Source organism: Eurytemora carolleeae, unplaced genomic scaffold, assembly GCF_000591075.1.
Source record: "Eurytemora carolleeae unplaced genomic scaffold, Eaff_2.0 scaffold488, whole genome shotgun sequence".
Taxonomy (NCBI): domain Eukaryota; kingdom Metazoa; phylum Arthropoda; class Copepoda; order Calanoida; family Temoridae; genus Eurytemora; species Eurytemora carolleeae.
The window spans coordinates 30,170-82,958 of NW_019396397.1; the positions used below are offsets into that span (position 1 = coordinate 30,170).

The following is a 52,789-nucleotide window of genomic DNA, read 5'->3' on the forward strand; positions in this document are numbered from 1 at the left end:
CTTCCTTTTTCCCTCGCCTAATCTTCCCTTTTCCCTCGCCTAATCTTCCCTTCTCCCTCGCCTAATCTTCCCTTTCCCCTCCCCTAATCTACCCTTTTCCCTCCCCTAATCTACCCTTTTCCCTCCCCTAATCTACCCTTTTCCCTCGCATAACCTTCCTTTTTCCCTCGCATGATCTTAACTTGTCCCTCTCACAACTTTAACCGCTACCCTCAACAAATCTCCCTTCTTTCCCTCGTCAAACACACACTTTCTCTCTTCACCTTTTACGTTGTTTGTCGTCTTACTTCTTTCTTTATATAAACATCTTATTTCTTATTCCCACCCTCAACCCTATGTCTGCCTAAACCTCGTCTAATGATATCTTAGTATTTAATCGTTCTTAACTGAATATCATACAAAATAACTCAAATGACTTAAGCCATCTCTGTATTTCATGCATTTACAAAAAAAAATCCTACCTGGTTTTTCAAATTTTGACTAGACCTGCGTGTTTGAACCATTTTGTCTGAAATTTTCAATTTTCAATAAAATCTAAACGACATAATAATCTACAGGATACATGATGAATAGTTTAATGGGCGACTTCTTTCTTCTTTGGTTCAGGGATGGAAGCTGTGATCTTGGCAAAGATTGGTAGGCAGAGAACAAATCCAATAGCGTAGGACTAAAATAAAAAATTTAACTTTACTTTAACCATCTAATCCAGGGGTGTGTTTTTCGTTAAAATTTCCGACTCTACATAAATTCAGATTCAACTCCGCGAAGTGTAATGGAGTGTACTTTTATATTTAAAACAAGTTTAATTTCATCGAATGGTTAAGAAACAAAATTAACAGAGTTATGGTTAAATAGTGTCAATAAAAGTATGCGCTTATTAGGGAAATAAATAAGTTGTTGAATGAAGCCATTTCAGTTTCAGTAATTTATTCTCAAAGTCATCAAATATGGTATATACTTTTGTAGAAATACACCCTCTTCGTTGCATTTGAAACGTTAAGTTTAGATTACTGGGTCATTCCTCGTGAACGATTTTTGGACCCCCCGGGTCTGTCCTACTTTTAAGGCCAGATTTCAATTAGTTTGTTATCGGGCTTCCCAATTAATTATAGAATGTTAAATAAAACAAACCTTGAAAATCCAGTTTTTGGTGAGGTAGGTTTTGTAGGGGAACCTCATGAGCATTGCTCCAAAGGTATAAGGATATCTCAGCTCTGCCATTCTGTCTGGTTAAATACAGTGTTAAAAGATCTTTATGTTTCATCGAATTCCCGACACGTTTCCTAGTTCTAAAGGAATTTGTAACAAAAAAAAAATACTATTAGTTCACTCGGAAATTAAACAAGAGCTCGTGAAGTGTCTAAATTCAGAAAACACAGAAACTGGATCATTGGAGATAGCCACTAGAAAGAACGAGAAGGATTTAGGAACGAGAGCGGACATTTCAAAATGGCGGAAACCGGGGTAGTTCTAGACTTAAAAAATATTTGTGAATAATTAATAATTTTTATTTTCTTCATACAATTTCTGACTTTAAAAATGTACAAAATAATATTAAATAAAGTCAGCCCTATCCCTTAAAATGAAAAAGACGACTTTTAGGAAAGATCGATATATAATATTATAAGTATTTGCAATTTTTAAATATTGATGGTCTAATTATTTTTAAAGTAATGCAGGCGTGTATACAGTTGGGAAATAGTCCTCTTGTCCCCCCATGGGCATCCCATGGGTGGCCCTGCCCCCCTCTGGGATTTATGGGTAAGATTAAAGTTATTTTAAAAAACACCTCTTGTATGCACCTGCATCTGAAAAAAGGGTTTTTTCGAAGCTATATAGTTTGCACTAATGTCCGATTGTTAAATATTATTAACTGTATTATTAACTTAACATAACCTAACCCACAAATAAAACGTTAGTCTGAATTTGTCGCAAGTGTTTTATAAATACCTCACTTGGACTTCTTGGACCTTGCAAAATATTCAAGTTGGATTTTGAGCTATTCAAACTTCAAAGACCTATTATTAATTCTCTCTCTCTCTCTCTGTATCTTAGTCTTTCAACCTGGTCAGTAGTCATCTTTCAACCTAGTCAGTAGTCATCTTTCAACCTAGTCAGTAGTCATCTTTCACCCTTCACCTTGAATCAATACTTGGGTCTTCTCTATTTGTTCTTGATCCCAATATAGAGTTGCTAAAAATGTTGTATTCGGGACTGATCCAGAAAAGGGTGAACAGTCCCTTAGAAACAATAAGAGATCAGAGAGACCAGAATGGGTTAGTAAATTGTCATGTTTCGTGGGACACCCTGTATATAGTTTGCACTAATGTCCGATTGTTAAATATTATTAACTGTATTATTAACTTAACATAACCTCACCCTCAAATAAAACGTTAGTCCGAATGAACGTTAGTGCGCGAATGTACGTTAGTCCGATCAATCATAGTGCAAACGATACGACACCTCTTTTTCCCCTAAAAAGTAGTTTAAAATACTCTTGGCGCTTCACGCGATTTATTTTCATACCTTAATGTTTTCCTTAATAAACAATTATAGCTTATAGGTATATGCAAACTGTATATGTGTTAGGCATTTCTTCCCGCAACCCCCATGAAAGGAATGAAAGCTAGGGTGAGATTATAAAATGAGAGGAGGGATGGGGGAGAATAAAGAGAACAGCTAGGACTAATGATAGTCTTCAGGAAACTACTCAGGACTTCAGAGAGTAATACACAACAATACAATCATAGGGATACATTGTAATATTTAGTCCTTGAATCAGGACTACAGAATTCTATACAGAGGGAAGTAGTCTTCAGGAGAATACTCAGGACTTCAAAGTAACAGAACTATACCAAGGGGAGTGTTCATCAAGAGACTACTCAGGACTTCAGAGAGTAATACAGAACTATAAAATAATTTAAAGTCCTTGAATCGGGACTACTATGGGCTACATAGGGGACATACGTAGAAGGCTTAATATAAAGTAACAGCATTTTCAAGGCTTTAAGGCTTCGCGCGATAACTTATTTTATTTATTTATGACAATATTTATGACAATAATTTGTAAATTCTTATTTCTTCTCAAATTCAACTGATTCCCTTTCAACTGATATTATTTATTAATCTTTATTTCGAGTCTTCTTCCTTTCTTGGAGGATTAATGATATACACCATGCAATGATAATTTTACAAAAATAAAATAAGGTTTTCTGTCCAATTCTGACCTAATCTTCAACTTTATCTCTCCTATTCCGCCTGTAACGTAATCCATGGGTTTTCTTCCGGTCATTGTATGTTATGATATTTTCAGGACTCCTGGCGGAGTATAGAAGAAAATTTCAGATTGTTGTCATGATTTTCATAAGGGTGCATATATCACATTAATATACAGAAAACATTATATTCAAAATATAAATTTCTTTCATTATTTTTTGTTATTATTTTTTGACATTTGCTTTTTTTTTTAATTTTGCCTTTCAATTTTCTTTTTATGTAAACTTTTTTTGGCTCTTTTTGTCCCAACAACAAAAACAATAAAAAAATTACATATTTGTAATATCTATATATTTAAAAGTGTTTAACGTTGGTGCAGTTTTTATATCGCAGGGTAAATCATTCCATGGAGAAACAACTCTTTGGCTAAAAAAATGTTTACGAATATCAGTTCTACAAAAATTGGCACGAAGTGAAATGGGATTTTCTGACATTCTTGTAATTCTATTGAATGTATATATATATCAGCTAACATAGAAAACCACGTACACCTATCAACATTATTAACACCATGAATAATTTTCTAGGTTTCCATTTTATCATAGCGGAGGCTTTGCCTTTCTAGGGATTGTAAATTCAGTTCTATTAGTTTTCACTGATTTTTTTAAAAAACTTTAAAACCAAAAAAACTCTCGTTACATCCGTTCTGTTTTATTTGCATATATTTTCTCTTAGCAGTTTTCCAAGGCAACTCCTTTATCCCTGTATCCGCATCCCGGGCACATCATACTTCCATCCATCTTCATTTTCTCTTCCAATATTTTACATAATTACTAAGTTTCCTTTAATCTTCACCTTTCTCCATTCCAATGTTTACCACACTTTTCACACATTTTACATGAACCAAAAAATTTAACCGCGAATATTCAAATAATATTATCGTCTGAAATGATCTTCCTCGGTTAGAGTTCGGCACAGTGAAGTTAGTTCTTAACTAATCAACTTGAATTGAATATTTATGTAACCTTATGGTTGTTGCGTCTGCACATCCTGCAGACGAATTCATTTAGACAAAACTTTTTTTAGAACATCTTGATCTTAGACTTCTTTACAAGCATTTTAAGATACATGTGTGCACAATTTTGGGAAACAAAAATAAATATAATGTTTTTAATTGTATTATATTTTATTTATCTTTGTTTATCTTTGTCGCAAGTGTTTTATAAATACCTACAGGAGGCCGATAAATATTTCCTATTTTTTTGAAATCCTTTTTTCCAGTTTTTTTTTTGATAAAGAGTGATTCAAAAAGTTTATCTTCAAAGTATGATATTTTATCTTTGGTCTCGTAAATATCTCTAACCCAACATCCAACTCCTCCCCCAGTATTGTTTCTATTATACTCTGAAGATTTTCTTGTTTTAAATATTAAAGGCTTCTAACCAGGTATATCTGTGTTTAAATGAATTGGGATGTCCCAAGTTTCCTGAATGGAAACTACACTGAAATTAAAATCTTTATAATTTAATTCACTTATGAACTCTTGAAATTCATTCAATTTACCAGTCAAGCTACGAATATTTAAAGAGAACACAGAGAAATTATCTGAACTATTTTTAAACTTGGTTTGAAATTCATCAATATCATAATATTTACATGTTTTTCCATCCAAGTTATTCAATAATTGGACATCATTTAAGCTACTTTTAAGATCTTGATACATATCACCCTGTATCCTATAAGTGTTATTCATATTTGTTAATAAACTTTTGTGTGTGCTGAGCCCCAAAATATCCCACCCGACCTACATTAAACATATCAACTAATTCCAACCCATGCGTCTCCAAACCCCCTGAAGAACATTTCAAATAAAAGAAAAGGGAGGAAAAAGGGAAGAAGGAAGTAAAAAAGAAAATTAAGAAAAGGAAACTCAAAATAGAGTGATTGTAAAAATATAAAATACAAATAGATAATAATAAAAAAATAATAACATAGTAAATAAAGTGATTGCTGAAATGGTTAACTATAAATGTAGGATTGTAGACTTGTTAAATATATCCATAAAGAATTATAAAGAACATTAATATTTTTAAAGAAAAACTAAGACTTTAAACAAAAAGTTTTCCCAGCTCCTCTTCGGTAAAGGTGATCGGTATATCCTGAGGATTTTTAGAGAAATATGTAATCCTGACCTTATCATTAGAATCTTTCTTGATCTTCAGTTTGATATGCCCGTTCTCATCAGAATAGAATTTGTCAATCTTGCCTGTCTTCTTCAACATCCGACACTCGTATAGAATATTGGAACGTTTATTTGTCAGCTGGAAGTTAAAATAAACATTGAAAAAGCTGTTTTCTGGCGATTTAATCTTCCGTACTAGGTTTTCCCAAGCTGACCCTTCCTTTCTATTCCAGATTTTTAGGAGAACATACTTGTTTGGAAGGCGATGGCAGGCCTGAATATCTGATTCTGGAATTGTGATGCCATATTTCTCCTGTACTAGTTTGATAATATGAGATTGCATTGTAATCTTTTCTCTCCTTAGTTCCTCGTCATGTTTTGTCAAGGAGACTTTTCCTTGAGCTTGATTTGGTAAGCTAGAAACTATCACATTACCCTTGAAACCTCGTTGTCTAATTTCGTCAATCTCATCTCCTTGCCATCTAATCTTGGTTTCCTGTTCTTCTTGAGTAGATTTAATCTTGTTTACATTGCTGGTAATAGCTTGAACAGCAGAGATAAGGTTAGAGATGACTTCTCTTATATCCACCTGTTCCCCTGTATCCACAATATCCAGATTCTGTTGCTGGTCTGGGGTTTGACCTAGGCTGATCTTTAGCTGGTTTAGACTATCACACAGAGTAGCTACAGTAACCTTGTTCACAATACATGATACAGAATCCTTAGGTGTTAGAGGTTTAGCAGGAGAACCAGTTTTACCTCCAGTTTTCTTACCAGATCCTTTTCCAGCCATATTGAACAAGTTCAATTTTAGATATTATAATATTGTGTTAACTTGATATCAGCGATTCACATCAACTACATGTAAACCATGTAGATATAGAACAGATTGAAATATAGGAGCTCTAATGGAACACTGTAATATTTCTTATATATGTACTTGTTAGAGGAGAATATTCATAGTCTCGTAGCAGCTGATCTGCAGAAGATAGATCCAAAGAAGAAAATATACCTCAGACCCAGCACCATCAGGAGAACAAGTAATTGAAGTGTTTTATTCTCCAAAGTATTTGATCAGCGATTTAGAGCAAAATTTGAAATAAATGATGAATCCCACATACCGAGTAAAGCCTGATGACGGATATGGTAAATATGCAGCTGAAGATGTAGTTGAAGAGGATGAGGATGCAGCCGAGAATGAGAGTGAGTCGGAAGATGGAAGTGTCCCAAGCTTGGAGACTGACCTCTCATCAGATGATGATCAGATCAACATTCCTGGAATAGAAGGAAGGAGTTCTCCATTGAGGGATCATGTGGATCAAAATTGTCCTCAGCCCTTTGATGAACGGGCACTTACTCCACCTCATCTCCCTAGTATCTGGGATCCTCCTGAACATCACGGAGCCCAGTTACACGAGTTCCTCCATTCAACCAGGGAGAAGATATTGGATCGTTTGTTCGTGCAGGTTCTGAGGATGAGGAGATATCTGGAGGAGCAACGGAGGTTAAACTTGATCCTTGAGTATGAGGTATTATTAGAGGGTTTATTCCTCCTCATGATGATGGGATCCAATCTTGATAGGATTGCAGAGATCTCAAGGAATCCTGCTCATGATCCTAAATAGGATCATAATTATTCATTATAATCAATAACAGATTAATTTTATATAAGTATGTTCATTAAGATAATATATTTAAAATAAATGTAAATGTACTTGATAATATTGTTATAATCCTTGGGATAAAACAAGGTTACAAACATATGGAAATATCGGGTATCAGACCGTTCTATGAATGAAGCTTAAAGATATGAACTTGTCTCATTTATGTTTATGGTTTATGGAATGATCTATTATGGATCAACCAAATATGATGAATTGATCATATAAATGTCCAGGGTTAGTTCAGAGTTATTGTAAGAAAATACTACAAAAATACTTTATAAGCACAAGTATTCTTAACAATGAATATAAAATTAAATATGAAGAAAAAGATTGAAATTGAACTTTATTCAATTTTTTACGAAGTAAATAAATAAAAACCTTTCAGTGCGTGTATCAGGTTACACACTACATAGGCGCGCAACTAGGGGGGGGGGCAAGGCTCCTTTAGCCTGATTAAGGGGGGGCATGCCCCTCCCTTAAGAAGTGTTGCCCCCCTGTAAGGGGAGCAAGAAGTCCAACCTGTTTTGCAATTTAGCGATTCATGAATTCCTTGGAAAGGGGTTTTTTTAAGTATTTTTAGATATTTTCACAAGTTCTGCCACTTATTATGATAAAGCTTAAATACTGTGGTACTGTGGTACTGTTAATCCTACATGATCACCGCAAATATTGTGTGATGCGTCATATTAAAAAAAATATTTTTCATTTTTTAATGAAAGGCATTTCTTGTCAGTGTATGAGTACAATGTACATATTTAATTAATGGATGAATAATGAATACATATACATATATGTAAATTGTAATATGTTTTTAATCATGACAATTAATAAATAAATCTAATCTTAAGTAAAATTCTTATGCCACTACGTCAATAAAAAATCGATAACATTTTTCATTACGCATGATAATAACCAAGATTTTAAAAAAAGCTGCATTGTATAGTGGAGGCTCGTTCACTGCATAGCGGAGGCACGGTCTGCATAGCGGAGGCTTGATCTGCATTGTGGAGGTTTATTAGTCTGCCTAGCAAATCTAGTAGGCTCGTGTCTGCATAGCAGACGCTCATGGCGTCCGGGGGTTCCCTCACTCGGGGGAGAGAATGAAACGTATGCATATATGCATTCTCCGTGATATTTAGGATTCAAACATAATTCTTCAATCCTCTAATTCCAGATAAACATAATCTTGCAAGATAACCAAACCCTCTAGTTCTAATATTTAGATATGCATACAAATGCTTACCAGATAAACCAACCCTCTAGTTCTAATACCAGATATACATACATACGCTTACCAGATAAACCAACCCTCTAGTTTTAATACCAGATATACATACATACGCTTACCAGATAAACCAACCCTCTAGTTCCAATACCAGATATACATACATACGCTTACCAGATAAACCAACCCTCTAGTTCTAATACCAGATATACATACATACGCTTACCAGATAAACCAACCCTCTAGTTCTAATACCAGATATACATACATACGCTTACCAGATAAACCAACCCTCTAGTTCTAATACCAGATATACATACATTCGCTTACCAGATAAACCAACCCTCTAGTTCTAATACCAGATATACATACATACGCTTACCAGATAAACCAACCCTCTAGTTCCAATACCAGATATGCATATATACGCTTGCCAGATAACCCAACCCTCTAGTTCCAATACCAGATAAACCAACCCTCTAGTTCAAATACCAGATATAAATACACATGATTATCGGATAAACCAACCCTCTAGTTTAATACCAGATAAACCAACCCTCTAGTTCCAATACCAGATATACATATGCTTACCAGTTAAGCTAACCCTCTAGTTCCAATACCAGATATACATACGCATGATTACCAGATAAACCAACCCTCTAGTTCCAATACCAGATATGCATATGCTTACCAGTTAAGCTAACCCTCTAGTTTCAATACAAGATATACAAACACATGATTACCAGATAAACCAACCCTCTAGTTCCTATACCAGATATACATACACATGATTATCAGATAAACCAACCATCTAGTTCCAATACCAGATATACATATGCTTCCCAGATAAGCCAACCCTCTAGTTCCAATACCAGATATACTTACACATGATTACCAGATAAGCCAACCCTCTAGTAGATATACATACGCTTACCAGAATAATTTAACCTCAAGTTACAAAGCAAGATATCCTTATTCTTGCCTTCCCGTGCTGGGCAACCTAACCCTCATCTTCTCCTTGTATTTAACCCCGATCCAAGCCCTCCTTTACCAGATTCCATAAACTTACAACACCGCGTCTGATATCACAGTCCTCACATTCCCTTACCAGGAATAACAATTCTAAGCAAGAATTTCCATAACTGTCTATCTCAATCCTTACATCACTCCAGTGCTTAGGATCTATTTTATTTTAATGTGGATTCGGATCCTGGATGCTCCGTGAAAAAGAGGATCGACCGGGCCATCAACATTTCAAGTTTAAGACTTCTAACTTAAGTAAGAATTTTTAAAAATCTTTGTTTCGTTATATTTAAGCTTCAACTTCATGAAACATCCAGAGATTAGGAAATTTGTAATAATCTCTCGTTAGTCAACAATTGATATTTGCGCTTTGAGAGCAAAAAGGTCTTGGTAGATATTTTGCCCATTAGATCCGAATCCGTGGATTGGCATACTTTTTATCCTTATAAATTTTAAATTCTGTTTATTAAAACTGAAACCGTATTATCTATGCATTCTTTTCCTCGCCGTTCTTTATGGAACAAGTAACTCTAAAGATAGATAGATTTATTTCTCGTTCTGTTTTGTATCTACAATTATTTGTACTTGCAGTGTCCGCCCTATGGTCGGATACATCTATCTTGAACAAACCAAATACCAAAATTTCGTCCTTTAACAATTCAGTGGACATACTGGGCAAAAAAGGAAGTTTTATCACATTCATACATAAATTTACTGCTTTAATGCGTTCAAAAGCCTTTAATGCCACGAATAATAACAGGTAAAGAGAAGAAAGAATCCATAAACTAAATAAAGCAAGAAAAATATCCTCTTGTTTGAAAGAAGAGTTTGTAAGTGCAAAAATGAGATTTTATATTACGCGTGGGCTGGTTCCGTTAATACATAAACACGGCTCCAGGATTATCTGTGAACCCTTGGGAGTTCAGGGGATAGAGCAGGAAGATTAGAGCTGACCGATAAAGCTTGACGTTATAGTTGACCGTTTCTTTGTGAAGGTTCCCGCCGCTGGTTATCACGGTTCCAGTGACCAATGTCCTCGTTCCAATCTCGGGATGGACCATTGGTCCGTGTTCTCTGAGAGAACTCATGGTCCGGGGACGGTTCTGAGGATTCAGAATCACTTCCGTCCCCATCACTATCCTCAATGTTTAAACCAAACTCTTTCCTAAGTCTCTCGGTTAAATCTTCTCTGGGTTCATCTGGGGTTGGAATGTGAGGACGAGGGATATAGATGGCGGGAGGGATAAGAGCTGAAGGAACTGAGGGTTGGATAGGTTTAGGACCAGGAGCAGGCTCACGGCTTCGTTTTAAACTATTGCTTGGAGTAGGCGTTCGAACTAAAAGAAAACAAAATGACAATTAATAAAAAAATAAAAATAAAATTAAATTGCTTTACAAAATTTAACTCGCTTTATATTTATTACCTTTGTTTAATGGTTCCTTGGGTTTGGATTCCCATTTCTCAGATCTAGGGAGAGTTGGTGCGACTTTCCTCGGAGACGCAACCCTATCCTTGAGTTTGGCAGGAGAACCAGATTTTTGCTTCCTTTCGAACCCAGGAGAGTTTGATCGGACTTTGTTCTCAAATATCTGTGGACTGGATCGGGTTCTCCGCTCCGTCAGTTTCGGACTGGTTTTAGTTTTCATCTCCGTGAGTGGAGAAATGGATCGGTTCTTCTTCTCGAAGATAGGAGATGCGGGTTTAGATCTCCGGGTCTCTAGTCCAGGGAGTTCTGGCAGAGTTGTGACGGGTGAAGTAGAAATAAGCGTGTTAAGAACAGTATCTAGAGGTTTCTCAGGAGCTTCGTCAATGGAATCCGTTCTATATGCTTGTTTTCTCTTCTTATAGTCAGCAATAGTTACTCTCTTCTTCGGACCCGGAGTCAAGGAGGGTGGGGTTGAGGGAGGTCTAGGATCTGTACTCAGCAGAAGTTGGGACGGAGTCCAGGGTCTATCTTCATTCAGAGATTCATATCGAGGAGATAACACATTGCTCACAGAAGATTCTTGTGCCTAAAATAATAAGTTTGTTAAAAACTTACAATGAGAAATCATGTGGATACATCATAAAATATTTGTTGATAAAATAACGTTTTCCGCAGCCCTCAAAAAGTAAGTTTTTGATCTATATTGTAAAATGTTAGCTTTTTGGTGTAAAATGTACATTTCAAAAAATCAATCGACGAAGATTAAAGTTATGAAAGATATGAAAAAAGGGAAAAATTGAAAGAACTGTTTATTATATTTTCCATAAAGCTATGAATAAGAACTCTTGAATATGATTACGTCACACATTTAGCTGTCTGTAGGAAGCGAAATATCTGTTTGATTGTATAATAAAATAATGGAGTAATATAAAAATATTGGGTAACTTACCAACTGAATACGCTTGGCCTCTATTTGGCGATCAATATCATCGAAAGACAATTCTGTGCTGAAGAAAGACTTGAAGACACTGTGCTGAACGGGACTTGGGGCTTTGTCGAGCTTATCAATCGAATCCTTGGCTTTAGATATTTCATTGGGAGTATCGTCTCTAGCAGTCTTCTTTGCATCCATATCAATGTTTGTATCCAACTTAATCTCAGTATTATCACCGACTGTTGGTTCACTGGTTCGGTCCTCTTCTCTTCCAATGTCCTTGGAGAGTTTCTCTGTCAGATCATCAGACTTAGCATTTTTCTCATCTACCCCGTTCTCTTCTACCTTCTCTCCAGTTTTCTTCCCTTTCCCTTTCTTCGCAGATTTTTGTTTTTTCTTCCCCTGACTTTCGCCGACAGAGGTTTCGATGTGCTCTACATGATTCTCCTTCTCCGTCCCTTTTACATTTTCCTTTTCTTTCTCTTTCTCTTTCTCTTTTTCCTTTTCCTTTTCTTTCTCTTTTTCCTTTTCTTTCTCTTTTTCCTTTTCTTTCTCTTTCTCTTTTTCCTTTTCTTTCTCCTTTTCTTTCTCTTTCTCCCTTTCTTTCTCTTTCTCCTTTTCTTTCTCTTTCTTCTTCTCCATTTCTTTTTCCATCTCTTTCTCGATTTCCTTCTCTATTATGTCTGGAGTGTCGGGAAGGATGTCCTGAAGGAGAAGGTTGGAAATCAGTCTTTTCTTCAAACCGTTCGGCAAAGATTTGATCTTTTCAGCTACTTGAGCTTGTTTAGATTTTTCCTCTTGAAACGCCTGAAAGTATTTATTTAATTAACCTTTTTTGTAACTAAGACATTTTTTCTTCTTTAGAAATACAATGAGAAAAAATTAATTACCGTTTCTCGTCCTTTCTCCTCTGTAGATTCATTATAGGTGGCAAGACGGCGTTTCTTGAGTGGAGTATAGTCTGGTTCGGGACTAGCACCACCAGGATGGGCTGGACTACACCCTGCAGCAGGTTGTCCAGGACTAGAACCTGGTAGTCCTGCTCCTAGACTATCCTCACTATGATCTTCAGACATCGCTGCTCTCAACCAGCGCTTCTTAGCAGAACACCCAATATTCTTAGTGGGGGACTAAAAAAGGAATGTTAAATTAATACAATTTCAAGGGCGACCATAATAATTTTTTTTTTTGCAAATTTGCTCTGTTTTAGATAATAGAAATAAAGTAAAGAAATAAATGAGATGTCTGAAAAAAATAGAGCGAGGAAAAAAGAAAAATTCCAAGCTGAAACTTGTAATCAAAAAATGTAATTGAAAATTCAAAACAAAATACCTTCTGTCCCGCGTGGTTGGTTACAGCAGATCTGAGTAGATGGTTTGCTATACCAGGGGGAGACCTTGAACCCCGGATATAATGCCCGGATACATCGTCAACATCCTCGCTAAAAAAAATAAATTCTCATTCCAACACTGTAACTAATGAAGAACATGAAAAGAGACACTGACTGTAGGAGCGTTGCTTTTGAATAAGTCCTCCCCCCCCTAAAAATTACCACCTCCGCTTAATAATTGATGAGGGAAATTTTAACTTGACAACTTCAATTAAATAAGCTTTTATTAAAAAAAAAATTAAAAGTTAGGATAGTAAATTTAGAAAATTGAATTCAAGAACGTATGTATACACGTATTTGTATGAAAACAAATTAAATTGGAACGGTTTAACCAGGATTACGACTGTGTTATCAATATAAAATTTATTAATATTAATATATTTCTGAACATTTTTATATGATGCGCAAAAAGAGAATTAAACATTTCTAATCAAAATGTGATTTCAAAGTTTATTTTACCTGTCCACATTAAAAACCTCCTGAGCCTGAGATTTCTTGAACGGGAACTTGAAAGGCTGGTTCTCTCCGGGAGTGAGATTGGACTCGCTATCAATGTTTGGAGTTGCTCCACCCTCGTCTCCGGACATAGCTGAGGTACTGTCTCCGCTCTTGGCACGGCTTCGTCGTCGCATACTAAGGTTTCTTCGTCTCTTCCCTTTAGCGACCTTCTGTCTCTCTAGTTTTGAATCTGTTTCGGCCTCATCACCAGAGGATCCGTCGAGGTTTGAGTCAGGATTATCCTTCTTCATCGAGTTCGATCTTCGCCGTTTTCCGGGTACTCTCTCAGATCCAGACTCTCCATTCTCAGATTTCTTCCTCGCCTCTGCTCTCTCCATTGCCTCGATTGCTTTGAGAATCATTTCCATCTTCTTTTCTTCTCTGGTTTTGCTTTTATTTCTCAATCCAACATCATAGTTGATCGTATTGACTCCAACTATTAACCCGGTCTGATCGGGTAAACCTAATACAGGTTTTCCCGGAGATTTAGCGGGAGTGGTTAATCCGGTTTCTTCAGGGGATTTCATCTCCTTGGAGTAATCCGAATTACTCGTCCTTACACCAGGTTTCGCATCATCGCATACATTTGGGACTACAACATTTTCTTCCTTAATTTCGATCTTAAGCTCCTTCAATTTATCTGCTTTCATCTCGGACGGTTCCAACTCAATACGTAAACTTTTCTTAGTTTCAGGCTTAACGGTTTCCTTGGTTTCCTGAACCAATAATTCCTCTTTAACAACGATTTCCTCTTTTTTTACAATTTCTTTCACAGGCTTTTCAGGTTCCTTGGGTTTCAGATCAAAGTTTACACTTTTCTCCGAGTGTTTATCTAGAATATTGGATCTGGTCTTCCGTATACTCACAGGAGTATCATCTTCCGAGCTAGAGTCGCACAATTCTTTCTTCACAGATTCACGTTTCAATCTTCTTTTCACGTTCACGTTCTTCCTCACCTTCTTCTCATCCAGCAGTCCGTTTACCTTCTTGATCTGTCGCAGTTCATCCTGGATAGAGAGGGGAGGAAGGATACCATTTTTAGTTTCAGAGGGAAGAAGAATCTCTTGGTTCTTCTCAATGGGTTTAGTTGAGACGAGATATAGATGAAGACTTCCTTTGTCCAGGTGATGTTTAACCTGAAGCAAAACACGAGTTAAGTTAAAACCTTTTATATTTAAATTAAGTATCATTTTATGTTACCTCAGCATTGAATTCTGAAGACTTTGTTTCGGCTTTGCGACAGAATCTGCTATCGTTCCCGTAGGTTTTACTGTCAACACAAACCTCCAGGTCGGAACTAATCTTGTGAAATAGAACGTATTCAGCCGCCCGTCCTCGGCTGCTCAGTTGGCTGGCCAACATGTACTTCCCTCGGAACTCAATGACCGGGGTGTTGGCGGGAATAAAGGAGTTTGCTGTGAGGACCTTTACTCCGTTTCCGCGAAGGCTCACATTACACCTGAACATATCATATGATCAGGGTTCGTGTAACCTTCCGATTTGAAAATTAAGAAAATTCTAAGAATTAAAAATATACAAACTAAAGAAAATGAAAACTGTCAGGCAACGTACCTTTCCCTGAAAAAGAAAAAAAATATTAAAATTAAATAAAAAAAAAGAGAACACGAATAAAATAGTCAATAGTTTGAAATAATGATTTATCTGCATAATAATAATTAAGAATAAATATTTACCTAATTCCGTTGACCTCTTTTGGTTTGAACTGGTTGTTTGGAAGCTTTGCTCCCTGCAACCTTGCCCTCAGTTCTGGACTGTAGTGGTTAGTTACAGCCTCCTCGTATGTATCAATCCAAGACCTAAAGAATGAAAATACAATATATGTAACTATTTGGTTTGATTAAATATTAATCTAAATACCTCAGCGCCATCGGATCATTCTGATTTTCCTCTTCCGTCTCTACATCTGTTGCGCTCACAGACTTCCGTCGGGGATTCTTTTTCGGAGAAGGTTTCTTAACTATCCCCATCTCAGGTTTAACAGCTACTCCCGTCTCCATCTTTAAACTTCGTCGTTTGCCGGGTTTCTTGAGAACCTTCTTCTCCGGTCTCTTCTCTATCGGTCCAGACTTTCTCATTCCTAAACCTTTCCTAATACCGGGTTTACGTCCTTTAAGAATTCCAGGTCCAGAACCAGGTTTCTTCTCATCATCAGAGCTATCCAGGTTTAAGGTTTTATAGATCTCCTTCTCCCGTGCACGTTGCAGCCCTTTAGCGCGCTTCTTGTCCACTGGCCTAGGTTGACATTTCTCGCAAAGATATTCATCCGGGAGACTGTTCTTATCCAGTCCCATACAAACAACATGCTGCCAAACCCTAAGAATAATTCAAAGTTTAAATATATCTAATGATTAGTGAGGATAAAAACGATTTGCTGATTGTAAAATGGAGAGAAAAATCAAGAAATACTTACGAGCATTTGTCACAGCAGATCATAAATCCGTCATCATGTAAAAACTCGCAAATGCACCGGGTTACTGCATCCTCGGTTCCCTAATTCGTAAACATGTTAAACAAATTTTCTCAATTTGATAAATTCTCTATAATATCATGGTTATTAAGCTTAATTGAATGGAAATTGGAATAAATTTTATATTCGAGACACAATCAAATTATTATCTAAATATTTGAAACTGGATAACGAGCATGTATGTTTAAGTATATCAGCTAAAAACTACAATGAAATCTGACACCTCGACAATTTATTAAAATATAAAATAAACCAAACCTCATCTTCAGCTTCAGGAGCAGTTTCAGTCTCCTCCCCGCCATCTCGGTCAGGGGAAGGTCGACTGTCAATAGATTTGTCACCAGACATTGGACTCGTCTGCTGCAATATCAAACAATAAAAATATATTCAAGAATATTCAAAATATTTTAAATATTAGAATAATTATTTTAATATGTTTACCTCTTCTCCGAGAGGAGTCATGGGTCCTACTCCCGCCTCCTCAATGGTTTGTTTGAGCCTGGAGTGAGGTGAAGGGAGCTGGGGAACCTGAGGACCGGAGTAATGAGGGGAAGGATACGCTCCTATACTTGGACCGCTACCGCCCGCCTTATAACCAGCGATACCAAAACTGAAAGACTGCTCGTCGTTAACTTGTGGTTCCTGTGAGGGGGCGGAGTGCCCACCCATATTAACGAGATGTGAAGAAGGGGACAGCGGCGGGGTCGGGGAGCGTGGAGGGGATGGAGGCGGTACTGCACAATAGTTGTGGTCCTGTAGAGCAACCTGAAAGAGAAAGTATTAACTGAAATAACAATTATCAAGCAAGATATTTGACCTGTTCAAGTTTGTTAAAACACGCTTACTGCTACTAGTAGCAATGTATAACGACTGACGTTATTTCAGAGTTTGTTTTTAAGAGCAAATGTCATGTTGTTAATAGCAACAAGATTCCTCCCATCCTCACTACAGCTCTTAAGCTATCTCCCCCCCCCCCCTAACCATTCACCATTCATGCACACACAATACACATACCACCACATATTCTATTTTTAATATTTCTATACCTTATCCTGCAAAAGCCTGACTAAAAAATTATGAATTAATAATTTCACAAGCTCCTACACTAAAGACTGAAGACCAATCTGGTGATGAGGAATAACTTACATGAGAGAAAAAGTTTCGCCTTTCTCTGTGTCTCGGAGAAACCAGATTTCTTCGTCCTACATTAGGAGGAGAGTCGTGAACCTCGACGCTAGAAAAAAAGAGGAAAATTAGTAAATAATTAATTTTAAGATAACAAATAATCCAAATAATGCGTAGTGATTTAATACGTACTCGTCTTCTATTCCTGTAGAGGGTCTAGTCAACTTTTTAAAGGCATGAGGGTGCAGTATAACGTTGTCCGAGGGAGCGGGAGATCCAACACGGAGTTGAGGAGAACGCGGGACAGGAGATATATTCAGAGGGAGCTGAGGCAGAAAACTCTGAGGTATGTTCTGCGGTATAAGACTAGGAGAGTTTACATTATTAGAAAGAAGTTGATGTGCTGGACTTGGAGACATGAGAGGGAGTGAGCTGGGGAAGTGAGATATATTCATACGGGAAGAGTGTCCTCGGCTACGAGAAGTAGATCTGTGCGGAGACATCGGTACATGACGGGAGTAAGTAGGTTCCCTGCCGTGTGAAGCGTAGGTCTGATCCCTAACCTGCGGGGCGTAAGATGGTTCCCGACCTTGCTGGGAATACGATTGTTCCCGACCCTGCTGGGAGTAGGACGGTTCCCTACCGTGCTGGGAATAAGATGGCTCCCGACCTTGCTGAGAGTAGGATGGCTCCCGACCCTGTGGGACATAGGAGGAATCTCTACCATGCGGAGTGTATTGGTCTCTTCCCTGTTGCGTGGGAGGAGGATAGGACTCTCTTCCTTGGGTAGCAGAGGGGGCATATCCTTCTCTTTCCTGTGAAGCCTGGAGTGCATACGATTCTCTACCCTGGGAACTGGGTGGAGGGTGAAGTTGAACCACATGCTGGGTCTGTCCCAGGGACGGTGAGGAGGTCAGCTGAGTGACATGAGCAGGAGGAGGAGAAGGACGTGTATGTAGATGGGATGAGGATGGTAGAACACCTGAAGTGTGCGAGGAACTACTATTAGTTCCGTTTCCAACAATCATATTCATTTTGCATAGAGTTATACCAAAGAACTACATCCTTGATTCTCACTTTTCAATGTCAAAGTTCATTCTGAAAAGAAAAAGATAAAATTGATATAACTATAAAACATAAAATCTAGTTGACGGTTAAACCGTAACAGCTATTTAAAAACGCCAATGCCAAAAGATTATTACCACATTTACACCAATATACTAAATTGAGTATTAACATTTTTTAACAAGCCAATTTGTAAATTATAAGATTTAAGGACGCTTCAAGCCATCTATCGAATTTGAGTTTAATTTTCAGGATTTCTAAAAAAAAAATTTTCGTTGTACCAAATCAAACAAATGAAATTAATTAATTATTATGAAATTAATGAATTATTAATTAATTAAATTATGAATTCCCGGCCGACAAATGTGAGTTCCAATGAAAAAATTTAAGATCATTTTAACAATAATTCAAGAGGAACAAAGCAGATACAAAACAGGGGCGGATACTAGGGGGCGAGGGGACATTCGCCCCCCCCCCCTGAGAGATTCAGGAAGGGTCGTCGCCCCCCCCCCTGAAGTTGGAATGTTTTGTTCCTGTTTTCAGAATAGCTTCTCAATAGCATGCTTAAGGGAAAGAAACCCTAGTGAGTCTCTTCAGTCAAAAAAATGTTCGCCTGCGCCGCGATTTTTGTTCCTAATTATGATTTTTTTTGTTCCTAAAAAATCTCCCCCCCCCCCTCACTTAAATCCTGTATCCGCCCCTGATACAAAATAAAGCAGCCTTTTCATTTGTTTTAACATTCTGAATTGCTTTACTTATCCGCAAATATATCTTTACAACCATTACTAAATATAAATGTGAAGGATGGAAAACGCCAATTAAGGATTCAATAACATAACCCCTGTCAGCGATATTGTAAGTTACCCTTCATACAAATATAGCAATGTCAGATGTACAACGGTACCATTGTAACTTTAATGTGATCAAATATCTGGCAGATAACGTTATTCTCATTACTTAAAGTGTTTATTTTTGTGAATTTATCAAGTATTTCTTATAAGCAAGAAATACATGTCAATTTAACAGAAAACCCACAAATGAAAATAAACAATTTGAATAAAACGTACTTATCAGATACCGCTTTTGAGGTTACCATTGTATATCGGCCATTGTTATCTTCGCATATAGAATATGCATCCCATGTAGATAAATATTTGAAAGTAATAACTTTCTGTGAACAGCCATAAAGTGACATACGAAATCCAATAGTCGAGAAAAGTGTGCGGGAAAAAAGTTTAGCACTTAAGAAAAAGAACCATTCAAAAGACTGAAAAAGTTGTGTTTCCACCACGTAACAAAAAATATCAATAAAATATTTAAGGGTAGTAGAAAACTCTATTCTTTAAAGATATAAATTTAGAATATATTACAAACGAACTTATAGAAAAGTTAACATTAAACATCTTAACTATAACTTCTTATTAAATTGGAACACAAAAAAATCTTTAACCTTAATAAGAGCTACAATATAATTGCCGTCCCTCTGGTTCTAATGATAATAACGCTCCAAGCATTAAAGAAAAAACGTAGAAATTAAATTAGTAATAAAATATAAAAACTTACCAATACACATAAGTGCTAAACTTCTTATTAATCAAAGAATTTTCTATCAGTGATATATTTACCAAAGAAAATCTAGCGCTCGACTAATTCCAGATCAATTTAACCATTGACAACAGAGATTTTAAACTGGTTTAATATTGAGTTTAACGCATTAACACGAGGCACTACAATATTAACTCTAAAATACATGCTGCAACCGAAAAAAGAGGAATTGTTATTAAAACGTCCGAACGACTAGAAAATTTCAAGATGGCGATGTATTGAGTTGAAAATTGTCGGGGTTTCATGGACCTGGTTCAGGGACTGTAAGCCTAGAACCCAAACCATTATTCTAGTTCTTCAAGTCTAGAACCCATGGAGTCCAGTTCAACATTAGAACTTTCAAAAACTATTTCTAGGAAATTATGCGTAAATGCAATTTAATTCATCGAAATATTTCATCATATTTCGATCAAGAAATTAAAGATATAATTTTATAAAAACTGGAGTACTTAATATTAACAAATTATTGATAAAAACTCGAAAAAAAGTTGGGATTGGATTTTTGGAAGAGATTTTTTCATTTGAAAAATACATCCCCTTGTTAATAATTTTCAACAATTGTTGTATTAATAAGGCAAATGTGAATTAAAAGTTAACAAAGAAAAAATGTATATGTCGTCTTTACATTCTGCCGTGTGTGTGGAAAAGAGACTAGAAATATTTAACTGCGTCATTTTTAGCGTAACGATTTTTTTTCAATATTCAGTCTGAAATGTTAATTCTGTTGACTACTGAACATAATTGTTATTAATTTGATACCTAAATACCCGGACTGGACTTGATTAATGTGGCAAAAGTCACATTTTAAAGATAATTATTAAAAGTCAAAAATAGGATTCTAGTCTCTTCATTTACGAAGAAAGCAATCGATAAAAATCACAAAACCTCGTCAAAACATTATTAAAGATATGAAGCTGTCAATCTTCGACTTTACTATCTAATCATAAATCTGCACTACTCGCTAGTCTTATGATCTAAACATCCGTTTTATTTAAATTGAAATTTGTTTAAAATTTATTTCATGAATTGTGGAGTTTTAGGAAAACGTTTTCAGCTCCTCTGGTCCGATCCTGTTTTTCGGATCTCACATCTTATCTTTAGATCTCTTATAAATTTAAGATCACCTTGCTTACATTTCTCTTTGATGCAAGCTTACGCTAATCAATTTATGGTGAAACGCCCTATAATAAACTTTTCTGTTTATATTGATGCTTTGTGTTTTCCACTTATACATGAAAAAGTGCTATTTGAATGTGCTTCTTTCACATTTTGTCTCCAGAACTCAGAAATTTAAACTACCTCGCTTACAACTTTTCCCCATGCTGATCATTTTATTTTTGTTCAAATGTCAGCTTTTCTGTTTTTCGCTTTAACCCGAATTTAACAAGAATTTTTTCTTTTAAAAAGTGTCTTTTTTATCATAAACTACATATACATTTTACGGTATATAAATAATTTATTCTACGCGTAACCCCATGACTTTGTTTGGCTGTTAATTTTATCGTTGTATCGCTTAGAGCCAATAAAGATTTATATAATAATACTGCTGAAACATGAAAATTCATGATCAGAGATTTTTAATAAATGTATGCAGCAAATAAAAATCTCCAGCAAACTCCTAATAAGTCGAGCATGACACACAATAATTGTGCGGTGTAATCAGACCCATTTCACTAAATTATTAGTTTGATAAGCGTCTAGTTGCTTTGACAGGGGGGGAGTGCTGAAGTCCTGAAATGGTAATCAGACAAAAGAAAGGGTAACATTAAATCGTTTATTTCTTAGAAAAAGTTCAAATTGACTTCTGTTAATGGCCCTATGGTGTACAATGTTCTTAAAGCTTTCTTTATTGCTTCTCAGTTTTGAAAATAAATCTATAAACATGCCACATGAAGCGCGCGCTAGAAATAAAATTACGTTTTTGAACCTTTGCGAATGCGTGCTCCTCAAATAGCAATGAGGCGCTAGAAATAATTAGTGAACTCAATACTTCATTTTCACAAGTCGGGGCGATGAGACTGATTTTTCTAAATCTTTCGTTATTTCTAAGCATGTAATTAGTTTTGTTGTAGATGTATTGAAGTTGAACTCAAATACAAAAATCTAAACACAAAGGTTTTTTGAAAATATCTTTTGAATGGAGGGTGAGGTATTTTTTAGTAAACAAGCAGCCCGACCTTTTAGTAACTTAACTCAAATTATAAAATGTAGTTATTGAATAAGCGAATTGGATCTAAGATTCTGCTAAAATAAACTTTGCCTTGTTTCTCATTTTTTGTTGAGCAAACTAATCTGAACTCAATTTGAAAATTCAGTAAAAGTCAATACAGATGCCATGAAACCCTGATTGAAGTCAAAAATTGTGTTAAAAATGCATTAAATTAAAATCTCAGAAAACAAGATTTTACGGTGATTACTAATTGAGGTGGTGGAGATTACCAATCGAGGAGCGCGTATGCTGCAAAACTCGTTTCGGTGGTTGTGATTACTAATTGAGGACTTCTGCTTCCCCCCCTTGCTTTGTAACAATATCGAATATACTTCAGTATTTCTATAATGTCAAGTAGCTTCTTATTCCATTGTTTTCTGGTTATCTCAAAATAATTGATGAAAATCAAGTATCCTAATAAACTTATAGAAATGATGCAATAATCTAATCTGAGGCCCTTTAAATAAAACGACCTAAAGGTTAATTTTAGTCTCTCAGTGAATATCTTATACATAAAAAGGTCAAGGTATACATAATAATTTTTTATTTTCTTGTAATAATATTATAACAATTCCCATTTGTTAGCTTTCTAAATCATTGATTAAATTAGATTAACTTAATTTGGTCTTTCTCTACACCTCTTATTTGTAAATTAGATTTGAAATTCATAACATAAATATATGTTCTAAATTTGACATTCTTTTTTGCTTGACGCAATTTTTAGTTTTCAGTAAATATCTCCTTCAACGTATTTAGATTCTGTTTTCAACTTGTGACACTGATTATAGAAATTAAGGTGAAAGTCCTCTATAGTTCTTTGATATCCCTAATTTATTACAGGTGTAAATATGTTGACAAGATGTCTCCGAAATATAATATCCTCCAACCTCCGGCATAGTACTCGTCAGCTCTCCTATGTATCGAGGATAAGACTTCTGCAGAGGTTGAAGGAAGATACCGGCTTCTGTAAGGAACAATTGGGAGCTGGACAATTTCTTCTTTATTCTAAGGTATTGCAAGGTACTTTTATTTAAAGGGAGTTTTCCGCAATTTTGTAAGGAATCCTTGGATCCAACCCAATCAGTAATGGAACTAAATAATAACTATTTATAACAATATTATTTTGGTTCGCAGTATTATTAAGTTTTTGGGCAGAAATGTTCTCTTTATCTCAAGCCTTTTAAAATTTAACTTTGTCCCGAGCTTTAGCGAGGGAAAAAATATAATATAAATATCCTTCGAGATATTGAGAAAATTTAAGTCCAAAAACTTTAGAGCACGCCGTGACAAAATAATAGTTCTAAAGCTAATTTTATGAAAAGTTTGTGTACTTGTCTTATTTCAATGGCTCTTCTAAACCAAATTAAATCAAATAAGCTTTGAAACAAATCAGAAGTCAAAATGTAAAGTTGATTTCAATTTTATTGAATTTCAACTATAACAAATATTTTTTTTGAAATATCCTATTTTTTTTGAGAAAATCCGGAAACCAAATTAAAACTTTATAGCACACGTTCTATAATGTACAGCTAATTTAACTTACGATGATTATTTTATTATCAGATTATTCATTAAAAAATTCACGATGAAGTGAGTTAGAATGATAAAGTACACAATAGTTTTATAAAATTTTATTTTATTTTTACCTATGCTTTAAATCTCCTTAATCCTCCTTTCTCACTCTCACTCTCATCTTTTTGCTATCTTCATTGTTCTTTATCTTAACTTCTCAGAGACGATTTATCATACACATTGAAACAATAATGTCTTCAGTCGTGATTGTTAAGTAATCTCAAATGAACCCCCTCTTTAGTGTCCCGGCTCAGAACCAGTTAGGACAATAAAGTTATTTTTTTATTTAGTTACTATTTTTTCAGGGAAAACCTCTATTGGGACGGAGTACTAGCGGAGAAACATCTCCAATCTGGTTAAATCATACTTCTGTCGGAGAGTTGATGGATCAGAACTTTGAGCTGAACTGCGCTGTACTAGGTCTCTCGGAGACAGGGGTTCCACAGTTTGTTCTGAATATAGGTTAATCACTAGACAGATATTTATAATTGATATTATTCGTCTCACAGCCTTTTACATTAACAGGCTTATTTCATATAAAGGCAACAAAAGTATTCAAAAAAAATTGAAGGTGTTGACTGGGTTTTAATTAATTAATAAGTTAATGCCATGATCTTTTATTTTCAAAAAAGCTCTTTCAAGTTTTGTGGAAATTAAATTTTTTTTCTTTAAGAATCAATTTCAGGAGAAACAGTTGGCACTAGTAGTTTAGAGCAGGAAAACAAGGGACGGTTCACAGATTTAAGGGTTGGTCTTTTCCTGGTAGATTCTCCTACTGCACATACTCTCAGTAGGGGCTGGTCACTACTGCTCTGGAAGAAAAATACAAAATTTTGCACCAAATGCGGGAATCCACTAGGTTCGATGAGATCTAAGATGTATTCTCCTGAAATATTTTGAAAAATATGGTAAACCTCTAAGTTGATTTCATCCTAATTCATGCAGTTCTGAACCTATCCGGGAGTCAGGCCAGCTGTCCTGTGTGTTTCTCAGGCAAATAACCTTTATTTATTTTAAGCAAAATCTATTAAAACTTAGTAATCTCTAAATTAATTTTAAAAAAAATAAAAATAAAAGGTTCTGGTATTTCAGTGTACTACCCAAGTACATCTCCCGTAGGAATAGTTTCCATTTGTGATCCATCCCGGGATAGCTTGCTCCTGATCCGTCAACCCCGATACCCTCCGGGAATGTACTCCTGTATTGCTGGATTCCTGGACGCAGGAGAAACCCTTGAAGATTGCGTAAGACGCGAGGCTGCGGAGGAGGTTGGGATTGAAGTACACAAGGTTGTTTCTTACATAAAATAAATCTGCACTTAAAGCGGACGGCGGTGGTGATTTCAAGTGACGATTTCATAAGGGATATTCCTGTTAATCAGTTCCGTTTAAACTGTTGACCAAGTCATTGATGAACCACAATTTAAAATAATCAATTTTTAAAGAGATAAGCTTGGATACCTCATTCATTTTTGATTCGATAAAGCTTTTAGGTTACAGGAAACACGACTGCAGTACCTTTAACTTTAAGTTAATATCTTTTATTTAGGTTTCATACCTTAGCTCCCAACATTGGCCTTTTCCAGCCGGAAGTTTGATGATAGGCTGTCAGGTACACATAGACTCCATAGACAGAGTGTCGGATTTGTGTGTGAGAATGTCGTATATATTTTATGTACAGGGGTGGCCACTTAGTTAGACTTTATAGACCTCTGTACGGAATTTACACTGTATGTTTCCTTAGATTAATGATTCCCTTTTTTCTCATAGCCCAGTTACATTTGCCATAATTACACTTGCCGTAATTACACTTGCCGTAAATACTTTTGCCATAATTTTCTAACTCTTACAAAGTATAAATCATACATCTATTTTTCTATAAATGCGCAAAATTTTCTCATGAAAATTCCCAACTTTAGTTTTCTAACAATGCTGCTGGGAGAGATATGAACACTAAAACTGGAAGAAAGAGCTTGTTGAAGATTCAATGACAATACAATACTTTTCCAATAGAGCAGTAACTTAACCTTAGTGCTCATGAGCTGTCCCTCATTTAAATTTGATAATTGTAGTCACAAAAGTTAAAATTGTAGTTGTTAAATAAAAAAATTTATGGATGATAACTATAATTAATTGTAATTATGGCAAGTGTAACCATTATGACAAGTTTTTTAGGGAACCCTTGAGTACCCCAGGCAAAATAAAATGATTTTTATAAATAATAAAAATATAAAATTTCTAAGTGTCTAGTACTTTCCACGGGCAACGCCGGGCTCTATAGTCAGTGTTCTTATATATTTAATCCGAGATCCGACTGATCCATCAGATCAAATATCAATCTCAAAAGGAAATTACTAAATCAAGAAGGAGATATGGTCTTACAGATTATGGTGAAAATTAGGTTTTCAATTCAAGCTATTAATACAATATTTTCAGGCTGAGGCGCTACCTGGCCAGGAACCAGATCCCTGCAAGGTTGAGCTGGAGGATGCAAGATGGTTTACTAGGAATCAGGTAAAACAAAGAACCAATATTTTCTTGTTTGATAATTCATTCAGTTTATTTCCAGGTTCAGGAAGCATTTGACCGGATTAAAGAGAACCCTGGTCTGAGAACTAGAAAGGATAATGACCCAGAGAAGATATTTTTAGCTCCTAGAGGAGCAATTGCAAACTTCCTTGCTGGACGTTGGTTAAATATCCTGTGATAAAATTTAATAAAATTGATGAAAATTACAAAATATAGAAAAATATTTATTGTGCATTTGTAAAATTATTCACGAAGCAACGTTTAGAACATATTTCGTACAAACAAACAGTTCAGTCGTTAATAAATGTAATACATTATTTAACAAACATTTGATGCGAAATTTATCCGTAAGATATCCGTTGTCGTTAATATTATGTTAAGGTTTAAATTTCAATCTCTCATGAGCTAAAAAGTGAGAAAGATTAAAACATTTCAAGTTAGCTAAACATGATTATAAAAAAAGGATTAACGATGCCCATAGATGTAAAGACACAAGAGAATGCATGAATATTTTATTGACAATTTATGAAGTTGAAAAATGAAAAGTTAGCGCTGATATTTTGAATTTAATAAGTTAGTAACTAATAGGCTAGGACTGTGATGAGTTTAACGATATCTAACACATTCTTAATCAGATTAATTAACTCGAGCCTGCCCCCTCCATAAATGAAGGAGGGTTACGTGAAATTACAATTTCTATAAGTTGTTGAGTAACTACTGATGAGTTAGAAAGGCTTATTGTTAGAGTGAATTTCAACTAACAAAGAAAGAGCTGTGAAGGGTAAGGTTAATGGTATGAATTATTGAAATCGGAAACAGATACTAGTCTATTCAGCAACTATTATCTGACTATAATTACATCTGATGTATAGAAGCGAGGGAACTAGTTTAGTTGTTGTTGAGGATGAAGACCGTAGTTTGATGGATCCTGAAAGTCTAGACTGACCGGTGATATTCCTCCTAAACATTGAGGATATTATTATCTTGAGTTTATTCATAAAATTTAGAACACAGCTAGCTTAGGAGATTATAAAGGTTAAACGAATTTTGATGTCAACATTCCCAGTTTTAACATACTACTATTGAATCTGAGATGCGAGATGCGTACCTAGAATTGGTGCTGGAGATGAACCCCAGATACTGGCGGAAGGTTGACGAACCAGGAGTTGTGAGATCGAGTTTCCCAAACCTGATCTGTGCTGGGCTCCAATAGGAAGCTGATTTCCTGTAGGGTATCCGTAAACATTTCCTGTAAAATATTAGATTAGAACGGAAAAAAATAATTTAAATCTTTCCAAGAAAAATAAAAAATTGATCCGTAATTTAAGTCTAAAAATAGTGTCAAAATTTATTTAAAATATTCCGAATTTGAACTGTTACTGATTCTGGTGTCGATTTCAACCTTCCCAAACATGAGCCCAATTGTTATCTCCGACATTATCACTTATATTATGAAGAAGTTGTGATTTAAATGCATTCAAGGATAGCATCTCATCTACCCGAGTTTTAGACCAAATTTACATACGGTTACATTTCTTAGTATAGAGGGTAGGCTGGAATAGAAGATAATGTATTGAACCTGCTGGAAATGATGAAAGATAAATTCTTTCTCCCCAACCATCCTCAGGAGGATAGAATACGTCCTGCTCCAGGATCAAACTTCTCCAGATCCTTGGAGTACCAGGCATTCTATACTTCAGACCAGATATACCATTGAACAGGGCCTGTAGGAAATATAAAATGTTAAAGTCATCTCATTCTCTTTTCTTTTTAAAATGTATCATGGGAAGCAAAAAAATTGGAGACGCGTAAAAAAATTTGATATTTTATTTGATAAAAATATGGAACAGAAATTAATTAAGCCCCTCCTCGCCCGCCTATTTTCAATTTTCATCTTAAATGTTAAAATAATTTCACTGACCCGAACCGTTGCATAAGGAAGTAGTCCATCGGAGTTAGTCGGAACCTCTTCCACCTCTCCGTCCTCCTCCCGACATATCTTCACGAAATATCTCTCCATCAACCCTCGGCCTGATTCAGGTCTTAATCCAGAGCTAGCCTACAATCAGTCAGTGTCACCGTTTTCAAGTAAGGCGAAATTTTAATCTATATTTAAAGACAAGAAAAGTGATGATAAAAATAAGAAAGTACTTTAATCAATACAAAATAATCCTACCTTTTCCAGAGTTTCGACTCTTTTGTCAAGAGAGTTGATGGTGGCAGTAGTTTCTTGAAGAACCTGGAGCAGGGTCTCAACTGCGGTGTTCAAACGATCCAACTTCTGCTCCGTGAGTAGTCTATACTCGGAGCTAGACAAGGATTCATCTACAACCTTGATACTGGGAACCTCAGTTTTTCTGGTTTCTGATCCTTCATATTCAAACCTACGGTTGGATTTGTTCTCATTCAGCTTCATGGAATCTGCAACTTCTCCAGCAACACGCTTGGAATAATCAAACTTAAACCATTTTGATGGATATTTCTCTAAAAACATTTCTGGAGCAGTATTGGTCTTGAAATCAGAAAATGACAGCATCTCTTTTGCTTTCCTATCCCGAGCTAGATATTTATCCAGACGTGAGGAACAATCTGGATCATAAACAAAAACACCGTATTTCTCTAGCTCGGAGAAAACCTTTTTCTCAAATGTGTCTTTGGTTATAAATCCCTTCCTGCATAAAACCCAATATATCTTGATTTGGTCCAATGTTTCAACCCATGAACCATCAAAACGTTTCTCACTGAGCAACAGATTATCGTACTCCAGGAGTTGATTCTCCAATCCGAACTCCGAGAATCCAGAAGAAGGTTCTGATTCCACGAGTTCATGCGCCTTCTTCCTGATTTTCTCGTAGAACTCCTGGGAGAAGGGAAGGAGAACTCCTGAATGAGGAGGTTCAGATAACCAAGCCCCTGCCTCATCTACAACATTTTGCCAGGCCATCAGGGCAACATGGCAACTAGTATCCTTCTCTCCATATCCAGATACAGGAACGGAGTGAACCCGAACCTGGTCAAAAGGACGCAGAATATCCGGGTCCAGATCATAGTTGATTGAACAGCTGCTGCTCCCAAATGAAACAGCTTGATGCGCCAACACTTTGCAGAACTTGGTTTGAATGATAAAAAAATCTCCTAGGTTTCCAATCACTATCCCCTCCCCGGAGTAGAGCTTATCTCCTAGGGTAAGATTCATGAAGGTTCGTTGTGAGATACAGGACGGAGTAGGGTCCTGAATATCCTCGTAGGTGTTTGGATCAAAGCTTGCTAGAGTAACCTTTAGAATGTTGTATACACTCAAAATACAAGTTTTAAATGTACTTGAAGAGTCCAGGATGGATGCCCAAGAAGTGAGAAGATTCTGTAAATGTTCTACTATCTTCTCATCATAAGCATGATTTTGATAAAACTTGGTTATTGTATTCTCTAATTGTAGTTTATCAACCTTACAATCCTCCCAGATAACTGCTGCAAGGAACGCAAACATCTCCTCCGACTCATCCTCTTTGTCCCTCCAGTACATATCCAGGCTACTGATTACATCGTATCCTTCCTGGAATGCGTTTTCAAGCTCTCCGTCTTTGAACCTTTTCATAATAGCGATTACTTCTGTTGAATTGTAGACAGTGAGAAGATTAGATGGAATTTTTAAATCATCATTAGTCTTCTCCATATTTCTGGGATATTCCTGGTCATCGGTAGATCCTCGTGAGCTGCAGAAATTCCAGAGGATCTCACTTAACATGATAACAGAAATTCCAACCGGAGGGTTCAGTTGAAGCTTACTAAGTTCAAGATTCCACTTCATAATTCCTCCAACCTTACAACTCATGTAAATACTTTCAAGCTTCATTAAACTGATCTTTTTGTTTATAAGAGTGAGACGAACTCCATTTATAAAGTTTGAATATTTAGTTTTCTCCATGTACGAGACAAGTTCGGCAAACTCATCCTTTGGTTCAGAGTTAGTTGGAATATTTCGCTGCGGAGAAGCTGATCCGTTCCTCAGCGGAATATTTGCTCTCTCAAATATGAACCCACAGAGACAGGTTGTCAAGATCGGAACAAATTTTTCAATTTTTTTACACGATACCGGGGTGTACTGTTTGACCTTTAAATCCTTGTTGTTTCCGATAAATATGTTTGTTTCCTCCAGAAGGGACTGATTGGTTTTCTTCATAAGAAATGATTGCATTTTTGAGTTGAACTCGCGGTTTCTAGGTTTAGTTGAGAGACGGAGATGATCACGATGCATGGAGAGTAAATCCTCAAGTTTTATTCCAGCTTTTCTTAGAATAGTTAACACACGGAGAATGAATGAATTTGTTTCTTTCTCCTTTTCTTTACACGCCACAAACTCAGATTCTAGAGTGGATAAAATGAGACCTGCAAACTTTTGGGATTCAGATTTACTCTTCTCCTCTTCTAGTTCTACCACCTTACATTCAGTCAGAGCTAGAAACTGGGCTGAGTCGGATTCCAACCCGGATAGGATGGATTTACAATCTCCTCCTCTCTTAAGGACCCAGGACTGGAGCGCTGGAAACTTGTAGAGGATCGAACCTATGTTCTGCTCCGAACACTTAAGCATTGAATTAAACCAGAATATTGCAGATTCAGGAAACCTGAACATTTCGTTGTAAAATTCAAGTTTTAACTTCTCTGTTTGGGTAGATCGAACTTGCTGGGTGTTGATCCACTTCATAAAGTTGGAAACCTGGAGTTCAACCTCCGACGGAAGGGGTTTCGAAGTAAAACTCTCAAAGACCGGAGTCTCCGGAGTAATATCGTCCAGCAATCCATCTTCAGCAAACTGGAAGGATCTACGAAACTTGATAAATTCTCCAATAAACTTGTTTCCCGTGCTAACATTGACTCCGTAGGATTTAAAAAATTCTTGCAAGATTTTAGTTTCACAGGATTCTTCAACATTGTAAATAATATCGTTGGTAAGACACTCAATACTCTTATAGGGTAGGTTAGGTAGAATAACAATGATTTCTCGGTGCAGATAATCATAGATTTCAGAATAGGTATCGTAATATTTATCCAAATCTTCAAGGTTGATCTCATGGTTTGATTCTCCTCTAGAATGACCGCTATCGTTTGAATCCCCAGAGGCCGGACCGTGGAAATCCTCGTTATAATTCTCCTTTGTGGCTTTCGCCGGATCGAAGTCAGGAAAGGCTCGGATGACAACAAACTTTCCTTTCTTTCCACTCCTTTTATCATTACTCAGAGCTATTGCAAGATTTGCATCTAATTTCAGATTTGATTTAACATCTTGAAACGAACCCTCAAAATGCCGTTGGTCCAAAGTAAAACGACCGTAACCGTGGATAGAAACAACAATTTCCTCAGAGTTAGGGAAAGATTCAACTTTTCCCTTTTCCACAAAATCTGCAGTTTCTTCAACTTGTACTACGGAAACCGCAGCAACCGCCTGGGCGAAGTTTGATGGAGCAATTTTCTTTTGAACCTTAAAGGAGATGTTTTTGTCAAGTGATGAGTTGAGCTGTTTCAAACTTCCCTGTAGGGGTTTCTGCCGAACCACATTGAAAACCGGAGAACTTGATCCGCCCTGGTTCTCCAGAGACGGAGCAGGACTACTAACATTGGGACTTGGAGAATTCGTCTCGGTTAAATAATCTTCCAGATATTCGTCAAGTTTGAAACTAGAGGGAGGAGAAATATAATTAGGTTGGTTCCCGTCTCCCTGCCAAACAGATTTAGCCTGAAACCTGCAAGATTCTACCAATCCTTGAGGGATCTTTCTTCCGGTAAATACAACCTCGCTCCCAACCTTCAGTTTCAAAGGCAAGTTATCATCTTTTCCGGATTTTCCCAAACAATCCCTGCCACCGAAGCAGCCGGCTGGACAGAAGCACAGCCAAACACTGTCTGAATTAAATAGAACGTATTCCGAAACTTCTCTGCCCTGTGTACTCAGCTTGATCTCAATAAACCCATTGTGTCCCAGTCCAGTTGTATTGGTTATATAAGAGTGGATTGTTCCTCGGAAACTTTGGATGGAAGATTCATTACAACTACGTTCAAACTCTTCCTGAGATGTTTCTCGGTCGAAAAATAGATCCGCCTTGTAAAGTGGAAGTGGTCGAGCGGAGCTAACGGATTTCTGAGGAACTGAAACCTGTTTCTGAAACCATTTTGTCACCTTCAGCTTGTGATAAGCACCAGACGGATCTCGTACAAAATGTTGATTCTCGTCTTCTAGAAAGTTCTGTCGGTCGATCTCGGATTTGAAGTAAACTATCGCCCAGCCGTTCCAAGCGCTATTCTTCTTGTTCTGGAAGCAGGTTGAGTTTTCTGCATCTACTCCTCGCCAACTAGTGATAAGGTTCTTGAACCTAAACATCATATATACACTGCGTTTCAAGTTATTATGCAAGTACGTTTTTTGAAAATTCTGACTCGGAAATTAATTTTTTCAAAATCTTCATTTTACAAAAAAGTTTTCCTTCAGGTTTTTAAATGTGTGTGCTAATTTTTATTTGATTGAGTTGTAAACAGTAAACACAAAGAGTAAAATTGTACTTTTACAGTGTTACAAATTATTATGCAAGTGGAACTTGGTAACCTAAATCACAGAAATATGTGAAATAAAGGTGAACTGGAGTATAGGGTAAAGAACATAAACTATAGAGGAACTTGCTGCCTGTACATATACATTGAAAATTTTGAAGATTTGAAACCGAGATCACTGTACAGTTCATTATTTTGTAAAGGTTGAAAAAAATAGTACTGTATCATGTATTTTGAATATTTCGTCCAGGGCGACGCGTTAAAGATTGCAAAAATCTGTGACAAAGGTGAAAAAAATTAGAAATTTGCCACTCCTGACCAAATGACACAAGTAAAAAAAGTTTAACAAGCCACATCACATGATAAGCTAGACTTCTCAAAAGTCGTCTTTACAAACTTGTGCCGTGTGATTCTTAATGGCCCAGACGGTTGGGCTAAAGTTTGGGGATTAAATAGCAATAACACCCCAGGAGCGTAAAAGGAGGCAATAGATGGGAGAGGGGATCATCAGGAAAGAGATCAGCTGACCAATCACTAAAACCTTTTAAATTTATCGTTGTTTTTTGAAAAATTAAGTTTTACATCAAGTATAAGTATTTTAAAGTAATCTGCATAATAACTTGAACACTTTCATAAATATTTTCAAATTTTTTTAGTCTATTTTGCAAAAAAAAAATTATTCAAATGTAAAATTTATTTTAAAAATGTTTTTAATCATAAAAAGTCAAATTTTTGTAAAAACTATTTTTCTAAATTTTTCTTCCTTTCCCTTTAAACCTTAAAACCCCTATTTGCAAATAACTTGAAACGCAGTGTTTTTAAAGATACGGAAAACCATGATGTTTGTAATTTGGTAGGTTGAATTTTAATTGAAAGGACGGAATTAAAAAATTTTGTTAACACACAACTACTTATTCAAATCAAGCAATATTCAAGAACATTTAATTTCTTCTTTTTCCTCGTGAATAAATATTTTAAGATTTTCAGAAAACTTAGAAAATGAGACTTTAACATGCTTTTTATCCTTATTAATACTCTTCTTTAGTTCTTTTCTTTTTACTATAAAAAATATCTTAAACAAATCTAATTTTGGGATAAAAAAAATTTTCAAGAAAATCTTGAACAAATCTTACTTTTGATCTACAAGGAGAAGGGTTGGAACGTTACGCACATACACCGCCAGAGGGTTTTCCGACCCAGAATCTTCTAATCCGACTCCATAGGACATTCTTTGCTTCTCGAGCGGGGGATAAGGTAAACCTGGAGAACTCAAAACTAGATCCAACCCCTTTCATTCTTGACCCAGACATGTTGCCATGTTTAATTGTCCTAAATTCAAACAAAATTAAAAAAGATTTCCACATAATATTAGACCACTTTGCACCTTTTTTAAAGTAATAATTTTAGCGTTTAAAAGTTGCTTTTTAAGCCGCCATGTTCTTTCATAATTGTATTTTAAAACTTACAATTTTGTGGATTTTTGTCAAAATTGACAAATTTAAACTGTTTTTAAGCACAATTTTTTCTTTTTCGAAGTGACTTCCCTGACTTCCCTCGCGTCATATGAGTTGCCACAACAACAAAAATGGGCCCGATCGTTCAGCCGTTTCGGCCGGTTGGATTTATTGGATACAAACAAATAAATAATTATCAGTTTTAATGTATTTTATGCAATAATATCCTTCTAAAAATAATTACCTTTTTAAAAACTGAATTAATGAAATACACAGATTTAGTTTAGAAGTAAGACACGGTTGCTGGGTACTTAAAAGGTAGCAATTAATAATCTGAAACAGAATAATAATTTAAATACTATACCAATTTTCAGAAGAGTAAATTATACAAGCTATTTTAGAAATGCAAAAATACCAACAGGAATTAACCAAAGTAAAATTATTGAGATTAACAGTCTAAAGACACATCTGAGTCGACATCCGAACTTTCCTTGTCGTTTGTATCATCGTCGATAAATATTTCTTCAATGTCGCTGTCTGGTGAGACAGGTCGACTCTGCTTGGGTTTATTCGGAGATTTCTTCTTAAACATTGAAGAGCTGAGCCGGAGAGGACCAGTAGGACGCTTGACCGGGGGGATACGAGGAGGGGCTGGAGGACCACTTAATCCTTTATAGAAATAGAAATAAGATTTTCATAATTATATAATTTCATAACTTCCGAATTTGATTTTAAACTTCCTTCTTCGTAATTCGCTCATTTTTTGTTTCTTTTCTATTACTTTTATTTTTGAGTTTCCTTATTTTCTTCTTAAACAAAAATTATTGCCATTTAATAAAATTTATCGTCCAATGTTTTCTTATTAACTTATTACAAATCTACCAGTTATTTGAATAGAACAGAGCTGGCTGGGATCGAAGAACTCTTTATCTCCGAGAACTGCCTCTCCATTCACAACAATCTCTTCAACTGCAATTTCTTCATCGTCACCATCCCCATCCCCACCTTCATCAAAATTATTTATATTGTATCAAATAAATTAAATGTTGCTTTTCAAGTCTCCATTTTTTCTTCTCAATTGTTTTGTAAAACTCAAAATTTTGCGAATTTTTTTGTCAACATTAATTTAGGAACTTTTAAAAAATCGGTGTATTTTTCAAGCACAATTTTTTTATTTCAAAGAGCCATAAACCTTCACTGGCACCATGCCAATAGCCTGATCGGCTAAGCCGTTACTACTCAATGTTTCTCGATTTTCAAAAATTTTCTAAACTTAAAAAAATAATCTGAATTTCTAAAAAAAACTTAAATTTTTCTTGCTGTGAATCAATATTATTGGTTAAAAAAAGAATTGCTGAAGTGGCCCATAACCCATATACATTGAAGATACATAGAACAGCTCTTCTGTCCACACCAACCCCTTTCTCTTTTATTTAATTCATATGTTACCTGGAAGTTTCTGTTTCTTCATGTTTCCCTTTTTCTCAGTATTCTTAATTTTTCTCTTATTGATACCACTGGCAGGGGTTCCGTTAATACCACTGGCAGGGGTTCCGTTAATACCACTGACAGGGGTTCCATTGGCGCCATTAGCTTTCATTGCTGGTGTGGTCGAGCCAGATTTGGTCTTCTTCTGGGATCCGGTAGAAATACGTCCCGGCTTGAATCGGTCCATACTCTCTCCTGGGAATTGATCCAAGTATCCCTGAACCAGGGCGGAGTCAAGGAGTTCCATGTTTTGTTTTGTTATTCCGTAGATTTTCCTGAGTTTAGCGACCATACCTCCAGCTCCCTCTGCCGTCATTTTCTTCTTGTTCTTCATCCACTTCCTCTTCTCATCCTCCAGACATTTCTGATAGATCTTGAGTGTGTCGAAAGCTTCATGAATATTCTCGTCGATAAAGTTTTCAATTTTACTCTCCTCCTCTGCCACCTTCTTTTGCTTTTGCTCCGCAATCTTTTTAGAGATTTTCTTTGTGTCTTTCACTTTTTTTCTGTCCTTCCTCGATGAATACCATTTGTATATTGAATACATTAATGCCCTAAACATTTAAAATAAGAATTCTGGAAAAAATCAGTTAAAGATTCATGAGAATTATTTTTGTTTCTTTAAATCTTTTTTTTTGTTTCTGGAAGAAGATATTAATTAAAATCAAATAATACCGATATTTTAAGCTATGAAAATACTTAAAAATTAGTAACTTACCGTTGAGGAAATATTGGCTTAGGATCACACTGAAAACAGTCCCAACGATCACAGTCGTTGATCTCTGTGAACTTCTTTCTACTAAAGTTTCTGATTATACACTGCTTGCAGTACGCACTGGTACACTTGTCACAACAAACCATCTCACCACCGTTAGCACACCACCTGCAGTACAGTACAATTAGTAAAGAGTTTTGGTGAAGTACTGCAAACAACGGGACTGTACGACAAAAAATACCAGGTACTCGAGTCTTATTTACATTAATAAAACAAGTTCCTGAGATGAGTTTATAATGAAATCATACAGCATTGCTTATCGCCTAGTATATATAATACATAAAACGTACAATTTTTGTGGAAAAGTACATTCTGAGATATCTTAATATCTCACAGTAACTTTTTAAAAATCCTTTCTTTCGGTCCTTTGTTCTATTTATTATTAATTTAAACCATAGGCAACTGAAAAAGGTCTTAATTAAGGGGAATCTGATTTTTTATAAATTAAAAAATATTTTTGAGGGGAAAAACGAGTAAGTCGTCTTATATGTTATATTTTTTTGTATCCCAAAACTTTCAGACATAATTTTATCTATCGACATGAAAGAGATGCCAATCAAAGCAAATGGGCCGCGTTTATTTTTTTTTTTTACAAAATATTGAGATTTATGAATTAAAATGCATAAAAGAAGGTTAAATAAAACCTGCAGTAGCAGTCTGACCCCTGGTCATCCTTCTCCCAGACCCCGTCGTCTTCGTAGAAATATTTACAGCTTCTACACACAGGAACACCAAGGTCGGGATGCCGCATTATATTATTTCTCTGATGATGGTTGACCTAGGGAACAGAAAAACTTCAATTATTCTCGTCAATCAAATTGAAATTCTTATTTAAAGGGTATGTCGACAAAATTTGTAGTGATCCTTCATCCTATTCACAATGTAAACTTTGTCCAGCCAAAAAAAAAATCTAAAAAATGAATCATTACCGTTTTATTCGAATGAAAAAGTTCATAAAATATGATACTTTAAAGTGCTTTAGTAAAACAAAAGCAAAAAATGTCCAATAAATATTTGATTTAATAATGGTTTTAAGAACAATAAAAATTAGAAATCTGTGGATTTTTCTTGAAACTCTATACAATAAAATTTCTTAACCTGTTTCCAGCAAGCAGTACACTGTACACTCAGCTGTTCAATAGAATCTGGATTTCGTGCATTTTCTTCGTAAAACTTTTTCTCATCTTCACTTACACTCTCGAAGAACTGTGAATCAGGTACAGTCTATAAAATACATTTTCAGGTTTGTATACTTTTGTACAACTAACTAGTTGATCTGGGGGAAAAAATGAAGTTCATCATCAGTATCAAGTTTTTTTTTTATTTTATTTAATTTTCCCCTAAAAATCATTAATTTTTCCAAATTGCGAGAGAGAGAAAAAAAAACATAAAAATGTTGTCCTCAGTGAAAACAAATCTAATTTCTGGGGAAAATATAATTTTCAAAAGGGGGGAATGGTTTTTCAAGACAATAAAGACCCCTCAGAAATAATTTGCAGTCCCCTTTAACCTAAAGATAACGAAAGAAGGGTTATTAGTAACAAAGTAAAAATTATTTTGTTTTAAAAAAGTTAAACAATTTCATGTTTTTCATGAAAAATATAGATTCATTAACCTCAGCCAAATAGGCTTTTTCTACAAGATAACTTAAAAACTTGAAATATTCTAATAGTAGATATTTGCATAGTTGTGGTACTTACTCATTTTGATTCTGAAACGGTGAAAAAGAAGATTGCAAAACTGAAATATGGCTCCAGTTCAGGACCCGATAAAATTTCGTTGCGATTTTTAATCGATCATGTCGATAATTTGTCTCTCCCATTGTCAATAATTTTCACTAAATCTTTGCAATCTGGAATAGTTCCATAAGATTGGCGCGATGCTAATGTGACCCCCCATATTCAAAAAGGGATCAAAACACAGCACTGATAATTACAGACCGGTTTCCCTGACGACTCTGACATGCAAAATCATGCAATCTAGAATGAAAGACGACATGTTGGATTACCTGCTGAGGCAAAACTTACTCAATTCATCTCAGTATGGATCATGCCAAAAAAAATCTTGTGCCACCAACCTCCTCGAGTTTTTGAAAAGATAACTGAATCTCTTTGTTTACGGTATTCCTGTAGATGTCCTGTATCTAGACTTCAGCAAAGCTTTTGATAAGGTCCCCCACATGAGATATTAACTGCCTACAAACAGCTATCAATAAACTTATAGAACGGGCTGATTGCTGGTGCATAAAATTTAATGTTGGAAAATGTAAAATTATGCACATTGGTAGAAAAAACATCAAACATGTATATACAATGGCTGGTCAACCTCTACAAGTTGTAGACAAGGAAAAAGACATCGGTGTCATTATTAGTGATAACCTGAAACCTTCAATACAATGCGCCAATGCTTCTAGGAGAGCATATGCAGTTCTAACCCAGATCTCAAGAGCATTTATGTATAGGGATAAGAATACTTTTCTTTGCTTGGAATTTGCAATACCAGCATGGTCACCTGGCTGGTTACTGACATAGAGATTTTAGAGAGAGTTCAGAAGAGAGCTGTAAGAATGATAGTTGGATTACAGGGCAAAACATAGGAAGAAAAATTATTTGAACTTGGCCTCCTTGGCCTGACAACACTCGAGACCCGACGGTAACGTTATGACTTGGTGCAAACTTTCAAAATCCTCAATGGGTTTAATAAAGTCAAATCTTCCATTTGGTTCCGTATGGTGGATGATCATCAAACTAGATTGACAAGAAATTCCTCCTACAATAAGAATCTAATTGCGACAAGATTTAAAACAGATAAAAGACGAAATTTTTTATTTGTAGAGTAGTTTCCCTCTGGAATAATTTGTCATTTGAGTCCAGAATGTGACTAGTTTTAACTTAACTGGAGAAGATTGACATTTGAACTACCTTTCTGTGCTAATAGGAAATGTGTCATGTAGCAACCTGAAGAATATTTAGCGGAGAAGCCACATAGTTCCCAGAGGACACCAAAGATGTTTGCACCATGGACCAATAGTTCTACTGCAAATCAACACACAAATAACCCAAGTAAGTAAGTGAACATTTCCCGATAAAAATGAATAAAAAGGATTACCTTTGGAACAATGTCGGGTTCAACGGAATCATCAACAGTTATAACATCCTCGCCATCTTTATTTTCTTCTTCTTCTTTCTCATTTCCCTTCGCCGCCTTCTGGACGTGTCCTTTCTTTTTTTCGCCAACAGAGCAGTCATTTGATTCACCATTCTTTTTACAGTCTTCCGAGGCCGCCTCATCATCATCCTCGAGAATATGGACATCCTCGTCTACCTCAGCAACCTCATCATCCTCGTCAATTTTAGCAACCTCATCATCCTCGTCTATCTCGGCAACCTCATCATCATCCTCCACCTTCTCAACCTGAAAGATAGACATCTATATATAAATTTAGCTTGTCTGTTTGGGTGTCTGTTTGTTTGTTTGTATCCAATAAACGTCAAAACGACTGAACCGATCGGGCCCAAATTTTTTTTGGGATATCACGTGACCACAGGGAAGGTTTATGAATGATAAAAATTTTAAAAAATGTGTACTAAAGGTTTTTAATTTTGTAAAAAAATTTAATTCTTGAAAATCCGCGAATTTTTTTTTTAAAAATCCGCAAAATTTTTTTCATCTTTGTTTTAAAATGTTAACAAAAAGAACATGTTCACAATTTAAATAGAAGATGGGCGCGAAGCGCCCTAAAAGCCTAGTTTACCAAAAAAAAGATACAACGATAATATGGATAGTAGATAACAGAACATCCCTTAGTTGGGTCTGAAAGTCAAGTGGGGGTTTTTCTGCAATGGGATAAAATACAAAACTAACCTGACTTGATGAATGCTCGTTGTCTCCCATTCTTTCTGAAAACATTAAAAATTTATATTCTGTAAAATTTATTGTTTAGAGCAAGGTGAAAGTGAAAGTGGGTAAATTATGGTTTGAATACAGACATTATGTGGCTTGCCTTGGCCTACCCTCATTTAGGTCTAATATAAAAATATATATATCTGACCAGTTAACATACTGTAAACATTTTATATTAAAATATGTAAACATTTAACGCAGTATTTATGTTCCTTTATATAAAGCATACAACCAATATATATCAAGTATTTCCTCATAAGTCGTAGAAAATATATTAATTTGAAAAGAAAAAATGTAAATTCTGTCAAATGAGCGATATTTTTAAGAAACTCCATATAAACTAAAATGTGAACTATGAATATTCTTAATCATTTTTAGTTTTAAGTTATTTATAATAAAAATATAGTGAGAAACATAAGAAACAAATGAACAAAGCAGAGGAAACGTCTGCACGTTCCAAATCCGATTCTGCACGTTTCAATTTAGAGTTTGCGACGGCAAGTTTATTGTATATTTCCTTTCTTTCCGGACACAATGACGAATCTTCAAGTTGTCCTGTATTGTCATTATACTGACTAATTACAATACTATTCTGAAATTTCTCATCTATCATCTTTTGTCTCTGACTTTCAGATTCCCTAAACCTTTCATTAAGGTCTTGATAAAGTTGCATTTCTCTTCCTATTTTTTCCTTCAATAATTTGTTAAGTCTAGAGCTCTTCTCACTTTCATCTTTTGCTTCAGATAGTTCAATCTTCAGGAGCTCGGCATTGTTTTCCATAGAGTTTAAGTTGATTTGTAGTCTGTTGTTAAAGCTCTCAGTTTTCTGAAGGGTTTGATACAGTTCGGAAGTAAATGTTTAGTCTATTGTTAACGCTCTCAGTTTTCTGAAGGTTTCCATTCAATTCTGAAATTTTCCACCCTTGAGCTTTGGATTTTTTCTCCAGACTGGAAACCTTTCTTATAATCATTTGTCTCTGACTTTCGGATTCCTTAAATCTTTCATTAAGGAAAGTGTTAAAATTCTATTTTTACCTTTACTTCACTTTGTTTCATTTCCTCAAGATCATACTGTAGTATCAAATATCAATGTATTCTTACCTCAAGAAAACATTTGGTCATTCCTGGATATATATGTGTATACTTCTCATAATTTCTGAAATATAAATCATTGTTTTGTATTTAAGTATTTTTAAATTCTGTCACAAAAGCAATTTAATAAACTATTACAAAACATATTTATCTTTGAAAATATTATTATAATAATCTAATAAATCTATTTAATACAGTAAATATATCCATTGCAAATAGAATGTGTCAAATTTACGTTTTTGTAAAACATGATTACTTCATAGCATTGTAAATATAAAGAAATAAAAATTTTAGAATAAAATATAAAATAATTTTGACAGGTGTTACTAAATCTAATACAACTTCTGTCAGAGCAATGAAGCAAATATCAATTTTTAATAAAAATTCTATATTAAAAAATATAAATATATCTAAAATACTTAATTTCTTTCAGGTCCCACAACGTTACAAGCATTCAGTTTAAAACTTTTCTATAAATAGAAATCAATTTCTGTTTGTTTCTTGTTTTTCATTTAATAAAAAAAATACCAACACTAAAAAAAGTCCCCAAATATGAAGACCCCAGACCGCCAATGGGACACAACACAACAAAGCGAAAACAGCAATTTCTTGATTTCTAATTACATCAGATTGAAATATAATTTTCTGGCGAAGTTTATTATTTTCGTCGCTTAATTCTTCTTTTTCTGATTTCAGTCTTATAATTTCATCACAAGGGTTTTCAGAAGGTTTGAGATCATTTACATCATATCTGTTGGAGATATCTTGGATAATATTCACTTCTTCGTTTAATGAACCTTTGGTTGGGTACTGGTCATTGTTTTCATCATTTAAGATTTTGAGATCCTGAAAACCCTTCGATGGAAAATAAGGAACAACATAATCCTTCTAAGGCAAACCTGATGTCTCCAGATTCCGGAGAAGATTACATGAATTCATCGCAAATTGACTTGTCCTATCAAGTGACGGTAAATCATCAGTTAAATAATCGTCATGATGTTTGATATGAACCTCACAAACGTCCTGGTGGTGGCAATTATCCTCAATAACGTCTTTGTGGAGGGAATTATCCTCAATAACATCCTGATGGTAAAAAGGATTATCAATAACGTCCTTGGGGGAGGAATGGTCCTCAAAAACGCCCTGATTGTTGGAATTGTGATCAATAACGTCCTGATAGTTGGAATGATCATCAGTAACGTCCTGGTTGTTGGAATGGTCCTCAATAACGTCCTTGTGGCTGGAATGATCATCAACAACGTCATCCTTCAGAACGTCCTGGTGGTGAAAAATGTCCTGTTGGTTAAAATTACTCCCAAGAACGTCCTGATTGTTAGAAGTATCACTAAGAACGTCCTGATGGATGGGCAGTTCTTCACGAAGTACCATTGATTCGGCTAGATTCACATTTTTGCTCAGAGGGTTGAAGGGTGTGTGAAAGTATGCTGGTTTATTTTTCTCTTTATTAGAAGAAATATCACAGATAGGCAAAACTGATTTAGGCAGTTTTTCAAGTTTCTTCAGTTTTTTATTTTTTAAAACAGCATTCTGTTTCTCATGTAGAATTGCGTTCTGACCGTTACTATTGTATTTAGAGGTAATTAAATGTACATGTTTGCAAAACTGAGTTAGAAGTCGTATAGAAAAATTTGTTCTACATTTGTTGTCAAGATTCTGGAGAATTGTTGGTTGAAACAGCTTCCTATTAGTAGTACGAAACAGGTGGAAACAATAAACTAGTGTAATATTTGACATTTCAAGACTTTGTAACAGAGAACTTGCGGTTCTAGAACTCACGCCATTGTTTGAGCAAAAGTTTGAAAACTCTTGAACCAGCTTAGCATTGTCCAGTGTTAGTCTAGTGGCTCCAAGGTCATAAGAATCGTCTACATGTCCGACAGACACCGATTGCGGTTCATATTTTTCGTCTGGGTTGGCTGAAGATTCAGATACTGTAACAATCTGAATAGAACTACTATACATGGATGTATCCTCCAAACATTCTTCATCACTACTAAATCCGGGAAATGCATCAAGACAATGGTTTTTCACCACTTCTTCGACTTCAGCAGCAACCTTCTCTACTACGGTTCGATCAGCATCAACGGAAACAGGAACTGGAAGATCTGAAGCAGAAGACTGATCAAACGAAAAGGAAGCTTCTTTTTCATTTTCTGGAAGTATCGTATCTTTAGACTGATCTATTTTTGTTTCTTTTGTTTCAGTTTTAATCTGAACAGATCCTTTATCTTGACCCGCATCATAATTTATCTCCTGTGGTAAAATTTGGTTCTTTTCCTCCAAATTTGTGTCCCTCCTCTGAATTTTGCACTCCCTGTTGGTTAAACTGATAGATTTTTTAATTCCAAATTTTGGAACAAAGACATAATCTTCTCCTGGTGTTACTTCTACAACTTGAAACTGTCGGAAATAAACCCGTTTCAAATAAATCAAACACTGATCGTGCATGTGTTTGTTCATAAAATATATTTTGACACACAATTTTCTGTTTTGATCCATCCACCTTTCATATTGATTAAAACCAATGAGGCTCTTCCAGGCTATGACGGAGTTGGATTGGTTATTGTATATCTGCCAGGGAAGATTTCGGACAATTATACAACTTGTTGGATTGCGCCCTCCCCACATTTTGATCTAACACCTGAAATATGGTTTAAATATTTAAATCAGAAATCAGAATAGTAAAGCGCTTATATTAAACTAATACAAAAAACACCAATCTCAGAAAATCTACAACAGAAAAGAATCGGTAATTTTATAATATACAAGTTTTGGACCCCTCAATTTTGTACATGGATCTCATGTAACACATGGATATAATTGGGCATGTTCCCGAAGCGCCCGCCCCCTAGCCTATCCTAGCCGTGGTGCTCGGCCCCTAGACTGTCCTAGCCGCAGCACTCGACCCCTTGCCTGTCCTAGACTCAGCGCTCGGCCCAGAAATTGTCTTAATCTAACCATTAGTGTTAAACTACAAATTACAAAAAATGAATCTGGGCCGGGCGCTGCGGCCACGGGTTAGGTTAAGTTGATACACTTTCTGTGAGATCCATGTACAAAATTGATAGGAGAGGGGGGGTTCCAAAAATCGTTCTCTAGGAATATACCGAATACCGACTAAGTTTAAGTTCCCTCTGGCCAATTCCTGTATGGGACATGTGAAAAATATTAGAGCAAATAAATGCTAGGTTTTTAGCTGTAAGTGTATTTTGTAGTCGCCCGCAAGAAGAGAAAGCGCTTGAATAAAAACTGACAAAACAAGTAAAATAAAAGCGCAATACGCGGTATTCATGGGACCGTTCATAAATTCTCGGACTCCTCGGAGACTAAAGAATTCCATGAATAATTAAACTAATGATCGTTTTAACTTTTACAACTAATATTCGTTTGGACTAACGTTAAAATTTAATACCTCCATAGTAGAAATTGATCAATTATTGATTTAAGCATTAAAGTAAGCTGCAGATCAGAAACTATTTTTTTTATTAAAAGAAATTGAACATTATAGTGCAAATGATCACACAAATCGCGGGCTGTATGAGCTGTAGCCTGTATACTGTGTATACAATTGGACTACATTTTTTAACAAAAAATTTAAACGGACTAACAGTGGCGGAAATAAGGGGGGTTATTGGGGTTATTTACTCCCCCTCCCCACATAGAATTCTGGGGGTAAATACCCCCCCCCCTAGAATGATTTTAAGATTGTCAACATATTCTAAATGATCCTATAAAACTCTAAAGTAATAATCAATGTAATTACAATTAGATGTTTTTTTTAAAAGAAAAAAGGGTATGGGCAATAGAGAATACATTTTTAAAACCTATTTGCATACTACTATAACATTGACGACAAGAAAATTTTGGAAATAAGAAATTAGAATATAAACAAAGATAATATTTTTTTCTGAATTTTGCAGAGTAGCTTTTCTAAAGATTTAAAAAAGTAACATCTTTTTCCTCTTTGAGTAAAACTATTTTTTATGTTACTTAAAATAAATTAGTTTTTTACAATCTTTGTAGTTAATGTAAAATGAATCACTATAATAATGAAGATATAAAACAAGGTGAAAGCTGAAAGGTATGGAAATGAAGCCTTTAAATTGATGGAGTTTGAAAATGCCATAAATGAGTAGAAAATGCAAATCAAACCCAACTAAAACCAATAGTTTGATATACATCATATTTTTCTAGGGGGGGGGGGGTAAAAAAATTCTAGGGGGGTAAAAAAAAATCCGGCCACATTAAAAAAATTTATCCCCCCCCTTCAGAATCCTTATTTACGCCCCAATTTCTGGAGAAAAAAAAATAAATTAAATTTTGGTGCAATATAAATATTTGTAGGGGGCTAATATTTAAGTCTGCTCGGGCAATTTGAATAAGAATGTGTGAGCATAATGTAAAAAATACAATTTGGGGGCATTTTTAAAGAAAGGGGGCAAAAAAAGAATCTGAGCTTATATTGAAAAATGATATACTGGAATTTGAGTTTGCTTTCAAAGTTGGGGGCATAAATGAGTGTAGGTAAAAAAAAATTACTGTGGGGGCGTATTTTTTCTCAAATTTTCGAGAAAATTAGTTTTATTTGGAACATACGGACCCCTCTTAAGGACTTCCATGGTCCGGCCCCATGGGGGGGGGCAAGCCTTCTTAAGAGGGGCATGCCCCCCCCCCTCCCCTTAATCAGGCTTGTTGCGCGCCTGTTTTCTATGAGGATGCGTGCTCCGACCATTATGATTTAGTTCTCCTTTTAATCAATACATTTTCAATATATGGGAAGAATTTTCTTGAAGTTTATGTATACTAATTGGGAGAAGGGTTGTGATGTACAACACAGGGTAAATCTTTGTAATATTAGAGAATGTTGGAAGTATACAGGGTGAATGTTGGAAGTATACAGCTGGTGAATGTTGGAAGTATACAGGGTGAATGTTGGAAGTATACAGGGTGAATGTTGGAAGTGTAAAAGGAAAAGGTTGATGTATACAAGGAGAATGCTTGATGTAACAGGGAGAATGTTTGATTTATAGAGGGAGAAGGGTTTCCTGTATACAGGGAGAAGGTTAATAAACATATAGAGAGAAGATTGATGTATATAAGGAGAATGATTGACGTATACAGGGAGAATGAAAGATGTATACAGTGAGAATTTTTTATGAATACAGGGAAAAAGTTGATGTTTACAGGGAGAATGTTTGGAGTTTAAAGGGAAAATGTTTGGTGTAAACAAGAAGAAGGTTTGAGGAATATAGGGAGAATGTTTGAATTATACAGAGAGAATGTTTGATTTATACAGTAAGAATGTTTGATTTATACAGTAAGAATGTTTGATGTATAGCAGGGAGAATGTTTGATGTATAACAGGGAGAATGTTTGACGTATACAGGAAGAATGTTTGATGTATGATAGAGGGAGAATGTTTGATGTATACATGAAGAATGTTTGATGTATACAGGAAGAATGTTTGATGTATACAGGGAGATTGTTTGATGTATAACAGGGAGAATGTTTGATGTATACGGAGAGAATGTTTGATGTATGATAGAGGGAGAATGTTTGATGTATACATGAAGAATGTTTGATGTATACAGGAAGAATGTTTGATGTATACAGGGAGAAGGTTTGATGTATACAGGGAGAAGGTTTGATGTATACAGGGAGAATGATTGATCTATACAGGGAGGATGTTTGATGTATAAGGGAGAAGGTTTGATGTATACAGGGAGAAGGTTTGATGTATACAGGGAGAATGATTGATCTATACAGGGAGGATGTTTGATGTATAAGGGAGAAGGTTTGATGTATACAGGGAGAAGGTTTGATGTATACAGGGAGAATGTTTGATGTTTACATGGAGAATATTTGATGTATACAGGGAGAAGGATAATGTATAGAAAGAAGATTGATGTATACTGGGAGAAGGTTTGATCTTTACAGGGAGAATGTTTGATGTATACAGGGAGAAGGTTTGATGTATACTGGGAGAAGGTTTGATGTATACAGGGAGAATGATTGATCTATACAGGGGGGATGTTTGATGTATAAGGGAGAAGGTTTGATGTATACAGGGAGAAGGTTTGATGTATACAGGGAGAAGGTTTGATGTATACAGGGAGAATGATTGATCTATACAGGGAGGATGTTTGATGTATAAGGGAGAAGGTTTGATGTATAAGGGAGAAGGTTTGATGTATACAGGGAGAAGGTTAATGTATACAGGGAGAATATTTGAAGTATAATGGGAAAATGTTTGAAGTATAAAGAGACAATGTTTGATTTATACAGGGAGAATGTTTGATGTTTACAGGGAGAATATTTGATGTATACAGGGAGGGAGTTTACGGAGAGAGGGTAAGGGAGGGAGTTTACAGAGAGAGGGTTTAATGGATTTAATGGCATACTAAAAAAGGGCTGGAAGTATACATAGAGGAGAGGGCTGCAATACGAAGATATTATTTGAAGTAACAGATACGGGGCTCAAAGTATACAAGCTTTAATAGGCAGAAGGTTAGAGTTATGTACTATACAATAAACTTAAAGAAGGGTTGTGAGGTATATACTCAAAGAAGATGCGAAGTATAAGGTGCATGGGTTTAAATATATCTTGTAGAGTATTTGCCCGTCATGGGCGTATACGGGAATTCGTCAGCCTGTTGGAGCCCCGTAAAATTAAGCAATTCCACCTTTTGCGATTTGCAATATTTAAACTCATAAAATGCATTGAAAATTAACCGAGCTAAAAGCATAAGGTAGAAAATTAAAAGCATCAGATTAGATTGTTTAAAAGTTTAAGATAAATTAGAATATGGATGGTTGAAGAGTAAAACCAAATTCTTTAAACATTGTTTTCTGCATTACTGCCTGCACATAGTGGAATTTAATGCAGAGAAAAGGCAGCATATATTTAAAGCTATTACAGGGTGTCTCGCAAAATATGATAAATGACAGAATTGAACGACGACCTGAAGATTTTCATGATATTTGAAATAATTTTTGGCTTTCATTCGTTAACCATGATACTTTAGAAATTTGTAAGGTCTAGGCGTTTAACACCCCATGCATGTAAATAATTCATATAAAGTTGTAAGTTTTGTTTGTCTGTTTGGATGTCCGATCATAACTCAGGAACCCTTTGGCCGATTAGCTTCAAATTTTGATTGGGTAACTCGCGGTTGGTAGAACCACGGGAATGTTCTTTGCCTGGTTTAAAACTTCAAAATTGAGTGGGTTGATTTAGGAAAACTCCCGGCAAAGCTGGGTTCACAAGCTAAACCTTAATAATATATAGCATATATATATATATATATTTTATATATATAGCCTGTTACGGGCACTTTTCGGTAACGGGGATTTTTTCCTGAAAATCTGGGAAATGTGGTAAATGTGGAATTTTCCGGAAAAGCTTAGTAGCAGTAATTATTCAGTCAGTAAAATTAGTTTATAAACTATTTTCAATTGGAACCAGTGCAGAGGGCTTCTTGGGTCCCAATTAGCACATATATTGGATTTTATTTTTTTTTATCTGCATAAGAGTTATATAAGTAAACCATGTATACTTGTTATTAATTTGAAATCTATCTATTTAGCGATGATTATATATTGGATAAGGTCCAGTAGTATTTATATGATCTGCGGGCAGTTAGTGTCCGACCTTATAGTAACTAGTATGAGACTAGTCCATGTGTGTATATGGGAGGGTGAACCTAGGTGTGTTCTCTTCTGTATCTCGGCTTTCAGTTCAGTTTAATTCTTTCTCTGCTCCTTGCATCAACTCACAATATTTAGAATAAAGATCTACTCTTTACAAACTTAAATATTTATAAATGTACGTTATTGCATTTTTGATTTTTTTTCAAACACTTAAACATATATCTGACACAAAAAAAGACATTTAAAGGTGATTATCAGTGAATAATGAAGAAGGAGAAAGAGATTTAAACTTAAATATCAAGACTTTTAAACAAGCATTGAGTCTATGAAAACAAACAGCGAAAACTTAAAATTCTGTTTTTGGAAAATATAAAAACACACTTTGGGTCAGTAAACATGGATTTCACGACAATGTAAAGAAAAGCACAGAAAGGTAAATAATAATTATTTTACGAACCTTACTCATTGCAACCCCATTTAAGTTAAAAAAGTTTTGGAATAATAAGATATAGGGATTAAAACTTTTAGCTTTGGCGAGTAATCTATGAGAATCCATGAGTTCGCAAAGCGGTAAGATTAATTTCGCATAAACAGAACTGGAAGACAATAGAGATACATTGTTAAATTACAGATAATTAATAATTTCTGCTAAACATCTCCTAAAAATATGTTTCAAAAACTATACACTTGTAAAATATATCTAAGTACGACATTCTATCTTATTAAATTACATGATTAGATAAACACTATTAATTACATGATTAGATAAACACTATTAATTACATGATTAGATAAACACTATTAATTACATGATTAGATAAACACTATTAATTACATGATTAGATAAACACTATTAATTACATGATTAGATAAACACTATTAATTACATGATTAGATAAACACTATTGGTGGAAAGTATTGTGTCCACATCGAGCATTCTAATGTGATATGTAGAATTCTTGATTCATGTTATGCTTTCCGGACTCTGAACGTTTTTTTTTCGAAAATTTGGCTGTATACATGCATGTATATGTATATCAGGGTACCGTTGTGAATCGGGCAATGCCATTTTTGCAGGAAGGATCACTGAAATTTATGCTTCCAGTCAGTCCCTTTAAATATTTTGTTTATTGGGGTTGAATTGTATATATAGCAAAGATTGGCCATTTAAAAAAAAAATTGCGAAATAAATTGAGGTAGAAAATCTTCAAAACTGCATCATATTTCGAGAAGTGAGTAAAGTTTGGTAACTGATAAACCTGCTTTTTGAAATATCTTCATTTAAAATTTTAGATTTCGGCATTTTGAGATTTTTAAAATTTACAATTTTCACAAAGTTCAATCTATAATTTCTATTTAAAATGTGGTTACAGAAGAGAAAGAATAACAGGAAAAGAAGTTTGAGGTTTTTTTCTTGTTTTTCAAATCTAAAACCCAATAAATTACAGTAAAGCATTTACTACAGTTTGGTTAACATTACCGACATATATGATTCCCCCAACAGAGGGACGTTAATAGTTACTGATCCTTTACTTCCCTTTGGACAGTTAAGAAACATAAACTACCCGCTTTGCGTACTTTTTGGGATAATATCACGCATTTTCATCTCATAAGACGATAAATTATGTACATTTACTTTTTCAGGAAATTAAAAATTCTTATTTTCTGAAATAAAGTAGTAGTAAATAATTTTAAAAAATATTTTTCTTGGTTAACCTTAGAGACGACTTTAAAACAAATGATTATTTCAAATATATATTCTTGTTTCTGCAGTTAAAGTAATTATGTTTAAGCATGAAATAATTTCTTGAACATTTGAAAAGTGTAGATTTTGGTCCCTAATAATACAAAAAAAACAGTGAAAATCTTACAGTATTATTAATAGAAAATGAAGGACGGGATGGATTGGATGGGACAGTTTGATTAAGTTTTTTTTATCTTGCGCTAAACTTAGATAGATGGTGTACAAAGATAAAGACTAAGAAACTGAACGAGGGCAAACAATAGCTAGTTATTTGCTTATCGGTGTGTATAGTTTTGAAAGCACTATACAACGAAATTAGGCGTAAATGAGACTAAGGAACTAAGCACTCATCTTAAACTCTTATTTTTTAACCCCCTTTATTTTTAACCCCCTGTATTTTTAACCCCCTGTATTTTTAAAATCTGATCGTTTAAACCTTCGATATTTCAGAGGATTAAAAAAGTTAAGCTTTGATGCAAGTGTTAATTTCCTTTAAAGTTACATCAATAAAACAACTTACTAAATCGTATAACATTAAAACCTTAATTTCATACAAAAGATAAATATCTCTTTAATAATATATTTAGATCAGGGGCGGAAACGTCATGTATGTGTGTCTGTACCAAAAGAGTTTGTGTAAGTAATAACGAACCGAAGGCGTGTACTGTGTGGGGATTTACAGTACATAATAATCTCCGTATTTGTACGGTCTCGGAGAGTACATTTGTTTATTGTTAATTGTTTACGTAAAAATAAGTTTATCATACATGTAATGCCAAATTTTCAAGCAAAGAATATATTTGATTCAAGTTAAAACAATAAACTACTCGTTGTTCAAGCTTAATTATAATTGACGACATATTCTGCAATTTCCTTGACTGTAGCCATGTTGTGTGTCTTCACTGAAAGAGTGTGCGTATAACGAACTAGTCTACAAAGCATTGCGACTGGCTTTCTCATGCCAGACCAGAGCCATTTCCCTTCCCTTTATTCTTATTCCCTGGTTTAGATTCATGACACTTCGGGTGATTTTACATTGTATAACTCCAAATTTAAGCATGGTAATTGGATCCCAAAATAAACCGGGGATGATCCAATGATTTTCTAGGATTAAGTCTAGATCAAAACTAATTCGATCTTTAAGACTCGCAACATAACAAAATACCCTGAAACATATAATATCATTTATTAATGTTAAACACTTTTAAATGAGAGGAAATAAATGTTAAACTCTATAAAAACTTCTTAAAGTAGAACAATGATATGCAGATTAAATGTTAAAATAATATTTTGATGAAAATTAATCTTTATTTTACAGATCAAATTTCCACCTCCAGTTCTACTGCAATGATTATTAATTAACAATTAATTTTTTTTAAATTTGTCCACACATGGCATTGTTAAAATAACTCTTTTTAAAAATAATTTTGAATTTCTATTTCAACATGATGTATATTATATAATCATATTCCTATAATATGCATTCGTGGAATTTGTTACTTTTTTCTGTTTGCACAGTTTGACGTTTTAATAAAAAAAACATCTGTGCCAATTCCACTTAAACGGACTGAATACACCTGCAATCTGTATACAAGCATTGTAACCAACTTTTTTATATAAAACTTTCAATCAACAAAAAACCTCCATTTTTATACGTGTCATACTTTTAGGAGGGGGGTTGGGGGGGGGGGGTGGAGAGGATGCTTTTTGTTTTGTATTTTAAAATCTACATTTAAACAAAAAAAATTACGTAAAACTTGTTATTTTTACTTTTATATAATTATTAATTAGATGACAGTACATATTCTCCTTTATTTAGATTATACAAGCACACGTATTGAACACTTGTGTTCTGGCATTATAATAGGCACAGAACTTATCCAGCCTAGGATCATAATAATTTATTGTTTCATTTATTGTCAATATTAATAACTAGCCGAACAGGCGCGTACACAGGAATTAAGCCAG

The 52,789-nt window shown here is 35.1% G+C and overlaps 7 protein-coding genes across 8 annotated transcripts in view; 1 reads left to right on the forward strand and 6 right to left on the reverse strand.

The window, feature by feature from the left end:
* Positions 1–564, reverse strand: part of LOC111702407 (protein phosphatase PTC7 homolog) — a 10,218-nt gene extending 9,654 nt beyond the window's left edge. Inside the window, exon 1 of the mRNA XM_023474079.1 lies at positions 462–564. The gene's annotated coding sequence lies outside the window, so the exon portion shown is untranslated. The remainder of the gene's footprint in view (positions 1–461) is intronic.
* A 9,275-nt stretch (positions 565–9,839) lies between these two features.
* LOC111702408 (extensin) lies at positions 9,840–12,192 on the reverse strand. Its single transcript, XM_023474082.1, has 3 exons — positions 11,687–12,192; positions 10,735–11,323; positions 9,840–10,647 (listed from the first exon to the last, which is right to left on the reverse strand). Exons 1-3 carry the CDS (start codon positions 11,867–11,869, stop codon positions 10,280–10,282), a joined length of 1,140 nt encoding a protein of 379 aa, XP_023329850.1. The 5' UTR covers positions 11,870–12,192; the 3' UTR covers positions 9,840–10,279.
* Positions 12,193–12,268: 76 nt separating this feature from the next.
* Positions 12,269–20,030, reverse strand: LOC111702409 (histone-lysine N-methyltransferase 2E; the record flags this gene model as incomplete). Its single annotated transcript, XM_023474083.1, has 14 exons — positions 19,801–20,030; positions 17,365–18,270; positions 17,194–17,281; positions 16,489–16,812; positions 16,306–16,407; positions 15,991–16,070; positions 15,438–15,893; positions 15,254–15,376; positions 15,132–15,137; positions 14,760–15,018; positions 13,521–14,695; positions 13,004–13,112; positions 12,562–12,801; positions 12,269–12,478 (listed from the first exon to the last, which is right to left on the reverse strand). Coding segments are annotated over exons 2-14 (4,014 nt in total), but the record flags the coding sequence as incomplete, so codon positions are not given.
* A 2,525-nt stretch (positions 20,031–22,555) lies between these two features.
* LOC111702413 (nucleoside diphosphate-linked moiety X motif 13) lies at positions 22,556–26,383 on the forward strand. The gene is made up of 9 exons (XM_023474086.1): positions 22,556–22,577; positions 22,892–23,061; positions 23,929–24,085; positions 24,309–24,482; positions 24,569–24,616; positions 24,716–24,912; positions 25,172–25,234; positions 26,059–26,136; positions 26,192–26,383. Exons 2-9 carry the CDS (start codon positions 22,900–22,902, stop codon positions 26,327–26,329), a joined length of 1,017 nt encoding a protein of 338 aa, XP_023329854.1. The 5' UTR covers positions 22,556–22,577; positions 22,892–22,899; the 3' UTR covers positions 26,330–26,383.
* LOC111702410 (uncharacterized) lies at positions 26,363–34,483 on the reverse strand. The gene is made up of 7 exons (XM_023474084.1): positions 34,393–34,483; positions 33,828–34,023; positions 28,328–32,519; positions 28,073–28,210; positions 27,731–27,875; positions 27,260–27,400; positions 26,363–27,111 (listed from the first exon to the last, which is right to left on the reverse strand). Exons 2-7 carry the CDS (start codon positions 33,920–33,922, stop codon positions 27,035–27,037), a joined length of 4,788 nt encoding a protein of 1,595 aa, XP_023329852.1. The 5' UTR covers positions 33,923–34,023; positions 34,393–34,483; the 3' UTR covers positions 26,363–27,034.
* Positions 34,481–41,320, reverse strand: LOC111702411 (transcriptional regulator ATRX-like). Its single transcript, XM_023474085.1, has 8 exons — positions 40,276–41,320; positions 39,520–39,825; positions 37,510–37,635; positions 37,056–37,189; positions 36,355–36,519; positions 35,598–36,190; positions 35,031–35,153; positions 34,481–34,817 (listed from the first exon to the last, which is right to left on the reverse strand). The coding sequence occupies exons 1-8, from the start codon at positions 40,318–40,320 to the stop codon at positions 34,597–34,599; spliced, it is 1,713 nt and encodes a 570-aa protein (XP_023329853.1). The 5' UTR covers positions 40,321–41,320; the 3' UTR covers positions 34,481–34,596.
* A 147-nt stretch (positions 41,321–41,467) lies between these two features.
* Positions 41,468–44,087, reverse strand: LOC111702424 (uncharacterized). Of its 2 annotated transcripts, none has more exons than XM_023474100.1 (2): positions 42,031–44,087; positions 41,468–41,871 (listed from the first exon to the last, which is right to left on the reverse strand). In XM_023474100.1, the coding sequence occupies exon 1, from the start codon at positions 44,053–44,055 to the stop codon at positions 42,295–42,297; it is 1,761 nt and encodes a 586-aa protein (XP_023329868.1). In that variant the 5' UTR covers positions 44,056–44,087; the 3' UTR covers positions 41,468–41,871; positions 42,031–42,294. The 2 variants fall into 2 exon arrangements, with proteins under 2 accessions (XP_023329868.1, XP_023329867.1); XM_023474099.1 differs by having other exon boundaries at positions 41,468–41,876.
* Positions 44,088–52,789: the final 8,702 nt, after the last annotated feature.

What these genes read in the sequence shown, in the direction of transcription:
- LOC111702410 (XM_023474084.1), bottom strand. Translation starts at nt 33,922, where the DNA reads ATGTCCTATGGAGTCGGATTAGAAGATTCTGGGTCGGAAAACCCTCTG. An exon ending in TTCCTTATGCAACGGTTCGG is followed by an intron (nt 27,876 to 28,072) that starts GTCAGTGAAATT and finishes TATTTCCTACAG; the next exon opens with GCCCTGTTCAATGGTATATC. An exon ending in ATCTCCAGCACCAATTCTAG is followed by an intron (nt 27,112 to 27,259) that starts GTACGCATCTCG and finishes CTCAATGTTTAG; the next exon opens with GAGGAATATCACCGGTCAGT.
- LOC111702413 (XM_023474086.1), top strand. Translation starts at nt 22,900, where the DNA reads ATGTTGACAAGATGTCTCCGAAATATAATATCCTCCAACCTCCGGCAT. An exon ending in AATTTCTTCTTTATTCTAAG is followed by an intron (nt 23,062 to 23,928) that starts GTATTGCAAGGT and finishes CTATTTTTTCAG; the next exon opens with GGAAAACCTCTATTGGGACG. An exon ending in ACAGTTTGTTCTGAATATAG is followed by an intron (nt 24,086 to 24,308) that starts GTTAATCACTAG and finishes AATCAATTTCAG; the next exon opens with GAGAAACAGTTGGCACTAGT.
- LOC111702408 (XM_023474082.1), bottom strand. Translation starts at nt 11,869, where the DNA reads ATGGATGCAAAGAAGACTGCTAGAGACGATACTCCCAATGAAATATCT. An exon ending in AGGCCAAGCGTATTCAGTTG is followed by an intron (nt 11,324 to 11,686) that starts GTAAGTTACCCA and finishes TTATTATTTTAG; the next exon opens with GCACAAGAATCTTCTGTGAG. An exon ending in CAAGGAACCATTAAACAAAG is followed by an intron (nt 10,648 to 10,734) that starts GTAATAAATATA and finishes GTTTTCTTTTAG; the next exon opens with TTCGAACGCCTACTCCAAGC.
- LOC111702411 (XM_023474085.1), bottom strand. Translation starts at nt 40,320, where the DNA reads ATGTTTTCAGAAAGAATGGGAGACAACGAGCATTCATCAAGTCAG. An exon ending in AAGCCAATATTTCCTCAACG is followed by an intron (nt 36,191 to 36,354) that starts GTAAGTTACTAA and finishes TTAAATGTTTAG; the next exon opens with GGCATTAATGTATTCAATAT. An exon ending in CTGTTCTATTCAAATAACTG is followed by an intron (nt 34,818 to 35,030) that starts GTAGATTTGTAA and finishes ATTTCTATAAAG; the next exon opens with GATTAAGTGGTCCTCCAGCC.
- LOC111702424 (XM_023474100.1), bottom strand. Translation starts at nt 44,055, where the DNA reads ATGTGGGGAGGGCGCAATCCAACAAGTTGTATAATTGTCCGAAATCTT.